Source organism: Carcharodon carcharias, chromosome 6 (genome assembly GCF_017639515.1).
Source record: "Carcharodon carcharias isolate sCarCar2 chromosome 6, sCarCar2.pri, whole genome shotgun sequence".
In the NCBI taxonomy this organism is placed as follows: domain Eukaryota; kingdom Metazoa; phylum Chordata; class Chondrichthyes; order Lamniformes; family Lamnidae; genus Carcharodon; species Carcharodon carcharias.
Genome location: NC_054472.1, coordinates 190,518,640 through 190,590,509, shown reverse-complemented (window position 1 = coordinate 190,590,509; position 71,870 = coordinate 190,518,640). Strand labels below are relative to the sequence as shown.

The following is a 71,870-nucleotide window of genomic DNA, read 5'->3' as shown; positions in this document are numbered from 1 at the left end:
CACAAGCTTGACAGCCACGACAAAACAGCCCCACTTGATTGGCACCCCATCCACCACCTTCAACACTCTCTCCCTCCACCACCACCACATGCACAGTAGCTGCAGTGTGTACCATCTACAAGATGCTCTGCAGGAATTCACTAAGGCTGCTTTTACAACCGCTTCCAAACCCTCATCTGCTACCACCTAGAAGGACAAGGTAAGCAGACAAATGGGAACATCACCTGCAACTTTCTTTCCAAGTCACACACCATATTGACTTGGGGCTACATCACTGTCACTGGTTCAAAATCCTGGAACTCCCTCCCTACAGCATTGTGGGTGTACCTACACCAGACTGCAGCGGTTCAAGGCAGCCTTAAGAGCAATTAGGATGGGCAACAAATGCTGGCCTAGCCAGCAATGCTCAGATCCCAGGTACAAATATTGGCTGAAGAGGTCTGGGCGCCATACTGCAAATACAAGGGGGGTGTAACCAACTCACCAGAAATTATACAAAGAGTTAAATGACAAAACAACCATATGGATTCTTAGAATTAGAGATCATCTACCTTATGAAATCCCAAGAAATTATTTCTTTGGCAGAGGAAAGCCTATAACAAGGGGCCAAGTTAAAAAGATAGAGCTAGACTTTTGAGGATTGATATCAGGAAGCACATCTGACAAGAGGCAAATCTAAATTTCTGTTATTCATTCATGGGATGTGGGCTTTGCTGGCTGGGCCAGCATTTATTGCCCATCCCTAGTTGCCCTGAAGGTGGTAGCGAGCTGCCTTCTTGAACCACTACAGTCCATGTGGTGTAGGTACACCCACAGTGCTGTTAGGAAGAGTGTTCCAAAATTTTGACCTAGCGACAGTGAAGGAACAGCGATATATTTCCAAGTCAGGATGGTGCGTGACTTGGAGGGGAGCTTCCAGGTGGTGGTGTTCCCATGCTGCCCTTGTCCTTCTAGGTGGTAGCGGTCATGGGTTTGGAAGGTGCTGTTGAAGGAGCCTTGGTGAATTCCTGTAGTGCATCTTATAGGTGATACACACTACTGTTATTGTTTATCAACGGTGGAGGGAGTGAATATTTATGGAAGGGGTGCCGGTCAAGCAGGCTGCTTTGTCCTGGATGGTATTGAGCTTCAAATGTTGTTAGAGCTGCACTCATCCAGGCAAGTGGAGTGTATTCCATCACACAACAAAAACAGAATTACCTGGAAAAACTCAGCAGGTCTGGCAGCATCGGCGGAGAAGAAAAGAGTTGACGTTTCGGGTCCTCATGACCCTTCAAGTTCTGTGGAAGGGTCATGAAGACTCGAAACATCAACTCTTTTCTTCTCCACCGATGCTGCCAGACCTGTGTTTTTTCAGGTAATTCTGTTTTTGTTTTGGATTTCCAGCATCCGCAGGTTTTTGTTTTTATCTCTGTATTCCATCACACTCCTGACTTGTGCCTTGTAGGCAGTGGACAGGCTTTGAAGTATATCCCCAAAAAAGCTACCAAGATCAAAAATCAAACTAGGAATTTCAAAACTGAATGGTAGATTACTGGATTGAACAAAGGCCTGGGTCATGGTTGAATAGCCTCCTCCTGTTCCTCATTTGACATGCAAATCAATCTGCTGATTTCAGGGTTAAGTCAGACCAGGTGGTGATGAGGAAACATGAAGATTCACACGAGGAATTCGAGGCAGGGGGGAGGGGGAGAAACAGTCAAACCCGTTTCTCAAGTACAGCAAATAACAGACTTGGGAAGGAATGCCCAGGTATAGCCTGACACATCCTACATTTTAAACTGTAGTATGTGGCCAGGACACAAAAAAAAACAGCTCACATTTCAGTTCCTCACATTTAAATCAGCGTCTATAGAAAATAGGGATTAGTTATAATTCCTGTAATTACCACACACTGGATGCCACTCCCCAGTAATAACAGCATTCAGCAAGGAAACAAGACCACATTCTGATCAAAACAGGAGTCTAGAAAATTATATTCTAGTTACGAGAGGGATTTAACCCCCAAGCAATACGTGAGGATTGAAAGACAAGCATCCAGCTGGTTGAAGAACTCACCTGGTGACGGGGCCGTCCAACAATCGAGGGAAACACAGCCCTGGGAGCATCATCGCCTGCAAAGCCAGCCTTACACATCCCAGATCCATTGTCGACCACCAGAGCTGCAATCTCATCATCAGCCATGGTTTAAAATCTGCAGATGACAGAGAGAGAAGGAAATAAAAGCATTAATATAGAAGCAAGGGCACAGGCACTTAGCACGCAACACATTTCAGATTAATTACTGATCAAATTAATGCCAGTCTTCACTCCACCTGCCAGAACTTGCCCTTCTAAAGAGATTTCTCAACACAGTTTAACAAAATTAACACCTTTAGAAACATACCAAACAAATACCACAATTTCAACAATTACAATAGAACTTATTACAGCCACTTTAAATAGAATCCAATCCTTTCCATACACACCACACCTTATTGGCCAAATACCACCTACTGTCTCTCACAGAATGCAATTTCTATACCTCAAAAAAGAGAGAAATGATAATGTGGTCACTCTGCCTCCCTGCTGCCTTTATTGGTCCTGGACTCCTCCCTATCCCATCATAGGACAGTCAAACTCTGAGGCTTAGGGGACGAACCAAGAACAATCAATTGAGGCTCAAGGGAGGAGCCAAGAACAACCAATTGGGGCTCAGGGGAGAGCAGAGCAGAGAATATCATTCATTTATTGGCACAATTTTGCAACTTGAATTTCTTTGAACATCTTGGGGGTCACCATTGACCAGAAACTGAACTGGACGAGCCATATAAACACTGTGGCAACAAAAGCAGGTTGGAGGTCAGGAATCCTGCAATGGGTAACTCACCCCCTGACTCCCCAAAGCCTTTCCACCATCTACAAGGCACAAGTCAGGAGTGTGATGGAATACTCTCCACTTGCTTGGATGAGTGCAGCTCCCACAACACTCAAGAAGATTGATACCATCCAGGACAAAGCAACCTGCTGGATTGACACCCCATCCACAAACATTCACTCCCTCCACCATCGATGCACAGTGGCAGCAGTGTGTACCATTTACAAGATGCACAGCAGGAACTCACCAAGGCTCCTTAGACAGCACCTTCCAAACCCACAACCACTACCACCTAGGAGGATAAGGGCTGCAGACACATGGGAACACCACCACTTGGAAGTTCCCCTCCAAGACACTCACCATCCTGACTTGGAAATATATCACCGTTCCTTCACTGTCATTGGTCAAAATCCTGGAACTCCCTTCCTAACTGCACTGTGGGTGTACCTACACCACATGCACTGCAGCAGTTCAAGAAGGCAGCTCACCACCACCTTCAAGGGTAATTAGAGATTGGCAATAAATGCTGATCTAGCCAGCGACACCCACATCACATAAATGAAGTTTTAAAAAATCATTCAATTATAGAAATGTAGAAACATAGAAAATAGGAGCAGCAGTAGGTCAGTCGGCCCTTCGAGCCTGCTCCACTATTCAATATAGTGGTTGATCATGGTTGATCCTCTACCTCAACGCCATATTCCTGTTCTCTCCCCACACTCCTTGACACCCTTAAAGTCCAGAAATCTATCGATTTCCTTCTCAGATACATTCAGTGACTTGGCCTCCACAGCCTCTGTGGTAGAGAATTCTATAGGTTCACCACCCTCTGAGTGAAGAAGTTTCTCCTTATCTCAGTCCTAAATGGCCTACTCCATATCCTGAGACTGTGACCCCTTGTTCTAGACTCCCCCAGCCAGAAGAAACATCATCCCTGCATCCAGTCAGTCCAGCCATGTCAGAATTTTATACATTTCAGTGAGATCCCCTCTCATTCCTCTAACCTCCAGTGAATACAGGCCTAGTCAACCTAATCTCTCCTCATACGACAATCCTGCATCCCAGGAATCAGTCTGGTGAACCTTCACTGCACTCCCTCTATGGCAAGTATATCCTTTCTTAGGTAAAGAGAGCAAAACTGCACACAATACTCAAGGTGTGGCCTCATCAAGGCCCTGTACAGCTGCAGTAAGACATCCTTGCTCTTGTGCTCAAGTCCTCTTGCAATGAAGGCCAACATATCATTTGCCCTCTTAACTGCTTGTTGCACTTGCATGCTTGCTTTCAGTGATTGGTGTACAAGGACACCCAGGTCCCTTTGTACATCAACATTTCCCAACCTATCACCATTTAAATAATACTCTGCCATTCTGTTTTTCCTACCAAAGTGGATAACTTCACATTGATCCATATTATACTGCATCTGCCACGTATTTGCCCACTCACTCAACTGGTTTAAATCACCTTGAAGCCTCGTAACATCCTCCTCATCACTCATATTCCCAACTAGTTTCATGTCATCAGCAAACTTGGAAATAATACACTAAGATAAAAGCAAACTACTGCAGATGCTGGAAATCTGAAATAAAAACAGAAAATGCTGGAAAAACACAACAAGCCTGATAGCATCTGTGGAGAGGGAAACAGGTTTGACTCTTCTGAGTTTTTCCAGCATTTTTCGTTTTTATTTTGGAACTATTACATTCAAATCATTGATATATATTGTGAATAGCTGGGGCCCAAGCACTGATCCCTGCGGCACCCCACTAGTCACTGCAGTTACATGTTGTTACATGCATCTCTAAGTTCCTGTTTAATGCCGTCCCCTACCTTACCACGACTCCTTGGAAGCCGATTGACAGCTCCCACTAATGTTTTCCACCCCTTGTTGCTTCTTGGCTCCACCCTGACTGACTCGTCATCTAGTTTTTCTAAGCCAATGGGCAGAACTTTCCCCCCGTCAGGGGGGAAGTTCAGGAGCGGGTGTGCCTCCGATTGGCACTCCCAATTGGGGGGGCGCTGCCATTTTACATGGGCGGGCCAGTTAAGGACTGCCCAGCGTCAAGGAAGCGCTATGTGCTCCCTGTGTGTGTGTGTGTGTGTGTGTGTGGGGGGGGGGGGGGGGGGGGGGGGGGGGGTGAATTCCCTGAACCGAGAGTGTGCTCCTTTGCGCATGCGCATGAAAGAGCACATTCATCTCCCTGAGGCTTGTGCTGCCTCAGGGAGATCGGCTCCACATTAAAAAACGTTAAAAACAGAGAAAAAAAAAATCCCTGACATGTCCCCTCATGTGACACTGTCACATGAATTGGGACATGTCCATCACTTTTAAATACACTTCAATTAAATTTTTTAAAATCTACATGAAACCTCATCCCGCCCGTGGATGAGGTTTCATGCTTTTTCCAATGCCCGCCAAGGCTCCCGGCCTGCCCGCTGACCTTAAGGTTGGACAGGCAGGTCCTTTAATTAAAAACAAAAAAACTGCGGATGCTGGAAATCCAAAACAACAACAGAATTACCTGGAAAAACTCAGCAGGTCTGGCAGCATCAGCGGAGAAGAAAAGAGTTGACGTTTCGAGTCCTCATGACCCTTCGACAGAACTTGAGTTCGAGTCCAAGGAAGAGTTGAAATATAAGCTGGTTTAAGGTGTTGGGTGGGGGGGGGGGGGCGGAGAGAGAGAGAGAGAGAAGTGGAGGGGGGTGGTGTGGTTATAGGCAAAAGCAGTGATAGAAGCAGATCATCAAAAGATGTCATAAACAACAGGACAAAAGAACACATAGGTGTTAAAGTTGGTGATATTATCTAAACGAATGTGCTAATTAAGAATGGATGGTAGGGCACTCAAGGTATAGCTCTAGTGGGGGTGGGGGGAGCATAAAAGATTTAAAATATTTAAAAATAATGGAAATAGGTAGGAAAAGAAAATCTATATAATTTATTGGAAAAAAACAAAAGGAATGGGGAAACAGAAAGGGGGTGGGGATGGAGGGGGGAGCTCAAGACCTAAAGTTGTTGAATTCAATATTCAGTCCGGAAGGCTGTAAAGTGCCTAGTCGGAAGATGAGGTGTTGTTCCTCCAGTTTGCGTTGGGCTTCACTGGAACAATGCAGCAAGCCAAGGACAGACATGTGGGCAAGAGAGCAGGGTGGAGTGTTAAAATGGCAAGCGACAGGGAGGTTTGGGTCATTCTTGCGGACAGACCGCAGGTGTTCTGCAAAGCGGTCGCCCAGTTTACGTTTGGTCTCTCCAATGTAGAGGAGACCACATTGGGAGCAACGAATGCAGTAGACTAAGTTGGGGGAGGTGCAAGTGAAATGCTGCTTCACTTGAAAAGAGTGTTTAGGCCCTTGGACAGTGAGGAGAGAGGAAGTGAAGGGGCAGGTGTTGCATCTATTGCGTGGGCATGGGGTGGTGCCATAGGAGGGGGTTGAGGAGCAGGGGGTGATGGAGGAGTGGACCAGGGTGTCCCAGAGGGAGCGATCCCTACGGAATGCCCTTAGGGGGGGTGAAGGGAAGATGTGTTTGGTGGTGGCATCATGCTGGAGTTGGCGGAAATGGCGGAGGATGATCCTTTGAATGCGGAGGCTGGTGGGGTGATAAGTGAGGACAAGGGGGACCCTATCATGTTTCTGGGAGGGAGGAGAAGGCGTGAGGGCGGATGCGCGGGAGATGGGCCGGACACGGTTGAGGGCCCTGTCAACAACCGTGGGTGGAAAACCTCGGTTAAGGAAGAAGGAGGACATGTCAGAGGAACTGTTTTTGAAGGTAGCATCATCAGAACAGATGCGACGGAGGCGAAGGAACTGAGAGAATGGGATGGAGTCCTTACAGGAAGCGGGGTGTGAGGAGCTGTAGTCGAGATAGCTGTGGGAGTCGGTAGGCTTGTAATGGATATTGGTGGACAGTCTATCACCAGAGATTGAGACAGAGAGGTCAAGGAAGGGAAGGGAAGTGTCAGAGATGGACCGCGTGAAAATGATGGAGGGGTGGAGATTGGAAGCAAAATTAATAAATTTTTCCAAGCCCCGCCGAGATCATGAAGCAGCACCAAAGTAATCATCGATGTACCAGAGAAAGAGTTGTGGAAGGGGGCCGGAGTAGGACTGGAACAAGGAATGTTCCACATACCCCATAAAGAGACAGGCATAGCTGGGGCCCATGCGGGTACCCATAGCTACACCTTTTATTTGGAGGAAGTGAGAGGAGTTGAAGGAGAAATTGTTCAGTGTGAGAACAAGTTCAGCCAGACGGAGGAGAGTAGTGGTGGATGGGGATTGTTCGGGCCTCTGTTCGAGGAAGAAGCTAAGGGCCCTCAGACCATCCCGGTGGGGGATGGAGGTGTAGAGGGATTGGACGTCCATGGTGAAGAGGAAGCGGTTGGGGCCAGGGAACTGGAAATTGTTGATGTGACGTAAGGTGTCAGAGGAATCACGGATGTAGGTGGGAAGGGACTGGACAAGGGGAGAGAGAAGGGAGTCAAGATAACGAGAAATGAGTTCTGTGAGGCAGGAGCAAGCTGAGACGATCGGTCTACCGGGGCAGTTCTGTTTGTGGATTTTGGGTAGGAGATAGAAGCGGGCCGTCCGAGGTTGGGCGACTATCAGGTTGGAAGCTGTGGGAGGAAGATCCCCAGAGGAGATGAGGTCAGTGACAGTCCTGGAAACAATGGCTTGATGTTCAGTGGTGGGGTCATGGTCCAGGGAGAGGTAGGAGGAAGTGTCTGCAAGTTGACGCTCAGCCTCCGTGAGGTAGAGGTCAGTGCGCCAGACGACAACAGCACCACCCTTGTCAGCGGGTTTGATGACAATATCAGGGTTGGACCTGAGAGTGCAGTGAGTTCAGAGAGAGAGAGATTAGAATGGGTGAGAGGAGCAGAGAAATTGAGACGACTAATGTCGCGCCGACAGTTCTCAATGAAAGGATCAAGAGAAGGTAAGAATCCAGAGGGAGGGGTCCAGGTGGAGGGAGAATATTGGAGGTGGGTGAAAGGATCCGTTGAATGGGGAGAGGACTCCTGCCCAAAAAAGTGAGCACGGAGACGAAGGCGGCGGAAGAAGAGTTCAGCATCATGCCGAGCCCGAAATTCATTGAGATGAGGGCGTAAGGGTATGAAACTAAGTCCTTTGCTGAGCCCTGAACGTTCAGCATCGGAGAGGGGAAGGTCAGGGGGTATAGTGAATACACGGCTGGGGTTGGGATTGGAAGAAAGGGTGGGGTCGGAGGGACAGGCAGGGGTGGAGGGTCCTGGATGGGTGTTGGTGTCGATGAGTTGTTGGAGCTTGCGTTCCTTAGCACTTGAGAGAAAGAGAAAAAGTTTCTTGTTGAGGCGTCGGATGAGCCGAAGGATAAAATGAAACTGGGGGCACACGCAGCTTTGAAAAAGGGTGCGGCGGTGCTGCTGGAGGGAGAGGTCGAGTGTGTTCTTATGGCGGCACATGGCACTGAGTGTGGATCTCAGGATGCGACGGGAACAGCAGTCCGAGAAACGTTTTATGTCCCAGAGATACCTGTAATCCTGGGTGGGTTCGAAACATGAGGGGTGGAATTTCAGTTGAAATCCATGTGGGATAAGTCGGAGACGGAGACAGTCACTGAGAAAGGAGATATGGCTGTGAAAGCGGGTTTTATTAAACACCTTGTCAAACACCAGGAGGGAAATGGAAAGCAATGAAGGTGAGCAAGGCAAAAGAGAGGTACGGAAATCTTGTCGCAGAAAAGAACAGAACTTCTTCAAGGAGGTAGGCATTTCTTGAAGAGCAGTGGCAGTCAATGAAACACAGAGATAAAAACAAAAAAACTGCAGATGCTGGAAATCCAAAACAAAAACAGAATTACCTGGAAAAACTCAGCAGGTCTGGCAGCATCGGCGGAGAAGAAAAGGGTTGACGTTTCGAGTCCTCATGACCCTTCGACAGAACTTGAGTTCAAGTTTGAGGTCCATTAATTACTTTAATTACTTTGTCAATGACCTCAATAGGCCATTGACAGGTCTGCGGGCGCACAGTTGATTCTGCTGAACCCCCACTGACCTGAAAATGGAAATTAGGCGGGGTGGTGTCAGGAGTTCTGCCCGACGTCATTTTACGCATTGGCGAGCGGGCCCCGCCCCCTGATGGCTAACCAGGAAATCCTGGCCCTTAACTAATAACACCGCCCCATCTCCTTTTCCTTTCTGCCTGCCCATCCTAAATATCGAATACCTTTGGATATTCAGTTCCCAGCCTTGGTCACCCTGCAGCCATATCTTCATAATCACAATCGTATCTTACCCAGTTACATGTATTTGTGCTATTAATTCGTCTACCTTATTGCGAATGTTCCGTGCAATCAGGTACAGTGCCTTTGGACTTGTCTTTTTAACATTTTTACACATTTTCATACTGTGGCCCTATTTGCTGCTAGCCCTTGTTTCCTCTGCCTCCCACTTTTGCTTTCTACTTCTCTGTCTTTCTTTCCTATTTTTGTTTCCCTCTCTTGTGTCTCCCCCACCCCCACCACCCTCAGGTTCCCACCTTATTTGTTTTTAATATTAATGTTTGCTTCAAGATCAGTTTAACTACGTGAGTCTGTGATGATGAGTCATTTCCCCAATTTACCTCCACTCTATATCCTTCTCCCTGAACGTGAATCTTCTTGGTGGGCGAATCTAGAACCGGGATTCTAGATTCTGGAATCCGTTTCAAAATAAGGCGTCTCCCATTGAAGACGGAGATGAGGAGGAATTTCTTCTCTCAGAGGGTCATTAGTCTGTGGAATTCTCTTCCCCAGAGAGCAGTGGAGGCTGGGCCTTTGAATACATTCAAGGCTGAGTTAGACAGATTTTTGATCTACAAGGTAGTCAAGGGTTTTTTTTTATTTGTTCATGGGATGTGGGTGTCGCTGGCTAGGCCAGCATTTATTGCCCATCCCTATTTGCTCTTGTTCAGAGGGCATTTAAGAGTCAACCACGTTGCTGTGGGTCTGGAGTCACATGTAGGCCAGACCAGGTAAGGACGGCAGATTTCCCTCCCTGAAGGACATCAGTGAACCTAATGTGTTACAAGTGTAGGGGTTAAGATGAAAAAAGAAACCTGGCATAACACATGAGAATTAGGATGGTTCAACAAAACAGCAGATGTGCGCCTCAGCCAGAATAAGGGAGTGTGCTGCAAGCAAAGCAGGATCACGTAACAACGTGGCTACAGCGATTAGTGTAGTAACAAGAAATAAGAACCTACAGCTAAAGACGCCAGTCGACCACTGATGTATAAATTGATTAGTGGGGCTAACTGTCTCCATGTAACCTTGCTACTAGTGTAGATGAGGAAACAGATGTCATTATGAAAACCACAGTAGGTGTTGATCTTGGTACACAGGCTGAAAAAAAAAAGCAGATGTAATAAAGAGATTGTTGAAATTGTATCTTGAGCATCAGAAGTTTGAATTTATTGTAACTAAAATCATGTGATGTGTAACCACAAAGCTATGTGACATATTTATGCTGGCGATTTGTTTGCAGCAGTAGAGTTCACTTTGGACAGCCAAGATGACTCTCCCTGCAAGGTGACTCCTGTACCTGAGTCTTTGGGGTGTTTGGATTTACAACATTAACTACAACACAGGAGAGAGACAGGAAAGTGGAATTAAGCTCAGAACAGATCAGCCATGATCTTATTGGATGGTAGAGCAGGCTCGATGGGCTGAATGGCCCACTCCTACTCCTGTTTCTGATGTTCTTATGTATATGTTCCTGGGTCAGGTTGGGTTACCATTCTTCAGGCACCAAGGGGAGGCAGTGACATCATTGTAATGTCACTGGACTAGTATTCCAGAGGCCCAGGCTAATGCTGAAGGGCAGTTAGGAATGGACAGTAAAAGCTGGCCTAACCAGTGATGCCCACATCCCATCAATGAATTCAAAAAAATGCAGTTCCTGAACTGGAATTGGAATTGGATGAAGGAGGCAGTTTGCACAAGCGTTTCCTATTGCACAAGCGTTTCCTATTGCACTGCACACAATCGCACATACAGTCAGCTCCGGACCTCATTACAGCCTTTGTTCAAATATGGACAAAGGAGCTGAATTCAAGAGAAGAGGTGAGAGTGACTGCCCTTGACAACACAATCAAAGAATTGTTACAGTGCACAAGGAGGCCATTCAGCCCTTCGGCTCTCTGATTGAATAATTCACTTAGTGCCGTTCTGGAAGCAGCTTCCCCCGGTAACCCTGCACATTCTTCCTTTTCAGATAACAGTCTAATTCCCTTTTGAATGCCTTGACTGAACCTGCCTCCACCACACTCCCAGTCAGTATTTCAGACCTTAACCACTTGCTGTGTGAAAAAGTATTTTCTTATATCGTTCTTGCTTCCTTTGCCAATTATTTTAAATCTGCGTCCTCTCGTTCTTGATCCTTTCACGAGTGGGAACAGTTTCTTTTCATTGACATTAGTCATCTCAATTTCTCTGTTCCTCTCACTCATTCTAACCTGTCTCTCTCTGAACTTACTGCACTCCGTTCTCTCAGGTCCAACCCTAACATTGTCATCAAACCCGCTGACAAGGGTGGTGCTGTTGTTGTCTGGCGCACTGACCTCTACCTCGCAGAGGCTGAGCGTCAACTCGCAGACACTTCCTCCTACCTCTCCCTGGACCATGACCCCACCACTGAACATCAAGCCATTGTTTCCAGGATTGTTACTGACCTCATCTCCTCTGGGGATCTTCCTCCCACAGCTTCCAACCTGATAGTCGCCCAACCTCGGACGGCCCGCTTCTACCTCCTACCCAAAATCCACAAACAGGACTGTCCCGGCAGACTGATTGTGGCAGCCTGTTCCTGCCCCATGGAACTCATTTCTCGCTGTCTTGACTCCCTTCTCTCTCCCCTTGTCCAGTCCCTTCCCACCTACATCCGTGATTCCTCTGACACCCTTCATCATATCAACAATTTCCAGTTCCCTGGCCCCAACCACCTCCTCTTCACCATGGACGTCCAATCCCTCTACACCTCCATCCCCCACCGGGATGGTCTGGTGGCTCTCCACTTCTTCCTCGAACAGAGGCCCGAACAATCCCCATCCACCACTACTCTCCTCCGTCTGGCTGAACTTGTTCTCTCACTGAACAATTTCTCCTTAAACTCCTCTTACTTCCTCCAAATAAAAGGCGTGGCTATGGGTACCCGCATGGGCCCCAGCTATGCCTGTCTCTTTATGGGGTATGTGGAACATTCCTTGTTCCAGTCCTAATCCGGCCCCCTCCCACAACTCTTTCTCCGGTACATCGATGATTACTTCGGTGCTGCTTCAAGCTCTCGTTGGGACCTGGAAAAATGTATTAATTTTTCTCCTAATCTCCACCCCTCCATCATTTTCACATGGTCCATCTCTGACACTTCCCTTCCCTTCTTTGACCTCTCTGTCTCAATTTCTGGTGATAGACTGTTCACCAATATCTATTACAAGCCTACCGACTCCCACAGCTACCTCGACTACAGCTCCTCACACCCCGCTTCCTGTAAGGACTCCATTCCATTCTCTCAGTTCCTTCCCCTCCGTCACATCTGTTCTGATGATGCCACTTTCAAAAACAGTTCCTCTGACATGTCCACCTTCTTCCTTAACCGAGGTTTTCCACCTACGGTAGTTGACAGGGCCCTCAACCATGTCTGGCCCATCTCCCGCGAATCCGCCCTCACAAATTCCTCTCCCTCCCAGAAACATGATAGGGTCCCCCTTGTCCTCACTTATCACCCCACCAGCCTCCTCATTCAAAGGATCATCCTCCGCCATTTTCGCCAACTCCAGCATGATGCCACCACCAATCACATCTTCCCTTCACCCCCCCCCGGCAGCATTCCATAGGGATTGTTCCCTCCGTGACACCCTGGTCCACTCCTCCATCACCCCCTACTCCTTAACGCCCTCCCACGGCACCTTCCCATGCAACCGCAGAAGATGTAACACCTGCCCCTTCACTTCCCCTCTCCTCACCGTCCAAGGGCCCAAACACTCCTTTCAAGTGAAGCAGCATTTCACTTGCACTTCCCTCAACTTAGTCTACTGCATTTGTTGCTCTCAATGTGGTCTCCTCTACATTGGAGAGACAAAACGCAGACTGGGTGACCGCTTTGCAGAACACCTTCGGTCTGTCCACAAGCATGACCCAGACCTCCCTGTCGCTTGCCATTTCAACACTCCACCCCGCTCTCATGTCCACATGTCTGTCCTTGGCCTGCTGCATTGTTCCAGTGAAGCTTAACACAAACTAGAGGAACAGCACCTCATCTTCCGACTAGGCACTTTACAGCCTTCCGGACTGAATATTGAGTTCAACAATTTTAGCTCATGAACTCTCTCCTCCATCCCCACCCCCTTTCCATTTCTTCCCCCTCCTTTTTGTTTTTTCCCAATAATTTATATAGATTTTTCTTTTCCCACCTATTTCCATTATTTTAAATGTATTTCCATCCATTGTTTTATCTCTACCTTTTAGCCTTTTTTGATTCCTTCACCCTACCCCACCCCCATTAGGGCTATCTGTACTTTGCTCGTCCTGCTTTCTACCCTTAATTAGCACATTCCTTTAGATAATATCACCACCTTCAACACCTCTTTGTCCTTTTGTCTGTGACATCTTTTGGTTATCTCCACCTATCAATGGCCCTCTATCCAGCTCTACTTGTCCCACCCTCCCTTAAACCAGCTTATATTTCACCCCTTTCCTATTTTTACTTAGTTCTGTTGAAGGGTCATGAGGACTCGAAACATCAACTCTGCTCTTCTCCGCCGATGCTGCCAGACCTGCTGAGTTTTTCCCGGTATTTCTGTTTTGTTTTTGTAACAGTTTCTTTCCATCCATTGTTTTATCTCTACCTTTTAGCCTTTTTCGATTCCTTCACCCCACCCCACCCCCACTAGGGCTATCTGTACCTTGCTTGTCCTGCTTCCTACCCTTAATTAGCACATTCCTTAGATAATATCACCACCTTCAACACCTCTTTGTCCTTTTGTCTATGACATCTTTTGGTTATCTCCACCTCTCACTGGCCCTCTATCCAGCTCTACTTGTCGCACCACCCTGCCCCCCACACACCCCCCCACCCCGCCTTAAACCAGCTTATATTTCATCTCTCTTCTATTTTTCCTTAGTTCTGTTGAAGTGTCATATGGACTCGACACGTTAACTGTGCTCCTCTCCGCAGATGCTGTCAGACCTGCTGAGTTTCTCCAGGTATTTTTATTTTTGTTTTGGATTTCCAGCATCCGCAGTTTTTTGCATTTATCTAACTTCTACAACCTATCTTCATAACTGAAGTTCCTCATCTGTGGAACCATTTTTGTCAATCTTTTCTGCTCTCTCTCCAATGCCTTCACATCCTTCCTAAAGTACGGCACCCAGAATGCAGTACTCAAGCTGAGGCCAAAGCAGTGTCTTATATGAGTTCAACATAATGTCTAAAGTAAAAACAAAAAACTGCAGATGCTGGAAATCTGAAAAAAAAAACATAAAACCCAGCAGGTCTGGCAGCGTCTGTGCAGAGAGAAACAGAGCTAACGTTTCGAGTCCTTATGACTCTTATTCAGAAGGACATAGAGAAATTGGCGGAATGGGCTCTGCTGTCTCTCCATGTTCATCCTACCAAAATGAATCATTTCACATTTTCGCTGCATTGAACTCCATCTGCCACCTGTCCGCCCATTCCCCCAACTTGTCTAAGTCCTTTTCAAGTGCGACACTATCCTCCTCACAGTTTACAATGCTTCCAGGTTTCATATCGTCCACAAATTTTGAAATTGTGCCCTGCGCACCGAGGTCTAGATCATTAATATACATCGGAATAACACTGCCCCTTGGGAACTCCACTACAAACCTTCCTCCAGCCTGAAAAACATCCATTTACCACTACTTTCTGTTTCCTGTCACTCAGCCAATTTTGCATACATGGTGCTACTGTCCCTTTTGTTCCATGGGCAGGTTTTTCCAGTCGGTGAGCAGGGGGTGGGGCCCACTCGCCAACATGTAAAAAGTCGCGGGGATATGTCAGGCGTGCATCCCGACATCACCCCGCATCATTTAGATTTCCAGTTCAGCGGGTGCACAACCGATTCGATTGCGTGCCCGCAGAGCTGTCAATGGCCTATTAAGGCCATTGAAAAAACGAATTAACCCGATTGATGGGCCTCCACATCCAACCTTAAGATTGGCAGGCAGACCCGGAGCTCCGGCAGGCTTCAGAAAAAAACAGGAAACCTCATCCACAGGTGGGATGAGGTTTCATGAGGGTATTTAAATTTTTATTAAATGTTTAAATAAAAGTTATGGACATGTCCCAACTCATTTGACAGGCTCACGTGTGGGGACATGGCAGGGAAATTTTTTTACTCACCTTTATTGAGGGAGCGCATAGCTCCCTGGCGGAAATCACGCTGGGCGGGCCTTAACTGGCGCGCCCACGTAAAATTGCAGTGCACCCCCAATCGGGGGCACCAGTCGGAAGCCCGCCCGCCTGCGCCCCCTCCTGCACTTCCCCACCCCCCACCCCACCCCCAGACGGGGGAATAATGTTGCCCCATGAGCTGTCCATCAAAGCAACATTTGACTAAGTGTAGCATCAAGGAGCCCTAGCAACATTGAAGTCAATAGGATTTATGGGGGAAACTCTCCACTGGTTGGAGCCATACCTAGCACAAAGGAAAATGGTTGTGGTTGTTGGACGTCTGTCATCTCAACTCCAGGACATCACTGCAGGAGTTCCTCAGGGTAGTGTCCTCAGCCCAACCATCTTCAGCTGCTTCATCAATGACCTTCCTTCCATCATAAGGTCATAGAGTACTGTTACACCAATTGAGGGAGCGCAGTAGGTGATGGGTAGGTCGACGATGTCCTTGCCCATGTTTGAGATGTCATGGGGGCTGGAGTCAATGTTAAGGACTCCCAGGGCAACTCCTTCTCAACTGTATACCACTGTGCCGCCACCTCTGGTGGATCTGTCCTGCCGTTGGGACAGGACATATCCAGGGATGGTGATGATGGTGTCTGGGACATTACCTGTAATTCCGTGAGGATGACTATGTCAGGCTGTTGCTTGACTAGTCTGTGGGACAGCTCTTCCAATTTTGGCACATGGTCCCAAATGTTAGTAATGAGGACTTTGCAAGGTGGACAGAGCTGAGTTTGCCACTGTCATGTCCTGATTTGATGTTCAGGTCCTATGCCAAATGCTTCATCCAGTTTTATTTTCATTCCGCATGGTTTTGATAAAACAGGGTGTCCTGCTAGATCACTTTAGTTGGCAGTTAAAAGTCAGCCATATTGGCTTGGGGCCAAAGTCACATATTGGCCAGGCTGGGTAAAGATGGCAGGTACTTTAAAAACATTGAGATGCCATAATTTACACAGCTATGGACCAAGAGGTGAAACATGGCATTAGATAGGATTGCTCTTTTTTGGTTGCCACTGGCATGATGGGCCAAATGGTCTCTTTCTGCACTTTAAATCTTTCTATGTTTCTGTTTTCTTCTCTACAGGATATTAGCAACCTAGCTGGGTTTTTAATGACAATCTGACAGCGTCATGGTAACTGCTACTAATCCCAGGTTTTTAATTCCAGATTAGTTTTACAACAGTGTCCCTGGAGAGGCAGAGCCTGCTTCATCATTGCACTTTGGACATACTGAGGTTGCTGCATCACTGCCTGTAAACGCTGGCAGCAGGATAGCGGTGTCTTCTGTGGCCCCTTACACCTTGGCCTTCCTGCTGGCCCTGCGTCCCTTGTGCCTACGCCTCTCCTCCCACAGGGTGCTCCCCTGGAAACTGCAAAGGGACACCCGGCCTCCCTTCTGCCCCTCTCTTCCTCCTCAGAGGAAGTGCCTCCAGCGGTGACCACAATCCCCATTACCAGGGTGACATAAGGCTGTCTGATTCCTAGAAGGGTCCACATGGTCAAAATTCTCCAGGGACCCTGGAGACACCAATGAGCCCTGAAATGAAGCCTAGAAATTCTAAGACTGAAGTTCAAAAAAGAGATGAATCTGTTAAGTTCAAATAAGCAACCAGCAGCAATCTAAACTCCTCACTACTCACACTGGCAATGCTGCTGACCCTTTTTATCCCACCCTTGGATAAGGGTTTGCAAAAAGTGGGCTGCCTGTTTTGCCCATGTGATGAGTGCAAAATCGTCCGGGCAATGTAAAATCGGGACCAATTGCCTTTTTAATGGCCTTAAGTGGCCTTTTAATTGATGGCGGGCACAGCTCCGACACCCGCGGGCACCTGCCGACCTGAAGATTGCACGCGTGTGACATGATGTCGGGACACTTGCCCAACATCATCTCGCACAATTTCACACCCAATCAGGTCCTGCCCGCCCGCTGGTGACGTGTAAAATTCTGCCATAAGAATAAATCAGCAGTTAAGGCTAGACGCTACAAAAATAATAAAAGACAAAATTAAAGGCTCCATAGCCAAACATGCATAGCGTTTGAAACGAGACAGATGAACCGATAGCACAAATAGAAATAAATAAGTACAATCTGACAGCCATTACAGAGACATAGCTACAGGATGACATAGACTGGGACCTGAATATTGAAGGGTACGTGACATTTAGGGAGGACAAGCAGTTAGGAAAATGTGGAGGGGTGGATCTGTTAATTAATGATGGTATTAACACAATAGAGAGGGATGATCTAAGTTCAGGAAACCGGGATGTGGAAGCGGTTTGGGTTGAGATGAGGAATGATAAAGGCAAGAAGACACTTGTGGGAGTAGTAACTACACAGTAGAACAGAATATAAAAGAAGAGATAATGGGAGCTTGCCAGAAAGGAACAGCAATATTCAGGGGGCATCTTAATCCACATATAGTCTGGAAAAATCATATGGGCAAAGACAGTGTAGATGAAGAGCTCATAGAATGTTTTCAGGACAGCTTCTTAGAACAGCACCTTCTGGAGCCAACCAGAGAGCAGGCTATACTAGACTTGGTATTGAGCAATGAGATAGGATTGATAAAATTGATAACCTCACAGTGAAGACACCCCCAGGTAGCAGTGATCATAATAGGATTGAATTTTACATTTATTTTGAGGGAGAGACAAGTGCCTCCAAGACTCGTATTTTAAACTTAAATAAGAGCAATTCTGAGGGCATGAAAGCAGAGCTAGCTAGAGTGAACTGGCAAATGAGGTTGAGGGATATGTCAGTAGAAGTTCAGTGGCAGACATTTAAAGGGATATTTCAGAAGACACAGAATATATACATTCCAAAGAGAAAGAAAATTTCCAAGGGGAGAACTCATCTAAAAAAAGTTAAAGACAGTATCAAACTTAAAGGAAAAGCAAATAATTATGCAAATGAAGAGCAAAGTTGACGTTTCGAGTCCTCACAACCCTTCAACACGCCGATGCTGCCAGACCTGCTGAGCTTTTTCAGGTAATTCTGTTTTCATTTTGGATTTCCAGCATCCGCAGTTTTTTGTTTTTATGATTATGCAAAGATGGGTGACAGGTCATAAGATTGGAAAGAATGTAAGGTACACCAAAGAATGACCAAAAATTTAATCAGGAGGGAAAAATTAGAGTACGAGAGAAAGCGAGCTAGTGATATAAAGACAGATAGTACGAGTTTCTACAGATATTTACAAAAGAAAAGAGTTAACAAAGTGGGCATTGGTCCTCTAGAAAGTGCATCTGGGGAATTGATGATGGAAATTAGGGAGATGGTGGATGAATTTAACAGGTATTTTGCTTCCATCTTTATTATAGAGGACACAAGTAACATCCCAGAAATAGCTGTAAATCGGGAAATGAAAGGGAGGGAGGAACTTGGGAAAATTACAATCACCAGGGAAGTGGTATCGAGCAAATTGTTGGGGCTGCAGGCTGACAAATCCCCAGGTCCAGATGGACTTCACCCTAAAGTCTTGAAAGAAGTGGCTAGTGAGATAGTTGATGCATTGGTTTTAATTTTCCAAAATTCCATAGATTCAGGGAAGATTCCATTAGATTGAAAAATAGCAAATATAACTCCTTTATTCAAAAAGGGAGGGAGACAGAAAGCAGGAAAGAACATGCCAGTTAGCCTGATATCTGACTTCCAGAAGGCATTTGATAAAGTGCTACATCAAAGGTTATTGCAGAAAATAAAAGCTCATAGTGTAGGGGGCATAGTGTATTGGCATGGATAGAAGATTGGTTAGCTAACAGGAAACAGAGTTGGCATAAATACGTCTTTTTCTGGTTGGCAGGATGTGATGAGAGTGTGCCACAGGGATCAGTGCTGGGGCCTCAAATTTTTACAACTTATACAAACGACTTGGATGAAGGGACCAAAGGAATGGTGGCTAAATTTACTGACAACACCAAAGATGGTTAGGAAAGTAAATTGTGAAGAGGACATAAGGAGGCTATGAAGGGACATAGCTAGGTTAAGTGAGTGGGCAAAGATCTGGCAAATGGAGCATAATGTGGGCAAGTGTGAAATTGTCCATTTTGGCAGGAAGAATAAAAAAGAAACATTATGTAAATGATGAGAGATTGCAGAGCTCTGAGATTCAGAGGGATCTGGGTGTCCTAGTGCATGAATCACAAAAGGTTAGTGTGCAGGTACAGCAGGTAATTAGGAAAGCTAATAGAATGTAATCATTTATTGTGAAGGGAATTGATTACAAAAGTAGGGAGGTTATGCTTCAGTTGTACAGGACACTGGTGAGACATTATCTGGAATATTATGTACAGTACTGGTCTCCTTACTTAAAGATGTAAATTTATTGGAAGCAGTTCAGGAAAGGTTTACTCGACTAATACCAGGAATGGGTGGGTTGTCTCATGAGGAAAGATTGGACAGGTTAGGCTTGTATCCACTGGAGTTTAGAAGAGTAAGAGGCGACTTGATTGAAACCTTTAAGATCCTAAGTGGTCTTGACAGGGTGGATGTGGAGTGGATGTTTCCTCTTGTGGGAGAATCTAAAACTAGCGGTCACTGTTTAAAAATAAGGGCCTGGATTTTCCCCTGCTCGCTGGCATCGGGCCTGTTCGGTGGCTTGATTGGACAATATGGCGGGAAGGCCAAAAATCAGATTCACAACATCATGAAACCAGTTTGCGATCATCATCTCCACCCATCGACGGCAGGTCATCGGACATCAAGAACCTCATTGTAATACATCAGCATTTCTTTATAAGGCCAGCCCACCGGACTCATTCCCCCCACCACTGGATCATCCGCTCACATCAGCAGGAAAACACACCACTGCAGAACACCTCTTGACAACTGTGATGTGCAGAAGTCGGGACTTACCCGCCAGGGCCTTGTGCACACCGCAGACATCCAAGGAGCAGAAGATGCTGGAGCCCAACACCAACCACACACTGGAGGATTGTCCATGGCATGCTGGGTGGATTCTCATGGATGTGGCTCTGCTGTGAAGCAGCTCACAGATGTTGGAAAACGGTGGTTGATGCTCACAATGGATGATGGTCGAGGGGATGGGAGAGGAAGGGCTGGGATCGACTGGGAGAGGAAGAGGGGTGGAGGGGGTGAGGTTGGGGGGGATAAGATGTTGGGGGGGTGATATTGGGAAGGGAAGGAGGGAGTATGGGGGGAGAAGGGGATAACGGGGGAGAAAATGGAAACTGGGGAGATAACGGTGGGGTACGGAAGGTGTAAGGGAAGAAGTTCCGGGGGCGGGGTGGGGGGGGGGGGGGAAGGAGTGTGGAGGGGGAAAGGAGTGCAGAGAGGGGAAGGAGTCCAGGGGGAGGAGAGGGGAGGGAGTCTGGGGTGAGGAAGGAGTGTGGGGAGTGGAGTGAGTAAGAGTGGAGGAAGAATTAAGGATGGACAAAGGAGTCGGGAAACGGAAAGAAGTAAAACTGGAGGAAGAAGTGAGGGTGTCTGAGGGAGTCAGGAAAGGAGAATGAGTAAGGCTGGAGGAAGAAGTGAGACTGGAGCAAGAGGTAAGGCTGGAGGAAGAGTCGGGAGGGGTGAAGGTCTAAGGGTGGCGGAAGAAGTAAGGGTCCGTCCGCAAGCATGACCCAGACCTCCCTGTCGCTTGCCATTTTAACACTCCACCCTGCTCTCAGGCCCACATGTCTGTCCTTGGCTTGCTGCATTGTTCCAGTGAAGCCCAACGCAAACTGGAGGAACAGCACCTCATCTTCCGACTAGGCACTTTACAGCCTTCCGGACTGAATATTGAGTTCAACAACTTCAGATCATGAACTCTCTCCTCCATCCCCATCCCCTTTCCAATCCCCCTTTTTCTAATAATTATTATATATATTTATATTTTTCTTTTCCCACCTATTTCTATTATTATTTTTTAAATTTATTCCCATCCGTTGTTTTATCTCCACCTTTTAGCCTATTTTGATCCCTTCCCCCCAACCCACCCCCACTAGGGCTATCTGTCCCTTGTTTGTCCTGCTTTCTACCCTTAATGTTGCCATTAGCACATTTCTTAGCTAATATCACCACTGTCAACACCTCTTTGTCCTTTTGTCTATGACATCTTTGGCAATCTCTCCTTTGCCTCCACCTATCACTGGCCTCTATCCAGCTCTACCTGTTCCACCCCCTTAACAGCTTATAATTCACCACATTTCTATTCTTCTTTAGTTCTGATGAAGAGTCATACGGTCTCGAAACGTTAACTCTGTCTTTCTCTCCACAGATGCTGTCAGACCTGCTGAGTTTTTCCAGCAATTTTTGTTTTTGTTTCAGATTTCCAGCATCCGCAGTATTTTGCTTTTATGAAGAAGTAAGAGTGTCTGAGGGAGTCAGGAATGGGGAGGGACTAAGGGGGAGGGGGGCGTAGGGGGTGGGACGACTAAGGGGGAAGGGGTTTTGGGGAGGGAGGGGGTTCCCCGGGGGGCGGGATAAGGAGTTCAGGAGGGGAAGGGGTCCAAGGAGGGAAGGGGTTCCAGAGGGGAAGAGGTCCAGGTCAACAGGGTCTAGTGGGTCCATGAGTGCCTCCTGGGGAGTGAACTGAGGGTGGGCGTGGTATGAGGGAATTGTGAGAATGACCGGGGGCAGAGTGAGACAGAAGGGTGGGAGGGTGAGGGTTTGACAGTAGCGGTAGAAGGGACGAGGGTGGTTGGTAAGGACGCGGAGGTAAACACAGACCCTGGGGGTGGGAAGGAGGAGGTTGGGAGGTGAATGTGAATGGGATTGGGATTTTTGGGAAGGAAGGGAATGTGCACATTCCCCTGGACGTCCCCGAAGGAAAAGGGTTATGGCTGGTAGGTTATGGAGGAGAGGTTAAAGGTCATGCCGGGGGGGGGGGGTCAACTGTGATGGGGGAGAGGAAATAGGTGGCTGGGGAAGAGGAAAAGACAGGGGAGCACAGGGAAAACAGAATCCATACCATGCTGTCCAAATCGAAAGTGAAATGAGAGTCGTGGTGGGCGAGATCAGGTGCTGCATGGGAGTGTGATCATCGGGTGGGTGGAGATGCAGGTCAGCTCAGATGGACAAATGGAAGAGAACCCCAGCATGCAGCATTGAAAATGCTCAGGATATTGAGGTGAGTGTGAAACATGAAGGATCCGTGTGGGAGGCTGAGTGCTTGCATGAGGCTCTGAAAGGCCCTGTCACACACACACTTCTCCCTCTAGAATCACTCATTGGCCAGCTGCTCCCTCTGCAGTGACAAAGGGTGAGATTGAGGGGGTCACAGGCAAAGGGGACTCGGAGGGAGAGGGCAGCCTCTGGGATTCCCGAGTGGATGACCCAGGGGTGTCCAGCAGCCGCTCCATCTCCCTTCGGGTGCCCAGGGGACCCGGCCTGACTCCTTGAGGGGAAGGAGCACCTGGAGGGTCGTCGCGGTGCCCAGTTTCCCCCTCCTGTTGCCACTGCAAGAACTCATCCATGGCTCCCGCGATGGAGTGCAGGTCTGCACACATCCCCACGTTTTGCTGGATCAGGGTCTCCAATGGCCTCTGCCATCCTCCCCATGGAGACCTTAGTACATGCACATGTGGGCACCACTTCATCGGAGAGCAGGCAGATGCACTCCTCTGACTCATGTGCCACTCTGTTGAGGGCTTCCAACAGCTCTGCACGATGTTCCCATTCCTTCTGCTGACCCTCATGAGCTGGAAGGCCAAATCTAGAGGCTCGTGATCTGACTCGGACCTCAGAGGTGCCTGATCCCCAGCAGTCCTCTGAGTGCCGGGGAGCTCGCATGAACCTGTCCCCTGCTGCTGCGGCCCATGTGTCTGTGTGGTCACCACTAGATTGTGAACCTGATCTAGGCCCCACCAAGGTGTGTGTCTCTGCGCTGGTGCAGGGTGTGGGTAAGCGCTGTGACGGGTCTTCCAGGCTGCTAATTTCCAACTCGTCACTGGAGGAGATGTCCTCTTGGCTGGAGGTGAGGACATGGATGGAGCTGAGGAATTGGCTGGCTGAGGGTGTCGGTCACTTGAGAGACCTCCCTGTGAACCAAAGTAGAGATAATGAGAGCATGGCGGCAGAGTCAAAAGCAGGAGAGAGAGCACTGACAGTTGGGTTGAGAGAGGGTTGATATGGTGTAGGATCCTTACGAAGGTGTTCGCCGCCGACCTCACCGTCACCACAGGCAGGGTCCACGTCCTTGCCGATCAGTGTGATGGCACAATCCTCAAAGTGAGTGAGGGGCCTAATGTGGGCCGGTCCATCCCCCCGTCTGGTACCTCTCCCTGCTGATGTGAGCATGTTTCTCCTGTATGAAAACAGATGGAGAGAGTGTGAGCAGGACACATGGCACTGAGGGGAATGTTTGTGTGGTGAGTGAAGACAAGAGCAGGATGCGCACTCGGGAGGGTATGAACCAGATAGAGATGTGAGGGTGTGTATGAGAGTTGTCCCTTGAGGTGTGAAATCCATGGGTTTGTAAGTGTTTCATAGAGTAATAGAGGTCTACAGCACAGAAAAAGGCCCTTCGGCCCATCGAGTCTGTGCCGGTCAAACAAGTACCTAATTATTCTAATCCCATTTTCCAGCACTAAGCCCATAGCCTTGTGTGCCATGGCATTGCAAGTGCACATCCAAATACTTCTTAAATGTTATGAGGGTTTCTGCCTCTACCACCCTTTCAGGCAGTGAGTTCCAGATTCCCACCACCCTCTGGGTGAAAACATTCTTCCTCACATCCCCTCTAAACCTCCTGCCCCTTACCATAAATCTTTGTCCCCTGGTTATTGATCCCTCCATCAAGGGGAAAAGTTCCTTCCTGTCTACCCTATCTATGCCCCTCATAATTTCATACCCCTCAATCATGTCCCCCCATCAATCTCCTCTGCTCCAGGGAAAATAACCCCAGTCTATCCAATCTCTCCTCATAACTGAAACTCTCCAGCCCAGGCAACATCCTGGTAAATCTCCTCTGCACTCTCTCTAGTGCAATCACATCCTTCCTATAATGTGGATTCCAGAACTGCACGCAATACTCTAGCTGTGGCCTAACAGTGGCATTATACAGTTCCAACATAACCTCCCTGCTCTTATATTCTATGCCTCGGCTAATAAAGGTGTCACATATGCCTTCTTAATCACATTATCTGCCTGTCCTGCTACCTTAAGGGACTGGTGAACATGCACACCAAAGTCCCTCTGATCCTCGGTACTTCCCAAGGTTATCATGTATTCCTGTGCCTTGTTTGTCCTGCCCCAGTGCATCACTTCGCACTTATCCGGATTAAATTCCATTTGCCACTGATCAGCCCATCTGACCAGCCTGTCTAAATCCTCCTGTCATCTAAGGCCACCCTCCTCACTATTTACCACCCCACCAATTTTCGTGTCATCCGCAAACTTACTGATCAACCCTCCTACGTTCAAATCTAAATGGTTTATATATACCACAAACAGCAAGGGACCCAGCACCGATCCCTGTGGAACCTCACTGAGTTGAGAGTGATGAGAAGAGTGAATTACTTTGGCAGAATGGATGAGACCATTCATCCTGTAGCAGTATTGGGTGGCTGTCCTCTTTTGCAGGGCATTGGCGCTGACCACTGCTGCCACTGCCTCCCAAACCAAGTTAGTGAGCTTGCTGCCCATCCTGCGGCCAGAGTGGGGGTAGAGGATAGCACAGCGAGCCTCCCCTGCACCCAAAAGCACACGAGGGATGGTCATTGAACCTGGAGGCTGAAGTCTTTTAGCCTTTCAGGGGCCATTCTGTCTTCTTTGCAGCTGTCATGGGCTGTGAACCAAAGCAGAGATAATTAGCGCGTGGCCCTGAGAGGTGAACCCGCGGCTGGACGTTAATTATGGTGCCCCGTGTGCTGAAGTGGTGAAGTGATGGCGTGATGGGCAAAGGAGCCATGGAAACGGTGTGTTTCCTGCGAATGCATAATTAGCGCCTCGGCGTGAAAAGCCGCTATTGCGGCCAGCTCCGTTTTACCTGCCTGCTACCGCGCTTAGTGCAAACCTGGGATGATTCTGCGCAAGGGGTCGCTCATTTAAAACAGAGGTGAGGAGAAATGTTTTCTTTCAGAGAGGTCGTGAGTCTTTGGAACTCTCTTCCTCAAAGGGCAGTGGAAGCAGAGTCTTTGAATAGTTTTTAAGGCACAGATAGATAGATTCTTGATAACCAAGAGGGTGAAAGGTTACCAGGGGTAGGTGGGAGGTTATAATCAGATCAGAGCCATAGGGGCCAATTGGGGCTGCTCCCAATTCATATGTTCGTATGTTCCTGCCAAAATTCTCACTTCACACTTCTCTGCATTAAATTTCATCATCTACATGTACATGTACACCCACTAACATATACCAAGAAAAACTATGGTTCCAGGGAACTGTACTATATACCTTTCTCCAGTCCAAAAAGCAATCACCATTCTCCACTACTCTCTGTTTCCAGTCACTCAGCCAATTTTGTATCCACGCTGCCTTTTTATGTCCTTTTATTTGCAAGGCCTTAACTTTGCTGAGAAGCCTGATTATATGGCACATTTTCACATACTTTTGTAAGTCTATGTACACCATATCATCACACATTACCCTCATCAACCCTCTCTCTTATCAACTCTCATCTTGTTGCCCAGTACCATGTGCCAGACTTACCTCTGTCCCTTTCCTCTCTGGTCCTTATATATTGCTCCTCTTCAGATATTTATCCCATTCTCTTTTAAATGATATTCTATTCATTTCTCAATAGACACTGGTGGTGAAAGAGTCCAGTCTCTAATATTTTGAGTTCCTTCCTTTTCCATTTCCCCATGGTTCTTCCACTCAGAATCCTCATTGACCATCCTCTTGTTCTTCTCTTGCCCATTAGGGGAAATAATAAACAAAACAAAAACAGAATTACCTGGAAAAACTCAGCAGGTCTGGCAGCATCGGTGGAGAAGAAAAGAGTTGACGTTTCGAGTCCTCATGACCCTTCGACAGAACTCACTCTTTACCCACAGTAATTTCACAACCCCTTTTACTTGCTCCTCCTCCTCTCTCAGTGCCAATCGCATTCTCTACATTGTTCCTGCTCCCAGTTCTCTAGGGAATACTGGTTCCCACACCCACTCTATTTCCCACTCTTCCCCACCCCCAACCTCATTCCCCAGTCTCTCCTCTCCCTCCTCTCTTGGGCTCTAATCCCCAAATCCCCAGCATTGCCCCCTTTCCCCCTGTCCAAACCCCCAAAATTTCTCTGATTAGAGGTTTCTCTTTATTCATTCATGGGAAGTGAAGGGAACTTGCAGGTGGCAGTGTTCCCCAGCACCTGCTGCCCTTGTCCTTCTAGGTGGTAGAAATTGCGGATTTGAAAGGTGCTGTCAAAGGAGCCTTAGCAAGTTGCTGCAATGCATCTTGTAGATGGTACACACTGCTCACTGCTGATGGAGGGAGTGAATGTTTAAGGTGCTGAATGGGGTGTCAGTCAAGTGAGCTGCTTTGTCCTAGATGGTGTTGAGCTTTTTGAGTGTTATTGGAGCTGCATTCATCCAGGCAAGTGGAGAATACCCCATCACACTCCTGACTCATGCCTTGTAGATGGTGGACAGACTTTGGCGAGTCAGGAGGCGAGATACTCGCTGCACGATTCCTAGCCTCTGACCTGCTTTTGTAGCCACAGTATTTATATGGCTAATCCAGTTCAGTTTCTGATCAATGCTAATCCCTAGGATGGTGCATAATACAGCATTGGTGATGCCATGTGGAATTTGAACCCACCAGCTCCGGGTTATTTGTGCTGGACCATAACTGCCCAGCTACTGAACACATAATCTAGAAGGGACATTGTGGCCCCTGATCACAGCCTCTTGCCTTATGTGTTCCCTTTCCCTTCACGAATTGCCTCGACTGCCACTCCTACAAACAACACTCTCCTGTGCTTGAGTTTTCTTCCATATAAGGTATGGAATGTTGACTGTCTCTGTTATTTTGGTCGGAGCAGGTTCCTACCTTGGAGCTACTCTCAGTGTAACAGTGCCTTCTTCTCTCATTGCCCCATGTTCAGGCCTGTTTTAGCATCTCCAACTTTTCAACATGTGCATCTGACTGTCTTCACAAACGTCCTTGGATGATTGGTTTGCTAGAGGCGGAGGAGGTATGAGGGGGAGGAGGATGTTGGTGAGGAAAGATTGGGGAGGATTTTATTATATTTTTTATTTTTATTTACTCTTTCAATTTAGCAACCATACATTTTCCCCCTTCATCCAAGTCATTGATGTAGATTGTAAATAGTTGAGACCCCAGCACTGATCCCTGTGGCACTCCACCAGCTACAGCTTGCCAATCTGAAAAAGACCCATTCATCCCTACTCTCTGCCTCCTGTTAGCCAACCAATCCTTTATCCATTCTAATATGTTACTCTGTACACCATATCTTGTGTAGTAACCTTTGATGTGGCACCATATCAAATGCTTTTTGGAAATACAAATACGCCACATCTACCAGTTCCCCTTTATCCATCTTGAATGTTACTTAGTCAAAAAACACTAACAGATTAGTTAAACACAATTTCCCTTTCACAAACCCATGTTGGCCCTGCGTGATCAAATGGTCATTATCTAAGTATCCTGCTTTAGCCTCCTTATTAATGTATTCTAGCACCTTTTAAAATTTATTCTTGGGATCTAGACCAGCATTTATTACCCATCCCTAATTTCCCTTGAGAAGGTGGTAGTGAGCTGCCTTCTTGAACCGCTGCAGTCCATGTGGTGTAGGTACACCCACAGTGCTGTTAGGGAGGGAGTTCCAAGATTTTGACCCAGTGACAGTGAAGGAACAGCGATATATTTTCAAGTCAGGATGGTGAGTGGCTTGGAGGGGAACTTCCAGGTGGTGGTGTTCCCGTGTATCCGCTGCCCTTGTCCTTCTGGGTGGTAGTGGTCGTGAGTTTGGAAGGTTCTGTCTAAGGAGCCTTGGTGAATTCCTGCAGTGCATCTTGTAGATGGTACACACTGCTGCTACTTGTGTGTCGGTGGTGGAGGGAGTGAATGTTTGTGGATGGGGTGCCAGTCAAGTGAGCTGCTTTGTCCTGGAGGGTGTCAAGTTTCTTGAGTGTTGTTGGAGCTGCACTCATCCAGGCAAGTGGGGAGTATTCCATCACACTCCTGACTTGTACCTTGTAAATGGTGGACAGGCTTTGGGGAATCAGGAGGTGGGTTGCAAGGTTCCAAGCCTCTGACCTGCTCTTGCAGCCACAGTATTTACATGGCTAGTCCAGTTCAGCTTCTGGTCAATGATAACCCCCAGGATGTTGATAGTAAAGGTACATGGCTTCTCACTGTCTTTCACTCTGCTGTGGAAATCCACAAATATTCAGAAACAAGACTGATTTCTGAAACAAAGACTTCCCCCTGGTTTCTGGATTGCACTTCAGATTTCGCACCTTCCCTCAGCACAGAGCTGGTCCCAGGATATCTCCCCCACACAGCCAACACCACTCAGCTAAAATAAACACAAAATACTGTAGATGCTGGAAATCTGAAACAAAAACAAAAAATGCCGGAAAAACTCAGCAGATCTGACAGCATCTGTGGAGAAAAAAAAATGGTTAACGTTTCGAGTTCATATGACTCTTCTTCAGAGTTAAAGAGGAGTAAAGATGTGATGAAATTTATACTGTTTAAGTGGGGTGGAGCAGGTGAAGCTGGATAGAAGGTCAGTAATAGGTGGAGGCAAAGGAGAGGTTGCCAGAGATGTCATGGACAAAAGGACAAAGGAGGGTTTATGATAGTGGTACTGGCTAGAGGGGATGCTGATGGTGGCATTAAGGTCAGAAAGCAGAATGTGGTAATAGCAGCACAAGGGTAAGCACTCTGGAATGAACAACATGAACAAGTGATACATGGCCCTTGTGGGGGTGGGCTGGGGGGAGAGGATGGTGGTGGGCAAAAAAGATTGAAAATAGGATAAAAGGTGGGGATAAAAATGAAATAAATAAAAATAAGTGGATAAAAAATAAAAACGAAAATGAATATTGAAAAAAAGGGGATAAAAAAGGGGGTGGGGTGGAGGAGGGAGTTCATGGTTTGAAGCTGTTGAACTCAATATTCAGTCCGGAAGGCTGTAAAGTGCCTAATTAGAAGATGATTTCCTCCAGTTTGCGTTGAGCTTCACTGGAACAATGCAGCAGGCCAAGGACGGACATGTGGGCATGAGAGCAGGGTGGTGTGTTGAAATGGCAAGTGTCAGGGAGGTCTGGGTCATGCTTGCGGACAGGTTGAAGGTGTTCCACAAAGTGGTCACCCAGTCTGTGTTTGGTCTCTCCAATGCAGAGGAGACCGCATTGGGAGCAGCGAATGCAGTAGACCAAACTGAAGGAGGTGCAAGTGAAATGCTGCTTCACCTGAAAGGAGTGTTTGGGCCCTTGGATAGTGAGGAGGGATGAGATAAAGGAACAGGTGTTGCACCTTCTGCGATTGCATGGGAAGATGCCTTGAGAGGGGGATGAAGTGTTGGGGGTGATAGAGGAGTGGACCAGGGTGTCCCAGAGGGAATGGTCCCTATGGAATGCCGCCGGGGGGGGTGGTGAAAGGAAGATGTGTTTGGTGGTGGCATAATGCTGGAGTTGGCAGAAATGGCAGAGGATGATCCTTTGAATGCGGAGGCTGGTGGGGTGAAAAGTGAGGATAAGGGGGACCCTATCATGGTTCTGGGAGGGAGAGGAAGTTGTGAGGGCAGAGGCACGGGCGATGGGTCAAACACAGTTGAGGGCCCTGTTAGCCACAGTGGGTGGGAAATCTGGGTTAAGGAAGAAGGAAGACACGTCAGAAGTGTCGTTTTGGAAAGCGGCATTATCGGAACATTTGCGACGGAGGTGAAGGAACTGAGAGAATGGGATGGAGTCCTTACAGGAAGCGGGGTGTGAGGAGCTGTAGTCGAGGTAGCTGTGGGAGTCGGTGAGCTTGTAATGAATATTGGTGGACAGTCTATCACCAAAAGTTAAGACAGAGAGGTCAAGGAAGGGAAGGGAAGTATCAGTGATGGACCATGTGAAAATGATGGAGGGGTGGAAATGGGAAGCAAAATTAATAAATTTTTCCAGGTCCAGACGAGAACATGAAGCAGCATTGAAACAATCATCAATGTACCAAAAAAAGAGGTGTGGGAGGGGGCCGGAGTAGGACAGGAACAAGGAATGTTCCACATACCCCATAAAGAGACAGGCATAGCTGGGGCCCATGCGGGTACCCATAGCCACACCTTTTATTTGGAGGAAGTGAGAGGAGTTGAAGGAGAACTTGTTCAGTGTGAGAACAAGTTCAGCCAGACGGAGGAGAGTAGTGGTGGATGGGGATTGTTCAGGCCTCTGTTCGAGGAAGAAGCTAAGGGCCCTCAGACCATCCTGGTGGGGGATGGAGGTGTAGAGGGATTGGACGTCCATGGTGAAGAGGAGGCGGTTGGGGCCAGGGAACTGGAAATTGTTGATATGACGTAAGGCATCAGAGGAATCGCAGATGTAGGTGGGAAGAGGGTGGACAATTGGAGAGAGAATGGAGTCCAGATAGGAAGAAATGAGTTCCATGGGGCAGGAACAGGCTGACATAATTGGGCTACCGGAACAGACCTGTTTGTGGATTTTGGGAAGGAGGTAGAAGCGGGCTGTCCGAGGTTGGGGAGACTATGAGGTTGGAGGGAAGATCTCCTGAGGAGATGAGGTCAGTGACAGTCCTGGAAACAATGCCTTGATGTTCAGTGGTGTGGTCATGGTCCAGGGAGAGGTAAGAGGAAGTGTCTGCGAGTTGGCACTCAGCCTCTGTGAGGTAGAGGTCAGTATGCCAGACAACAACAGCACCACCCTCGTAGGCAGGTTTGATAACAAAGTCAGGGTTGGACCTGAGGGAATGGAATGCGGCAAGTTCAGAAGGAGACAGGTTAGAGTGCTTGAGAGGGGCAGAGAAATTGAGATGGTCAGTGTCACGCTGACAGTTCTCAATGAAAAATCCAAGAGCAGGTAGGAGGCCAGACAGAGGGGTCCAGGCAGAGGGAGAATACTGGAGGCAGGTGAAAGGATCCGTGGAACAGAGGGGAGGACTCCTGCCCAAAGCAGTGAGCACGGAGACGAAGGCGGTGGAAGAAGAGCTCAGCATCGTGCCAAGCCACTCAGCTAAACATCATTCCTTAAATATCCATTTTTCCTTTCATGTTAGATTCCATTGCCCTTGGCACCTCTTTGAACTCAACTTTTCTAAAATATAAAAATCTTTCATGTTTTCCTAATGCCTCCCCTTTCAGGTCAAATAAAATTTAATAATCTTCCTTTGTTTACTTATGAAACCTTTGCTTGTTGTAAAAGCCCTTTGTCACTTCTAAATTCCCTTAGAAATTTAACAGTTGAAAAGTCAAGTCCTTACTTATCTTTTAATGCGAATTGCAAACCCAACCTATTAACTTGAAATCCAACTTTACCATAGCCTGTTTTTACAAATGCATGCATTTAGCACCTTTACCCCTTTATCTCTCAACTCTCCCAGACAAGTTGTCTCCATTAACCTTTCCCCAGTTTAACTAAATCATTCGCACACACACACACACACACACACACACACGCACACACACACACACACACCACCCTCATAAGTGACTTTTTGCCTTTATTGTTTCTCATCTTAACCCAAACTGTTTCTACATCCTGATTTCCTGAACTTAGTTCAACCCTCTCTCATGCGTAATGCCATCATTAATTAACAGATCCATCCGTCCACCTTTTCCTAGCTTCCTGTCACATCCCCTTCAACATTCAGTTCCCAATTTATGTCTTCCTGCAGCCATGACTCTGTAATGGCTATTAGATCATACTTGTTCATTTCTATCTGCGCCATCAGTTCATCTGTTTTGTTTCAAATGCTACATGCATTTAGATACAGAGTCTTTAGTTTTGTCCTTTTATTATTTTTGTAATGTCTGGCCTTATCTGCTGATTTACTCTTAGACTTGTACTGTCTTCCTGTTCTGTCACATTCTGTTTATTATTTCCCATATTAGTACCTTTCTCTCTTGCCTTGTCTCTACTCTTTTGTTTACCATATTTTCCCAATTTTATCCCTTACCCCCACTATTTAGTTTAAAGCCCTCTCCACTTCCCTAGTTATGCGGCTCGATAGAACATCAGTCCCAGCACAGTTCAAGTGTAGACCATCCCAATAGTACAGCCACCACTTTCCTCAGTACTGGTGCCAGTGCACCACAAACTAGAGCCCACTTCCCCCACACCAGTCTTTGAGCCACGCATTCATTTTGAGGAGGGCTTGTTGCAGGCTGCATGGTCGGATATTTGCAGGTTGGAGATAAATCAACAGTGGGTAAAATGACGCTTTACTGCCGGCCACAATGACTTATCCCTTAACCTCATTTACCAGTTCGCTCTAGCTAGCTCTACTTTCATATCCTCATAATTGCCTTTATTTAAGTTTAAAATACTAGTCCTTGTACTAGAACTAATACTAAAACCCACTCTTCTCTTCCTCAAACTGAATATAAAATTCAATCATATTATGATCGCTGCTACCTAGGTGTGCCCTCACTATAAGGTTATCAATTGATCCTATCTCATTGCACAATACCAAGTCTAGTATAGCCTGCTGTTTGGTTGGCTCCAGAACATGCTGTTACAAGAAACAATCCTGAAAACATTTCCTCTAGGCTACTTTTGTCTATCTGATTTTTCCAGACTACATGTGGATTAAAATCCCCCATGCTTATTGCTGGTCAGTCGAGTCATGTGACCTCTTTCTTCCACAATGATGTCATAAAGAGATATTTATTTGGTGTCTGGATCTGGCTTTCATTTTGTGGATTATAATGTCTCAGTCACTAGCCTTTGAAAGAGTCATTATCCATATTGATGACCCTGTAGCTATCGTCTTGTTAGACCGTAGGACTCTGCGAGAGAGGTAAGCTTATAAAGATGCAAATGATGCCCACTTCCTTTCAATAGTTTCTTTTTGAAATGGGCCTTGACTCTCTCGGGTGTGAGATTCCTTGAGCAACATGTCAGGGCATGTCTCCAGTGCAATCTATATAATGCCTTAGTGGTCACTTTACCATTCCAGACATCAGGTGACTTGTGGTGGCCATATTTTGGTTTAGCAAAGTTCAGTTTTAAATAAGTTTGATTTATATAGTTTATGATTTCTTTCATGTCTCAGGGACATGTCATCATGCTCTTATGTTCTGTCCTAGAGTGACGCCAAACCATTTTACTCAAACCACACTGAACCACAACACCCTGATCTTACCTGCTCCTCCAAGGGCTGCTCTCCAACTCCAGCACTGCTACCATGCAACCACACGGTGCGTATAGATCATGAAAGTGGCGAAACATCAGCGGTCCTGCTGCTGTTGCATTGACCACTACGGTTGCCTAGCCGAAAAGAAGGATCTTGCAGCGATGTCTGGGGACTGAGGTGATTAACCTCCAGCAACCGCAAACATCAATCCTTCCCTGTCCCTTTAAGAACCTGGGTGGCTTCCCCTTTAAGACTCCAGGGTTTCCGTTCCCATGAAGCCACACACCAGCCTGACTCGGAATCGTGTTGCCGTTCCTTCGCTGTCACTGGGTCTAAATCTGGGTCACTGCTCCCTCGCAAAATCCTGGAACTCTCCATACCAGATGGACCGCAGCGGTTCAAAGGAAGCTGCTCACCACCACCTCCTAGTGGCAATTGTAGGGATGAGCAACAAATCCTGACCTTGCCAGTGACATTCAGATCCCATGAAACAATTAGAAAATTGTGTGCCTGTCCTTTTAAGAACTTGGAGAGCGCACCCCTTTAAGAACTCGGGGTGACTGTCACTTTAAGAATTCGGGGAGCTTTTATCCTGAGGATCCTGTCCCTTTAAAAGGTACCCCCAGGGAGAGGGGGCGGGGCTTGCTCCTGATCACGTGCTGGTGGTTTCCGGCTGGTGACGTGTTTCCGCTCCGTTGCCCGGGTGATGCTGCGATTTGCCGGTTGCCGGGGCCTGAGACCCGGGTGGAGGATCTGGACCCGCGGCCGGAGGACGGAGCGAGTCCCGGGAGCCCAGCCGTCCCCGCCCCGACCCCGCCCCCAGCCCCCCGGGAGCGGCCCCGGGACCCTCAGCGCGGCCGGGCTGGGTAAGGAGAGGGGGAGGGGGAGGGGGGGGGGGTGGGTGGGTGGAGAGTGTCACCCCCCCCCCCCCCCCCCCGGAGCCCCCTCCCCCACCCCTCCCCCCACGGGACGACCCCTCCCCCCCACCACACCCCCCACGGGAAGACCCCTCATCCCCTCCCCCCGACCACACGGGAAGACCCCTCCCCTCATTCCCCCCCCAACGCAGGAAGACCCCTCCCCCCATCACACGGGAAGACCCCTCCCCTCATCTCCCCCCCCCCCCCCCCCCACACAGGAAGACCCCTCCCCCCATCACACAGGAAGACCCCTCCCCTCATTCCCCCCCCCCCCCCCCACACAGGAAGACCCCTCCCCCCATCACACAGGAAGACCCCTCCCCTCATCTCCCCCCCCCCCCCCCACACAGGAAGACCCCTCCCCCCATCACACAGAAAGACCCCTCCCTCATCTCCCCCACCCCCCCCCCCCTCACATGGGAAGATCCCTCCCCTCATCCCCCCACCACAAGGGATGACCCCCCCCCCCCCCCCACCGCTATTACTATCACCATCACCATACGGGAAGACCCCTCCTCTCTCCCCTCCCTCCCGACACACAGGACGACCCCACCAGGGACAACTCAACCCCCATCTCTCCCCGCCCCTGCCTCTCTCCCCCGCCCCCCCCCCTCTTATTCTTCTGGCTCTCCTCCTCATCTCTCCTGCCCCACCCTCTCCTCCCTCAATTCTCAATTCCCCTTCACCTTGGACGATTCCTTTTTCCCACTCACTGCCCCCCCACCCCCCTCTCCCCCGGCCACCCATCCCCCTCTCTGCCTGCCCTATTTATCGTCTCTAACAGGCTGTTTCCTGATTTGTCTCTCCAGCCTTTCTGCCTGCCGCCCGTCTGTTCCCCCAGGATGAGAAGGAGCAGCGGGACCCCGAGGATGACATCGTCCTGCTGATCAAACAGGCCAAGGTTTGGCATTCCCGCTCTGCCAACTCAAACCAGCTTCCTCAGCTGGGATATCACCGCGGGTGTACGAGTCAAAAGATAATTACTCCTCGGTGGGGGGGGGGGGGGCGGTACCCAGCCCCTCCATTCCCCCAGCCCCTCCATTCCCCCAGCCCCTCCATTCCCCCAGCCCAGCCCAAGTTGTTCCTTCCAGCCCTGCCTTTTCTGCCAGCACAGCGCCCTGCATTCTCACTATCCTGGAGGGTGGGCCCACAGCCCAATCTGGAACGCTTTCCCTCCCCGAACAGGCTGAGATGGGCATGTATCATTGATGGAGGTATTGAGGGCCACCGAGCAAAGCTACATGGTGCCGAGTTCAGCCATGGCTCACTGGGCAGGACTCTTACCTCGTACACTCATCCTGGAGTTGCAGCGTCATGGGTGCAAGACCTACTCCACAGACTTGAGCACAAAATCTAGCCTGGTGTTGCTGTACTTCATGATGATTGTGTTGCCTCTGTTCAGACATTGTTTGGGTCTAAATGAGGAAGAAGGGAGCTTTTTTTAAACATTCATTCCTGGGATGTGGGCTTCGCTGGCTAGACCAGCATTTATTGCCCATCCCTATTTGCCCTTGAGTGGAACGTAGGACTCGTGGAGCCGGAGCAGGCCACTCAGCCCTTTAAGCCTGCTCTGCCATTCAATAAGATCATGGCTGATCTGATTATGGTCTTAACTCCACTTTCCTGTCTGCCCCCAACCCCTTCTTAACCCTTGACTCCCTTGTCTGTCAAAAATCTGATCAACTCTGCCTTGAATAAATTCAAGGACCCAGTCTCAACTGCTTTCTGGGGAAGAGAATTCTATAGACTAACAACTCAGAAAAAAAATTCTCCTCATCTGAGCCTTAAACAGAGAACCCCTCATTCTTCAACTGTGTCATCTGGTTTTAGTCTCCCCCACAATTGGAAACATTCTCCTGGTATCTACCCATCAAGTCCCCTCAGGATCTTGTGTTTCAATAAGATCATCTCATTCTTCTAAACTCCAATGGATACATGCCCAACCTGTTCAACCTTTCCTCATAGGATAAACCCTTTATCTCAGGGACTGATGAAGAGTCACGTTAACTCTGTTGTCTTCTCCACAGATGCTGTCAGACCTGCTGAGTTTTTCCAGCAATTTTTGTTTTTGTTTCAGATTTCCAGCATCCACAGTATTTTGCTTTTGCCTTCCTAATCACTTGCTGTGCCTGCATACTCACTTGTTGTGATTCATGTAGCAGGACACCCAGATCCCTCTGTACCACTGAGTTCTGCAGTCTCTCCATTTAAAAAATATACTGCTTTTCTATTCTTCCTGCCAAAGTGGACAAGTTCACATTTTCCCACATTATCTGCCAAATTTTTGCCCACTCATTTAACTTGTCTATATCCCTTTGCAGACTCTCTACCTCCTCTTGAAAACTTACTTTCCTACCTATCTTAATATCATCAGCAAGTTTAGCTACCATACATTTGGTCCTTCATCCAAGGTATTGATAAAGGTTATAAATAGTTGAGGCCCCATCACTTATCCCTATGGCACTCCACTAGTTACAGCTTTCCAATCCAAAGAAGACCCATTTACGCTACTCTCTGCTTGCTGTTAGCTAATCAATTCTCTGCCTATGCTAATACATGAATGCTCTGTTTATCTCCCCTGACTCTACAGCTCAGTGCCATGAGAGGGAAGCTGGAAGATGCTGACCACTTATTACACCAGGCCCTAAAGCTTGCCCACCAGTCGCACAACAACCAGGCCATCACCTACACCTATGTTCAGGTAAGGGGCGAGGTCCCACTATCCAAGTAGGCTCTGTCTGCTCGCTCAAAATGGGAAGCTGGATCTTTGTGTCTCACATTCATCTCTGCGAGTACAGGCGAGCTGTCACCGAGTGAAGGTTTGTTTCCTTCAATTTTTGAAGCTGCACTACTCCAACATGCCGAGGCTGGTATGTGGCCGAAATCCTGTACAAATCAATCAATCAATCAATCAATCTCCTTCCCTCCTGTTTTATGGATGGACACAAGGGTGCTGGACCATCCTGGGCATTAATCTCAACTCTGGGCTCAAGACAAACTCTGAGAGCCTTGAGCACATAATCTAGCCTGACAATCGCATCACAGTACCTAGGGAGCACCGCATCGCCGGAGGGCCAGCCTTTCGGGTGTGATATTAAACCAAGGCTCTGTCTGTCCTCTCAGGGGCACATAGGTGAAAAAAAAAAACCATAAAACCTGAAACAACAATGGAGTGATTGAAAGGCAGTCATATTAATAATGTCCAATTTTCTTTGAAATCCACTGTCATTTGCAAACTCACAGAAATATCCAGTAGGTATGTAGGGGCGAAGCAGTGGAATTCCCTACCCCTGTGGAGGCTCAGTCATTGAGTATGTTCAAGACAGAGATCGATAGATTTCTACACACTAAAGACATCAACCAATATGGCCACTATTTGAAGAAGAGTAGGGGAGTTAATATTGGCTCACCTCTCCACATCCCCCTCCCAATACCCTGAGAAGCTGCTCTGGCCCCTCACCACCCCTTCACTGTAAAATTTCAGGGTGTTTATTGTGTTTGATTCTGTGTGTCGCTGAGTCCCGGAATTTGATCACTGGAGATGATGTTCTGTGTTATGTGTGCACCATGTTTCTCTGACCCTCTCCTTCTCTCCTCCCCCCTCCCTGATGTTTCCTGTAGATGGCCAACCTGGCGTTTCTCCGAGGAGACCTGCATAATGTAAGTGAGCAGAACGCTGAGGCCAGCTTAACCCCCACCCCAGTTTTTCAACAAATTTTCTGCCCCCTGATGTCATCCTCTCATCTCCCTCAGTCCCCCCATGTCCTCCTCTCCTTGCCTCCTCAGTCCCCCCACATCCTCCTCTCCTTGCCTCCTCAGTCCCCCCCCACATCCTCCTCTCCTTGCCTCCTCAGTCCCCCCACATCCTCCTCTCCTTGCCCCCTCAGTCCCCCCACGTCCTCCTCTCCTTGCCTCCTCAGTCCCCCCACATCCTCCTCTCCTTGCCTCCTCAGTCACCCCCACGTCCTCCTCTCCTTGCCTCCTCAGTCACCCCCACGTCCTCCTCTCCTTGCCTCCTCAGTCCCCCCACATCCTCCTCTCCTTGCCTCCTCAGTCACCCCCCCGTCCTCCTCTCCTTGCCCCCTCAGTCCCCCCACGTCCTCCTCTCCTTGCCCCCTCAGTCCCCCCACGTCCTCCTCTCCTTGCCCCCTCAGTCCCCCCACGTCCTCCTCTCCTTGCCCCCTCAGTCCTCCCACGTCCTCCTCTCCTTGCCCCCCCCGTCCCCGTCCACCCTACGCCCGCCTCTCCTTGCCTCCTCGGCTCCCCCCCCATATTCTCTTGTCCTCCTCCACGCCCACCCAATTTTGTGTCTCTCTTGTATAATTGAACACTCAGTTCTTATCTTCTCCATCTGTCTCTCCCTCCATCTCAGGCTGAGAAACTCTTCAAAGCAGCAATGAGCCAGCTATTGGGATCTGGGACTCGGCAGGTAAATGTCTTAGAATCTGAGCAGTGCCAGAGATCACATATTTGTTCAGGGGATGTGAGCATCGCTAACAAGGCCAGCATTTATTGCTAATCCCTAATTGCCCATTGAGAAGGTGGTGGTGAACCACATTCTTGAACCGCTGCACACACCCACAGTGCTGCAAGGGAGGGAGTTCCAGGATTTTGACCCACCGACAGTGAAGGAATGGCGATATATTTCCAAGTCAGGATTGTGTGTGACTTGGAGGGGAACTTCCAGGTGGTGGTGTTCCCATGTATCTGCTGCTCTTGTCCTTCAAGATGGTAGTGGGCATGGGTTTCGAACGTCAGAGGAGCTTTGGTGAGTTGCTGCAATGCATCTTGTAGATGATATGCACTGCTGCAATGTCGGTGGCGGAGGGATTGGGTGTTGAAGGTGGTGGATGGGGTGCTGATCAATCGAGCTGTTTTGTCCTGGATGGTGTCAAGCTTTCTGAGCGTTGTGTGCGTTGCCTGATTGGTCAGTCTGCTGCTGTCCATGTTGTGCAGAGCACCAATGCTTTAGACAAGGCATTGTGATGGGTGGCAAAAGAATGTAATGTGATGTATAACTTCTGTCTTGCTCCCACAGGATGACAATGCAGTGATTGAGATGTCCCTCAAGTTGTGCAGCATCTACGCAAGCACTGAACGGTGAGTATGTTAGAAGTAGAAGTGAACCAGTCACCCATAACCTTTGGAATCCTCTTTTTCCCCCCCCATCCCCCAAAAAATCTTTGGCAGTAGGGTGCAGGGTTCGTGGGCATTGGCTTCAATTAGGGTCCACAGGCCTCTGCCCAGGGTACAGGATCCACAGTTGAGGTGAGATTGGAAAATGACTGCCCTTGACATCAAGCCACTGTTTGATCGAGTGTGGTATCAATGTTCCCTAGCAAAACTGGAGTCAGTGGGAATTGGGGCAGGGTGGAGGGGGAACTCTTTGCTTGTTGGAGTTGTGCCTAGCACAAAGGAAGATGTTTGTAGTTGTTGGAGGTCAATCATCCCAACTCCAGGACATCACTGCAGGAGTTCCTCAGGTTAGTGTCTTCGGCCCAACCATCTTTGGCTGCTTTATCAATGTCCTTCCTTCCATCATAAGGTCAGAAGTGGGGAATGTTTGCTGATGATTGCACAGTGTTAGCACCATTTGTGACTCCTCAGATACTGAAGCAGTCCAAATGCAGCAAGACCTGGACAACATTCAGGCTTAGGCTAATAACTGGCAAGTAACATTCGCACCACACAAGTGCCAGGCAATGACCATTTCCAACAAGAGGTAATCCAGCCATAGCCCCTTGATGTTCAATGGCATTACCTTCACTGAATCCCCCACTGTCAACATCCTGGGGGTTACCATTGACCAGAAGCTGAACTGGACTAGCCATATAAATACTGTGGCCGCAAGAGCAGGTCAGAGGCTGGGAATTTTGCAGTGAGTAACTTACCTCCTGACTCCCCAAAGCCTGTCCACCATCTACAAGGCACAAGTCAGGAGTGTGATGGAATACTCTCCACTTGCCTGGATGAGTGCAACAGCACTCAAGCTTGAAACCATCCAGGACAAAGCAACCCGCTTGATTCATAGGAACACAGGTAGGCCATTTGGCCCCTTCAGCCTGCTCCACCATTCAGATAGAGCACGACTGATCATCTACCTCAATGCCACACTCCCACACTATCCTCATATCTCTTGCTGCCATTAGTCTCCAGAGTCTATTGATTTCTGTCTTGAACATAGTCACTGTCTGAGCTTCCACAACCCTCTGGGGGTAGAGAATTCCAAAGATTCACCACCCTCTGAGTGAAGAAATTCCTTCACATCTCAATCTTAAATGACCTGCCTCTTATTCTGAGACTGTGTCCCCTGGTTCTAGAGTCACCAACCAGGCGAAACATCCTATCCACATCTACCCCGTCACACCCTGTAGGAACTTTGTAAGTTTCAATGAGGTCACCCCCTCATTCTTTGAAACTCTGGGGAAACTGGACCTGTTTTCACTAATCTGTTGAGGCTGGGGAGTCAATTGAAAGTGTCAAAACTGAGTTTGATAGATTTTTGTTGGTTAAGGGGATTACAGGTTATGCAACCAAGGTGGGTAGATGAAAGGGAACTTGCAGGTGATAGTGTTCCCAATCATCTGCTCCCCTTGTCTTCTAAGTGGCAGAGGTTGAGAGTTTGGAAGGTGCTGTTGAAGGAGGCTTGGTTATTCCTGCAGTGCATCTTGTAGGTGGCGCACACTGCTGCTTCAGTGGTGGTGGAGGGAGTGGATGTTTAAGGTGGGACTGTTAGTTCTGAGGAGGATTCAAGGGGATTTAAACAGGCTAAGTGAATGGACAAGAACATGGCAGATGGAATAAAATGTGAATAAGTGTCAAGTTATTCACTTTGGTAGAAAAAAATGAAAGGCAGAGTATTTCTTAAGTAGTGAGCGGTTGGGAAGTGTTGATGTCCAAAGAGACCTGGGTGTCCTTGTTCATGAGTCACTAAAAACTAATGTGCAGGTGCAGCAAGCAGTTAGGATGACAAATTATATATTAGCCTTCATCACAAGGGGATTTGAGTATAGGAGTAAAGATGTCTCATAGTCTCAGACATCTACAGCACAGGAGGCCCATTCAATCCGTGCTGGTCAGCAAAGGTCTGACTACACTGAGGGAACCAACAAGAGGGAAAAACACATTTAACCTTATCCTCACCAACTTGCCTGCTGCAGATGCATCTGTCCATGGCAGTGTGCGGTGGTTATTCCTGCCGATAGTCATTGTAGAGACGAAGTCCCGCCTTCACATTGGGGAAATGCTCCATTGTGTTGTGTGGCACTACCACCGTGCTAAATGGGATAGATTTTGAACAGATCTAACAATTCAAGACTGGGCCTCCATGAGGCGCTGTGGGCCATCAGCAGCAGCAGAATTGTACTTGGACACAATCTGTAACCTCATGGCCCGAAACATCCCCCGCTCTACCATTACCATCAAGCTAGGGGATTAACCCTCGTTCATTGAAGAGTGCAGGAGGGGATACCAGGAGCAGCACCAGGCATACCTAAAAATGAGGTGTCAACGTGGTGAAACTATAACACAGGACCACTTGCGTGGCAAACAGCATAAGCAGCAAGTGATAGACAGAGCTAAGCAATACCAGAACCAATGGATCAGATCGAAGCTCTGCACTCCTGCCCCTTCCAGTCATGAATGGTGGTGGACAATGAAACAACTCGCTGGAGGAAGAGGCTCCACAAATATCCCCATCCTCAATGATGGGGGAGCCCAGCACATCAGTGCAAAAGATAAGGCTGAAGCATTTGCTACAATCTTCAGCCAGAAGCGCTGAGTAGATGATCCACCTCGGCCTCCTCTAGAGGTCCCCAGCATCACAGATGCCAGTCTTCAGCCAATTCGATTCACTCCGCGTGACATCAAGAAAGGGTTGAAGGCACTGGATAGTGCAAAGACTATGAGCCCTGACAATATTCCTGCAATAATGCTGAAGATTTGTGCTCCAGAACGTGCCGCACCCCTAGCCAAGCTGTTCCACTACAGCTACAACACTGGCATCTACCCGGCTATGTGGAAAATTGTCCAGGTAAGTCCTGTACACAAAAAGCAGGACAAATCCAATGTAACCAATTAGCGCCCCATCAGTCTGCTCTCCATAATCAGTAAAGTGATGGAAGGGGTCATCAACAGTGCTATCAAGTGGCACTTGCTTAGCAATAACCTGCTCACTGACACCCAGTTTGGGTTCTGCCAGGGCCACTCAGCTCCTGACCTCATTACAGCCTTGGTTCAAACATGGACAAAAGAGCTGAACTCCTGAGGTGAGGTGAGAGTGACTGCCCTTGACATCAAGGCAGCATTTGACTGAGTGTGGTATCAAGGAGCCCTAGCAAAACTGGAGTCAATGGGAATCGGGGAAAACTCTCCGCTGGTTGAAGTCTTACCTAGGACAAAGGAAGATGGTTGTGGTTGTTGGAGGTCAGTCATCTCAGCTCCAGGACATCACTGCAGAGTTCCTCAGGGTAGTGTCCTTGGCCCAAACATCTTCAGCTACTTCATCAATCACCTTCAATCATAAGGTCAGAAGTGGAGATGTTCGCCGATGATTGCACAATGTTCAGCACCATTTAAAAGAACATAAGAACTAGGAGCAGGAGTAGGCAATTCAGCTCCTCGAGCCTGCCCCGCCATTCGTTACGATCATGGCTTATCTCATTTCGGCCTCAACTCCAGTTTCCCGCCCCCTCCCCATAACCTTTCAACCCGTTACTAATTAAAACTCTGTCTGTCTCCTCAAATTTATTCAGCGTCCCAGCATCCACTGCACTCTGAGGTAGTGAATTCCACAGATTCACGACCCTTTGAGAAAAGTAATTTCTCCTCATCTCTGATTTAAATCTACCACCCCTTAGCCTAAAACTATGGCCTCTCATTCTAGAATGCCCCACAAGGGGAAACATCCGCTCCACGTCTACTTTGTCTATCCCCTTTAGCATCTTATATACCTCAATTAGATCTCCTCTCATCCTTCTAAACTCTAGCGAGTATAGGCCTAAACTGCTCAATCTCTCCTCATAAGACAAGCCCCGCATCTCTGGAATCAATCTAGTGAACCTCCTCTGAACCGCCTCCAATGCAACTACATCCTTCCTCAAATAAGGGGATCAAAACTGTGCACAGTACTCCAGGTGCGGTCTCACCAATGCCTTGTACAGTTGCAACAACACTTCCCTATTTTTATACTCTATTCCTTTAGTAATAAATGCCAAAATTCAATTTGCCTTCCTTATTACCTGCTGTACCTGCATACTAGCTTTCAGCGATTCATGCATGAGGACACCCAGATCCCTCTGCACTGACGCATTCTGAAGTTTCTCTCCATTTAAATAATAAGTCGCCTTTTTATTCTTCCAACCAAAGTGGATAACCTCACTTATCCACATTAAACTCCATCTGCCAAATTCACCTAACTTGTCCATATCCATTTGTAAATTTCTTATTTCTTCATTGCAACTTACTTTCCCACCTATTTTGGTGTCATCTGCAAATTTAGCTATAGTACCTTCTATCCCTGAATCCAAGTCATTAATATAGATTGTAAATAGTTGGGGCCCAAGGACCGAACTCTGTGGCACACCACTAGTTACAGCTTGCTATCCAGAAAAAGACCCATTTATCCCGACTCTTTGCTTTCTGTTGGTTAGCCAATCCTCTATCCAAGCTAATATATTACCCTAACTCCGTGTTATCTTATGTTGTGTATTAATCTTTTGTGCGGCACCTTATCAAAGGCCTTCTGGAAGTCCAGATATACTACATCTACAGGATCCCCATTATCCACTTTGCTTGTCACATCTTCAGAGAACTCTAGCAAATTAGTCGAACACAATTTACTCTTCATAAAACCATGCTGACTCTGATGGATTGCATTTTAACTTTCCAAATGCCCCATTACTACTTCCTTAATAATGGATTCCAACAATATCCCAATGATAGATGTTAAACTAATTGGTCTATAGTTTCCTACTTTCTGCCTCCCACTTTTTGAATAAGGGCTTTATATTATCATTTTTCCAATCCACTGGAACCTTTCCGGAATCCAGGGAATTTTGGAATATTCTAATGCATCCATTATCTCTGCTGGCACCTCCTTTAAGACCCTGGAATGTAGGCCATCAGGTCCTGGGGACTTGTCACCCTTTAATCTTTAATCCCAATAGTTTGCTCAGTACTTTTTCTCTAGTGATGGTGATTGTTCTAAATTCCTCCTCTATGTCCTCGCACTACCTGTTACTATTGGGATGTTACTCGTGAAAACTGAGGCAAAATATTGATTAAAGGTCTCTGCTTTTCTGCATTCCCCACTATTAATTCCCCAATCTCGTCCTCCAAGGGACCAACATCCACTTTAGCTGCTCGCTTTCCTTTTATATACTTGTAGAAGCTTTTGCTATCAGTTTTTACGTTTTGCACTAGTTTTCTTTCATAATTTACCTTTGCTGTTCTGATTATTTTTTTAGTAACCCTTTGATCTTAAAAGTTTCCCAATCTTCCAGCCTGCCACTGACCTTTGCAATTTGGTATGCCTTAGTTTTTGCCTTTAAGTTTTCTTTAACTTCCTTGCTTAGCCATGGATGTTTTTTCCCCCTCTTACCCTTTTTCTTCCTCATTGGGATATATTTTGCTTGGGAGGAATTGAATATCTCCTTAAATATCTGCCACTGTTCATCAACTATCCTACCTTGTAGCCTTCCTGCCCAGTCCACTAGGGCCAAATCTGCCCTCATACCTATGTAGTGACCTTTGTTTAACTCCAGAACACTAGTGTGGGACTCATGTTTCTCGCTCTCAAACCGAATTTGAAATTCTATCATGCTATGATCACTCTTCCCTAGAGGATCCTGTACCATGAGATCATTAATTAATCCCATTTCATTACACAAAATCAAATCCAGAATAGCCTGCTCCCTGGTTAGTACCACAACATATTGCTCCAAGAAACAATTTGTAATACACTCTATGAACTCTCCCTCAAGGCTATCCTTGCCAATTTGATTAGTCCAGTCTATTTGCATAGTAGAATCACCCATGATTATTGCCGTGCCTTTCTGACATGCTCCCAGTATTTCCTGGTTTATACTGTGCCCTACTGCTAAACTACTATTTGGGGACTCCTGATTCCCCTGATTCATGATGACTCAGATACTGAAGCAGTCCATGTCCAAATGCAGCAAGACCTGGACAATATCCAGGCTTGGGCTGACAAGTGGCGTGTAACATTTGCACCACACAAGTGTCAGGCAGTTACCATCTCCAAAACAGAGAATCCAGCCATCGCCCCTTGATGTTCAGTGGCATTACCATCACTGAATGCCCCACTATCAACATTCTGAGGGTTACCATTGACCAGAAACTGAACTGAACTAGCCATATAAATACTGTGGCTACAAGAGCAGGTCAGAAACTAGGAATCAAGCAACGAGTAACTCACCACCTGACTCCCCAAAGCATGTCCACCATCGACAAGGCACAAGTCAGGAGTGTGATGGAATACTCCTCACTTGCCTGGATGAGTGCAGCTCCTACAACACTCAAGAAGCTTGACACCGTCCAGGACAAAGCAGCTGCTTCATTGGCACCCCATGCACAACCTTCAACATTCACACCCTCTACCACCAACGAACAGTGGCAGCAGTGTGTACCATCTACAAGATGCACTGCAGCAACTCACCAAGGTTCCTTCAGCAGCACCTTCCAAACCCACGACCACTATCATCTAGAAGGACAAGGGCAGCAGATAGATGGGAGCACCACCACCTGGAAATTCCCCTCCAAGTCACTCACCATCCTGACTTGGAAATATATCACCGTTCCTTCACTGTCACTGGGTCAAAATCCTGGAACTCCCTTCATAACATCACTGTGGGTGTACCTACACCACATGGACTGCAGCGGTTCAAGAGCAGTGGCTCACCACCACCTTCTCAAGGGCAACTAGGGCTGGGCAGTAAATGCTGGCTCAGCCAGCGAAGACGACATCCTGTGTAAGAATTAAAAAAAAAAAATTCCCAATGTTAGCAGTCCTCTGGCACCTCACCTGTGGCCAGAGAGAATTTGAAAATTACTGCCAGGGCCCCTGATATCTCTTCCCTTGCCTCCCTCAACAGCCTGGGATACATCTTAACCAAAAACATAAATACCTGGAAAAACTCAGCAAGTCTGGCAGCAGCTGCGGAGAGGAACACAGTTAACGTTTCGAGTCCGTATGACTCTTCATCAGAACTAAGGAAACATAGAAAAGAGGTGAAATATAAGCTGGTTTAAGAGGGGGTGGGACAGGTAGAGCTGGATAGAAGGCCAGTGATAGGTGGAGATAACCAAAAGATGTCACAGACAAAAGGACAAAGAGGTGATGAAGGTGGTGATATTATCTAAGGAATGTGCTAATTAAGGGTAGAAAGCAGGATGAGCAAGGTACAGTTAGACCTAGTGGGGGTGATGTAGGGGGAAGGGATCAAAATAGGCTAAAAGGTAGAGATAAAACAATGGATGGAAACACATTTAAAAATAATGGAAAAAGGTGGGAAAAGAAAAATCTATATAAATTATTGGAAAAAGGGGAATCAGAAAGGGGTGGGGATGGAGGAGAGAGTTCATGATCTAAAGTTGTTGAACTCAATATTCAGTCTGGAAGGCTGTAAAGTGCCTAGTCGGAAGATGAGGTGCTGTTCCTCCAGTTTGCGTTGACCTTCACTGGAACATTGCAGCAAGCCAAGGACAGACATGTGGGCATGAGAGCAGGGTGGAGTGTTGAAATGGCAAGCGACATGGAGGTTTGGGTCATTCTTGCGGACAGACCGCAGGTGTTTAGCAAAGCGGTCGCCCAGTTTACGTTTGGTCTCTCCAATGTAGAGGAAACCGCATTGGGAGCAGCGAATGCAGTAGACTAAATTGAGGGAAGTACAAGTGAAATGCTGCTTCACTTGAAAGGAGTGTTTGGTCCCTTGGACGGTGAGGAGGGGGGAAGTAAAGGGGCGGGTGTTGCACTTTCTGCAGTTGCATGGGAAGGTGCCGTGGGAGGGGGGTTGAGGTGTCGGGGGTGATGGAGGAGTGGACCGGGGTGTCCCGGAGGGAATGCTCCCTGCGGAATGCCGCCGGGGGGGGGGTGAAGAGAAAGTGTGTTTGGTGGTGGCATCATGCTGGAGTTGGCGGAAATGGTGAAGGATGATCCTTTGAATGCGGAGGCTGGTGGGGTGATAAGTGAGGACAAGGGGGACCCTATCATAGTTCTGGGAGGGAGAGGAAGGTGTGAGGGTGGATGCGCGGGAGATGGGCCGGACACGGTTGAGGGCCCTGTCAACCACCGTGGATGGAAAACCTCGGTTAAGGAAGAAGCAGGACATGTCAGAGGAACTGTTTTTGAAGGTAGCATCATCGGAACAGATGCAACGGAGGCGAAGGAACTGAGAATGGGATGGAGTCCTTACAGGAAGCGGGCTGTGAGGTGCTGTAGTCAAGATAGCTGTGGGAGTCGGTGGACTTGTAATGAATATTGGTGGACAGTCTTTATTACCAGAAATTGAGACAGAGAGATCAAGGAAGGGAAGTGTCAGAGGTGAACCATGTGAAAATGATAGAGGGGTGGAAATTGGACGCAAAATTAATAAATTTTTTCCAGGTTCAGACGAGAGCCTGAAGCAGTCATCGATGTTCCGGAGAAAGAGTTGTGGGAGGGGGCCGGAGTAGGACAGGAACAAGGAATGTTCTGCATACCCCATAAAGAGACAGGCATAACTGGGGCCCATGCGGGTACCCATAGCCACATCTTTTATTTGGAGGAAGTGAGAGGAGTTTAAGGAGAAATTGTTCAGTGTGAGAACAAGTTCAGCCAGACGGAGGAGAGTAGTGGTGGATGGGGATTGTTCGGGCCTCTGTTTGAGGAAGAAGCGGAGAGCCAATAGACCATCCCGGTGGGAGATGGAGGTGTAGAGGGATTGGACGTCATCTGGGATACATCACATCTGGGCCTGCGGATTTATCCACTTTTAAGGCTGCTGAAACCACTGGTACCTCCTCTCTGTGTAAATTCCCTCTAATATTTCACAGTCCTCCGCCCTGATGCCGATATCTGTGTCGTCCTTTTCCATTGTGAAGACTGTCACAAAGTATTCATTGAGGACTGCACCAATGTTTTCCCGGTCCACACACACATTAACTCTATGGCCCCTAACTGGCCCTACTCTTTCCCTAGTTATTCTCTTCCTCTTTATATATTTTTAAAAATCCCTTTGGGGTTTCTACCCACCAATGCTTTCTCGTGCACTCTCTTAGCTTTCCTAATTCTCTTTTAAGTTCCCCTCTGCACTCTTTATACTCCTCAAGGGACTCTGCCATATTGAGCCTTCGGTATCTACTATAAGTTTCTCTTTTTTTCTTAATCCTAACCTTTGTCCATTGACATCCAGGGTTCTCCGGACTTGGTCCCCCACTTTGTCTTTGCAGGAACATATACGCCCTGTACTCTCACTCTTTCCTCCTTTAATGCCTCGCATTACTCTGACACAGTTTTATCTGCAAGTAGCTGCTCCTAGCCCATTTGAGCCAAAGCATATCTCATCTTAGTAAGATTAGCATTTCCCCAGTTCAGAACTTTTATTCCCGGCCCAAATTTATCCTTTTCCATAACTATCCTAAATCTAACTGAGTTATGGTCATTATCTCCAAAATGCTCCCCCCATAATGGACCTTCCACCTGCTTGGGCTCATTTCCAGAACTGCCCCCTCCCTTGTTGGGCTTTCTACATACTGGTTAAAAAAGATATGGATGCAACTTAAGAATTTTGCTGCTTCCCTAACTTGTGCACTAAAACTATCCCAGTTAATATTTGGGTAGTTAAAATCCCCACTATTACTGCCATATTATTCTTACACTTCTCTGAAATTTGATTACGTATTTGATCCTCTATCTCCCCCTGAATGGGGGCCTATAGTACACCCAACAGCGTGTTTGCCCCTTTTGTGTTTTTTACTTCTACCCATATGGCTTCATTTGATGATCCTTCCAAGATATCACCCCTCCTCACTGCTATAATTGATTCCTTGATCAATATTGCAACCCCCCACCCCCTCTACTTCTATACCCCCTCTCTATCTCATCTGAATACCCTATAACCAGGAATGTTGAGCTGCTGCATTGGGACCAAGTCACAGTCATAGCTATGATATCACACTCCCACTTGCCTATCTGTGCCCTCAGGCTCCTGTCTTATTCCTCAGGCTCCTTGCATTAAAATATATTCCATTTAGCCTTGCTGAACTCACTTCTTTCTTATCTAGCCTATGTTTCCTCTGCCTTCCAGACTCACTTGCTAGCGTTTTAACTTCTAATTCCATCTCAGCTTCTCTCCCTTCTGAACTACTTTTCAGGATCCTATCCCCCTGACAATTTTGTTTAAATCCACCCCAACAGCATTAGCAAACCTCCCCGCGAGGATGTTGGTCCTGTTCCCGTTCAGATGTAACCTGTCCAACTTGTACAGGTCCCACCTCCCCGCAAACAATCCCAATGCCCCAGGAATCCAAAACCCTCCCTCCTGCACCATCTCTCCAGCCACGCATTCATTTGCTGTATCTTTCTGTTCCTATACTCATTACTGTGTGGCACAGGGAGTAATCCAGAGATTTTTTTTAACTTTGAAGTCCTGTTTTTCAATTTCCTTCCTAACTCCCTAAAGTCTGCTTGCAGGACCTAATTTCTCTTTTTTCCGGTGTCATTGGTCCCAACATGGACCATGACCTCTGGATGTTCGCCCTCCCCCTTCAGAATGTCCTGCAGCTGTTCCATAACATCCTTGACCCTGGCACCCAGGAGGCAACATACCATCCTGGAGTTAGGCCTATGGCCGCAGACGTGCCTGTCTGCTCCCCTCACTAACAAATCCCCTACCACTATTGCCCTTCCAGACTTCTTCCTCCCCCCTGAGCAGCTGGACCACCCACAGTGCCATGGCCCTGTCTCTGATTGGCCTCCACAGAGGAACCGTCACTCTCACCGTTTTCCAAAAGGCTGAGAAACGGTTTGTGAGCGAGATGCACTCGGGGAGATTCCCTCACTATCTGCCTGGTCCCCTTCTTCTGTCTGGTGGTCACCCATTCCCTCTCTGCTTGCACCTCCTTAAGCTGTAGAGTGACCACGTCCTGAAACGTGCTGTCCACGACCCTCTCGGCCTTGTGAATGCACCGTGGTGCCCCCGGCTGCTGCTCAAGCACCAAAACCTGGAGCTCGAGTTGTTCCAGTCAGAGGCGCCTCCTGCACACATGGTCACCCAGGCCGCCAGGAGCATGTAGGATTTCCCACATAGCGCAGGATGTGCACACCACAGGCCTGAGCTCCCCAGACATATCTTAACTAAATAGAATGTGCACCCTTGCTTTTATTTTAACCCTTACTCCTACTTGAGTATAAACTAGATGCTAGATCGTCTAGATAGACCAGAACCTCTAGGTGCTGCTGACTGCCTGTCACAGGGTCCTCCCCTCGCACTCTAGGTGCTGCTGACTGCCTGTCCCAGGGTCCTCCTCTCACCCACTCTTCTATGTGCTGCTGACTGTCTGTCACAGGGTCCTCCTCTCACACACTCCTCTATGTGCTACTGACTGCCTGTCACAGGGTCCTCCTCTCACACTCTCCTCTAGGTGCTGCTGACTGCCTGTCACAGGGTCCTCCTCTCACACTGTCCTCTAGGTGCTGCTGACTGCCTGTCACAGGGTGGTCCTCTTGCACTTTTGTCTCCTTGTTGCAATTGTATAAAGCCTATGTGAGACTGCACCTGGAGTATTGTGTACTGTTTTGCTCTCCTTATCTAAGGAAGGATGTACTTGCCACAGAGGGAGCGCCATGGAGGATCACCCGACTAATCCCTGGGATGGCAGCATTGTTTTATGAGGAGAGACTGGGGAAAATGGGCCTGTATTCTCTAGAGTTTTGAAGAATCATAGAGGAGATCGCATTGAAATTTAGAAAATTCTTACAGGGTAAATGTGCGCAGGAGATTTCCCCCGGCTGGTGAGTCTACAACCAGGGGACACAGTCTCAGAATAAGGGGCAGGCCATTTAAGATTGAGATGAGGAGGAGTTTCTTCACTGAGGGTGGTGAGTCTTTGGAATTCTCTGCTCCGGAGGGCTGTGGAAGCTGAGTCATTGAGCATGTTCAGGACGGAAACTGATTAGATTTCTGGAGACAAATGAAATCAAGGGATATGGGGATAGTGCGGAAAATGGCTGGAGGTAGATGATCAGCCGTGATCTTTCTGAACGGTGGAGCAGGCTCGATGGGCCGTATGGCCGACTCCTGCTCCTAAGTTCCGATGTAACAGCTTTTTGTAACACCGAGAGTTCCAGATTTCCACTCCCCTCGATGTGAAGAAGTGCTTCCTGACATCACCCTGACTGGCCTCGCTCTCTGGCTCTTAATTTTAAGGCTCTGCCTCCTAAGTGAGTGGTGTTGATGTCCTTTTCTGTTTTTACAGGCACGGTTTAGCAGTCGAGGGATACAAATGGTGCATTGAGACACTGGAGGAGAAAGTTCAGAGTCAGAAAGCTGTTCCTGAGGAATCCCTGTCGGGTAATATTGTCTAGTGATGGGATCAATTCCATTGCTGCACGCAGCAGTGGGTAAACCCCAGTGTCTTCCAGGTCACGGAGTGATCCATTCCCTTCATCATCTGCGGTTTCACTACACGGACTGCGGCGGTTCAAGAAGGCAGCTCACCACCACCTTCTCAAGGGCAATTAGGGATGGGGAATAAATGCTGGCCCAGCCAGTGACACCCACACCCCAAGACAAAGACTGCCCTCTGCTGCTTAACCACAGTAAAGCAAGTGAGGAAATGTAAGTTATGAGGAGGATGCAAGGAGGCTTCAAGGGGATTTGGACAGGGCAAGTTAAATGGGCAAGAACATGGCAGATGGGATATAATATCAATAAGTGTGAAGTTATCCACAAAACAGAAAGCAAGTGAGGATCTCTCCTGGTTGCTGGAGACAAATACTGAAGCCTGACAGACATCATCTCCACGTAGTCATGTTTTGAGGTTGCGAAAGATGCTATAGAAATGCAAGTCTTTCTTGCTGTGAAATGTGTGTTTTTGTTGTTTCCCTGGTTTATCTCCCAGCCGCTGAGAAGGAGAATACCCGTCTCTTACTGGGGATGAGCCTGGACTCGTGTGCTCGCTACATGATGAGCCGGAAGCAGCTGGAGTTGGCAGAGAGTCTGTACGAGAAGGCACTGGCGATCTCTCAGCAGGTGCAGGGGGAGACTCACCCACAGGTAACCCAACCGTAGAGAGGCTGCAGCAGCGATTCGATAACAGTCCTGCCCATCACCGCCTGTTCCCGGCTCCTCCCCCCGCCCCCCCGGCTCTCCCCCCCCCCCCCAGCTCCTCCCCCTCGCCCCCCCGGCCCCTCGCCCCACCCTCCCCTCCCCGCCGGCTCCTCCCCCACTGGCTCCTCCCCCTCGCCCCCCCCCCCCACCCCTGGCTCCTCCCCCTCACCCACCCCCCACCCCCGGCTCCTCCCCCTTGCCCCCCACCCCCGGCTCCCCACTGTCAGCCTCTGAAATATTTCCTTTTCCCCTCTAATTTATTCTATTTTCACCTGTCAGATACTTTCAGACTCGTTCAGTGATTGTTCTCTCAATTTTTCTGTCTGTCATAAACTTACAATAAACTTACATAAACTTACAGTACCTCCATCTTCGCAATTTGCCTCGATTCCACTATCTGGGAATCTGTTCTGTTTCTCGATCAGCTGAAATAGAAAGTCTGCATTTACTGTCCATCACCGGTTCCCCTGAACGGTTGGTGGCAATGAACTTCCACCAAACTAAATAGGGCAAGGGAGAGACTTGGGAGGGGCCGGTGGGAGGGGTAGAGAGAGAAAATGCTGGAAGTGCTCAGCAGGTCAGGCAGTGTCTGTGGAGGGAGAAAAGCAGAGTTAACGTTTCTGGTTTGTGACCTTTCATCAGTTTAAAGGCTACCGACAAATTATCAAAAGTGGCCGGACAGATTAACAAAGCATTTGGGATCCTGAGCTTTTTAAATAGAGGAATAGATACAAAAACCAGGAAACTTTTATCAATCAATGGCTAGGCCTCAGCTGGAGAATTGTGTCCAACACTGACCCCACACTTTAGGAAAGATATCAAGGCCTTGGAAATAATGGGAAGAGATTTACCAGAATGGTATTAGTGATGAACTTCAGTTATATGGAGAGACTGGAGAAGTTGGCGTTGTTATTCTTGGAGCAGAGAAGGTTAAGGGGAGATTTAATAGAGGCATTCAAAATCAGGAAGGGTTGAGATGGAGTAAATCGGTGGATGGTCGGTAATAAGAGGACAGAGATTTAAAATGATTGGCAAAAGAACTAGAGACAACATGAGGTCAGGCTTTTTTCTCCGATAGTGAGTTGTTGTGATCTGGAAGGCGCTGCCTGAAAGGGCGGTAGAAGCAGATTCAATAGGAACTTCCAAAAGGGAATTGGAGAAATACTTGAAGGGGAAACAAAATCCCCAGGATATGGGGCAGAAAAAGCGGTGGGAGTGGGATAATGGATTATTCTTCAGAAGAGCCGGCATGGCCTCAATGGGCCGAATGGCCTTCTGTAATGTAATATTCTATGATTCCTGACCCTCTTTTGAGTGCAGGAGTTTGATGTGATGTTGATGTATCATTTCCCCCCAGCACCAGACCACTAACCCGCCCACGGACACCTCACTGCAGCTTCTGAAGTGTTTCCTACTCTAACTGCTCTCCTCTCTCTCTCTCTCTCTCTCTCTCTCTCTCTCTCTCTCTCTCTCTCTCTCTACCCCATCCCCCTCTCTCAGACAGTGGTGCTGATGAATGATCTTGCCACCGTACTGGACATGAAAGGCCATCACGAGCGAGCTTATGATTATGTCAGAAGGGCCTCGAATCTGGCGAGAGATACCAGCCACCCAGACGAATGTGTGATTCTCTATAACTTGGCCAGAGTTCTCATGCACAGAGGTAATGGCACTGTTAAATATCGAGAGCAGGGTGGGGGGGGTTACACCCCTTCAGAGTGGGGCCAGGGGGGTGGGGGGGATGGGCACACCCCATCGGCAGTGAGGTCAGGGCGGTGTTGGCGGGTGGGGGTCACCCCCCCCCATCGGAGTGGGGTTGGTGGATCACACCTCGACAGGGTTGGGATTGGGGTGGGGGGGGGGTGCGGGGTGTGGTCAAATCCTGTCAGCGTGGGGACAGGATGGTTGGGGAGACGTCAGGGTGGGACAGAGGGGATAACAACCCATCAGGGTGAGGACAGGGTGGGATGGAGATTGTCAGAATGGGATGCGGGGGTCACACCCCATCAGGGTGGGCCTGGGGCAGGAAGGGGTGTCAGGTCCCATCAGTGCAGGGGGTGGGGGGAGCGGTCAGGTGGAAAATTGTATATACTTGGATTGTTTATTTGGTTATTGCCCCTCCCTGGTTACCCTGTGAACTTCGGGGGGGAATCACATGATACAGGAATCCACCAGGACCACTCAGCTCCTGACCTCATTTCAGCCTTAGTCCAAACATGGACAAAAGAGTTGAACTCCTGAGTTGAGGTGAGAGTGACTGCCCTTGACATCAAGGCCACATTTGACCGAGTGTGGCATCAAGGAGCCCTAGCAAAACTGGAGTCAATGGGAATCAGGAGGAAAACTCTCTGTTGGTTGGAGTCATACTGAGCACAAAGGAAGATGGTTGTGGTTGTTGGAGGTCAGTTATCTCAGCTCCAGGACATCACTGCAGGAGTTCCTCAGGATAGTGTCCCAGGCCCAACTGTCTTCAAATGCTTCATCAATGACCTTCCCTCCATCATAAGGTCAGAAATGGGGATGTTCCCTGATGATTGCACAATAATCAGCACCATTCGCGACTCCGCAAAGCAATCTCTGCCCATGTTCAGCAAGACCTGGACAGCGTTCAGGCTTGGACTGATAAGTGGTAAGTAACATTCATGCCACACAAGTGCCAGGCAATGACCATCTCTAACAAGAGAGAATCTAACCATCACTCCTTGACATTCAATGGCATTACCATTGCTGAATCCCCCACTATCAACATCCTGAGGGTTACCATTGACCAGAAACTAAACTGGACCGGTCATCTAAATACTGTGGCTACAAGAGCAGGTCAGAGGCTAGGAATCGAGCGATGAGTAACCTACCTCTTAACTCCCCAAAGCCCGTCCACCATCTAAACATTCACTCCCTCCACCACTGACGCACAGTAGCAGCAGTGTGTGTACCGTCTACAAGATGCACTGCAGAAACTCAAGGCTCCTTTGACAGCACCTTCCAAACCCACAACCACTACCATCTAGAAGGACAAAAGCAGCAGATAGATGGGAACACCACCAGCTGCAAGTTCCCCTCCAAGTCACACACCATCCTGACTTGGAAATATATCACCGTTCCTTCACTGTCGCTGGGTCAAAATGCTGGAACTCCCTCCATAACAGCACTGTGGGTGTACCTACACCACATGGACTGCAGCAGTTCAAGAAGGCAGCTCACCACCACCTTAAGGGGCAGTTAGGGGTGGGCAATAAATGTTAGCCTAGCCAGTGATGCTCACTCTCTGTTTGAGAGAATAAAAAGATTAGCTCAGTCTTAAATAAAGATGGCAGGTTCTCTTCCCAAAGGGACTTTATTGGCTGCTTTTTCTGGCAGTTTTCTTAATCGCTATTCCTGGGGCCACAAATTCTCAGATTGAATTCATTCACCTTCTCAACTTGGCCTGGTCAGATTCGAATTCTCAAGCCCCTCAAATGTTAGTCTAGGACCATGAGGCCACAGTGTATCCCTGTTCCGAATAAATCCGTGTGTCCATCTTTCCCAGTGTTGCCATTCTGATTCTCCTGCATTTCTATAGCACCTTGTAAAACATTACCAAGGTGCTGCACAGGAATATTAACAAAATTTGACACTGACCCACATAGAGATAATAGTTAAAGTGACCAAAAGAAGTGGTTTTAGGGAAATTTTTAAAAGAGTAGCGAGAGGTTTAGCAAGGGATTGAAGAACATAACCTGGGAAATAGGAGAGGGAGAAGGCTTTTCGGTCCCTTCGAGCCTGCTCCACCCACCATTCAGTACAATCATGGCTGATCCGCCTCAACTCCACCTTTCCCACCCAGTCCGCATATCCCTTGGTTCATTATTATGACACAGCCGGTGGTAAAGGCTGAGATGTTCAAATCCCAGAGGGAAACTGTCATAATCCATTTTTGCAATTTGTATGTTTCAAGATGTAGGCTTTGAATTCCGTGGTAATAAAATAGCAAGCACATACAAATGTCCACAAAATTACTACTGTAACAACTACAAAGTCCCCTAATTAATCTGACTGTCAGAGAGCCAGGGTGATGCTCTGGGGACCTGGGTTCAGATCCCATCACCGCAGATGGTGAAATTTGAATTCAATAAAAATCAGGAATTAATAGTCTGATAATGACCATGAAACCATTGTTGGTTGTTGTAATCTGCTGTCCTTGGTTGACTCTTTTTAAAAAAAAAAAATGCCCTCTGAACAAGGGTAATTAGGGATGAGCAATAAATGCTGGATGTCCATATCCCATGAATGATTTGTTTTCAATGGTTTCAAAATGAAATTGGGTGGGTCCTTGAAGGAAATAAACTTACAGGGCTACAGAGACCAAATGGGGGAGTGAGACTGACTGGATTGGTCCAGAGAGAGCCAGCATGGACGTGATGGGCTGCACGGCCTCCTTCTGTGCTCTAAATGGCTCTGATTCAGCCTTCATCATACCTTCATCCAGCACTGACTTCCTTCTTTGCCAACAGGTAACTACAGCGAAGCAAAACAAGTTTACGAAGAGGCTCTGAAACAGGCCGAGGCAAAGGCCGACAAGCCAGTGATTGAACGTATCCGTGAGGGAATGGAGGAGTTGGAGGTGAAGACTCTGCAATTCCGAGTGCTTGGGGAAACAAACCATTAAATGGAAGAAGTTTGCACTTATTGTTTCCACTGACAGCCAAAATCATTCTTTTGAGTTTTTTTGTGTGTAGTTTGAGTGTTAAGGTCTCAGTGGGTAACAATCTCACCTCTCAGTCAGAGGGTCATGGGTTCAAGCCCCACTCCAGGGATTTGAGCTCAATATCGAGGCCAATAATTAGTGCAAAACTCAAAAAGAGTGCCGCACTGTCGGAGGGTCGGTACCGAGGGAGTGCTGCACTGTCGGAGGGGTCAGTACTGAGGGAGTGCCGCACTGTCGGAGGGTCGGTACTGAGGGAGTGCCGCACTGTCGGAGGGTCGGTACTGAGGGAGTGCCGCACTGTCGTTGGGTCGGTACTGAGGGAGTGCCGCACTGTCGTTGGGTCGGTACTGAGGGAGTGCCGCACTGTCGTTGGGTCGGTACTGAGGGAGTGCCGCACTGTCGTTGGGTCGGTACTGAGGGAGTGCCGCACTGTCGTTGGGTCGGTACTGAGGGAGTGCCGCACTGTCGTTGGGTCGGTACTGAGGGAGTGCCGCACTGTCGTTGGGTCGGTACTGAGGGAGTGCCGCACTGTCGTTGGGTCGGTACTGAGGGAGTGCCGCACTGTCGTTGGGTCGGTACTGAGGGAGTGCCGCACTGTCGTTGGGTCGGTACTGAGGGAGTGCCGCACTGTCGTTGGGTCGGTACTGAGGGAGTGCCGCCATGTCGTTGGGTCGGTACTGAGGGAGTGCCGCACTGTCGTTGGGTCGGTACTGAGGGAGTGCCGCACTGTCGTTGGGTCGGTACTGAGGGAGTGCCGCCATGTCGTTGGGTCGATACTGAGGGAGTGCCGCACTGTCGTTGGGTCGGTACTGAGGGAGTGCCGCCATGTCGTTGGGTCGGTACTGAGGGAGTGCCGCACTGTCGGAGGGTCGGTACTGAGGGAGTGCCGCACTGTCGGAGGGTCGGTACTGAGGGAGTGCCGGACTGTCGGAGGGTCGGTACTGAGGGAGTGCCGCACTGTCGGAGGGTCAGTACTGAGGGAGTGCCGCACTGTCGGAGGGTCAGTACTGAGGGAGTGCCGCACTGTCGGAGGGTCAGTACTGAGGGAGCGCTGCACTGTCAAAGGTGCGATCTTTGGGGCGAAACTTTAAACCGAGACCCAGCTGTCTTGTCAATGCCTGGCACTATTTCAAAGAGCAGGTGTTTTCAGGGTGTCCAACGTTAGTTTTAAAGCACGAAGGAATGCACTGGGGATGTGAAAGGTGTGATATCAGTACAGAAATGGATATAAAACAATCAAAAATCAAATTTGCTGCCTTGAGAAGTCAGAGTATGTTTTAATTTTAAAGCATTACAGGATTCATACAAAGAGACACTGTTTCAAACAGCCACACGTGAGAGAGATGTACAGACAGCGTCACTACATCCTGGGCTTGGAGCCTGGACATTCCCTGCTTCTATGAGGGACCCGGTACCCCAGTGGGGTGAGATTGGCTGTTGTTGGGAATGCATTTTGGCTGAGATATTGTTAAGGGAGTACAGAACTAGGGTGTTGATGAAAGGAGAGCTGTTGAAGCTTTCCATCTTGCGCTCATCAGGACATGCAAAAATGCCAAATTTCAAAGGGAGGAACAATTTTTACGACATGAGAAGAGTGCTGATTGGCTGGCAAGTTGATTCGGGTCGTGGCTTTGGCATGCTGAATGCACCGAGGAATTATTGTCTCCTGCACTTTTGTTCCTTTTGCCTACAGATGGCAGGTCTTTGAGTGTGAGTATGTGTAGCTTCTAACTAGTCAGCACCCTGGAAACACCAGCATCTGAAAAATCCTTCCCCATGTTTTAAAAAAAAAACACTTTTTAAAAGTTTCAGTGATTCTACTTTCTGGGAACTGATGAAGGAAATTCTAACAATTGGACAATTTAGGAACCTACTTATTGGGAAGCATCAATTCTCCTGTTAAAAACAGCAAAACAGAGCAGCAGGTATCCATTGATAATGAACATGTACTGATAACACTGTGGTACATTGTACGGTTTATTATTGTGCCTGTGATGTATCCTTCGTTCAGTACATTCCTACTGTAATTCCTGCACAGTCTCAAGTTATTTGACACAGAACATTGCAAATACCAAACATAATCGTCATCATTTTAAGCACAGGAGAACTTGTCAGTTTATATGGATTTCAGCAAAGCCTTTGACAAGGTCCCACACGGGAGACTTATAAAGAAGGCAAATACACATGGGGTACAGGGTAATTTGATGAGATGGATTCAAAATTGTCTTAGTTGTATGAGACAGAGGGTGATGACAGAAGGCTGCTTTAGTGACTGGAAGCCAGTGTCCAGTGGCGCACCACAGGGATCTCTGCTGGGTCGCCTATTATTTGTCATTTATATAAACGACAGAGATGACTATGTGGGGGGTAGGATTAGTAAGTGTGCAGATGACACAAAGATTGGCCGGGTGGTTAACAGTGAGGTTGAGTGTCTTGGGCCACAGGAAGATATAGACAGGATGATCAAATGGGCAGTTAAGTGGCAGATAGAATTTAACTCTGAAAAGTGAGAGGCGATACACTTTGGAAGGAATAGTTTGACAAGGAAGTATTCAATGAATGCCATGAAACTGAAATTCTGAGGAACAAAGGGACCTTGGCGTGTGTGTCCATAGATCTCTGAAGGCGGAGGGGCATATTATTGGGGTGGTGAAAAAAGCATATGGGACACTTGCCTTTATCAATTGAGGCATAGATTACAAAAGTAGGGAGGTCATGTTGGAGTTGTATAGAACCTTGGTGAGGCCACAGCTGGAGTACTGTGTGCAGTTCTGGTCGCCACATTATAGGAAGGATGTGATTGCACTGGAGGGGGTGCAGAGGAGATTCACCAGGATGTTGCCTGGGATGAAACATTTAAGTTATGAAGAGAGGTTGGATAGACTTGGGTTGTTTTTGTTGGAGCAGAGAAGACTGAGGGGCGACCTGATCGAGGTGTACAAGATTATGAGAGGCATGGACAGTGTGGATATGGAGCAGCTGTTTCTCTTAGTTGAAGGGTCAGTCACAAGGGGGCATAAGTTCAAGTTGAGGGGCAGGAGGTTTAGGGGGGATGTGAGGAAAAACCTGTTTACCCAGAGGGTGGTGACGGTCTGGAATGCACTGCCTGGGAGGGTGGAGGAGGTGGGTTGCTTCACATCCTTTAAAAAGTACCTGGATAAGTACTTGGCACATCATAAACATTTAAGGCTATGGGTGTAAAATTGGGGGGCACGATTGGAAAATTTGCAGATGATACAAAGATTGGCCGAGTAGTGGATAGTGTAGAGGATAACCATAATCTCCAGAACGATATAGATGGGTTGGTGGAGTGGGCAGTAAAGTGGTAGATGGATTTTAACATAGAGAAGTGTGAGGTCATACATTTAGGGATGTCAAACAGTTACAGGGATCACACAATAAATGGGAATATTCTAAGAGGGGTAGATGAAGTGAGAGATCTTAGCGCACAAGCATACAGGTCCCTGAAGGCAGCAGTTCAAGTAGACAAGATTGTAAAGAAGGCATATGGAATGCTCTCCTTCATTGGCAGAGGTATAGAATATAAAAGTAAGGATATAATATTGGAATTGTATAAAACACTGGTGAGGCCACAACTGGAGTATTGTGTGCAGTTCTGGTCACCACATTACAGGAAGGACGTAATAGCTCTGGAGAGAGTGCAGAGGAGGTTTACAAGAATGTTGCCAGGGTTAGAAAAGTGTAGCCACGAGGAGAGATTGGATAGGTTGGGGTTATTTTCCTTGGAACAAAGAAGGCTGAGAGGTGACTTGATTGAGGTGTACAAAATTATGAGGGGAATGGAGTGGACAGGATAAAATTGTTTCCCTTGATGGAGAATTCTAGAACCAGGGGACATAGATTCAAGATAAGTGGCAGAAGGTGTAGGGGGACATGAGGAAGAACTTTTTTTTTTACGCAGAGGGTAGTGGGTGTCTGGAATTCGCTGCCCAAGTTGGTGGTAGAGGCAGAAACTCTAAACTCTTTTAGAAAGTACTTGGATCTGCACCTAAAGTGCTGTAAGCTGCAGGGCTATGGGCCGGGTGCAGGAAGGTGGGATTAGAAAGGGCACCTGGGTGTCCTTGTGCTGACATGGACAAGATGGGCCGAATGGCCTCCTTCCGTGTTGTAACTTTTCTATGGTTCTAAGTGCTGGTAAATGGGATTAGGTAGGTAGGTCAGGTGCTTCTCACGTGTTGGTGCAGACTCGACGGGCTGAAGGGCCTCTTCTGCACTATGTGATTCTGTGAAAGGATTCCTGGGTTTGAGGGCTGGACATCTGTTTATAATAGTTACCGTATATATTAGTCAAATAATGAAAACAATATTCAACTCAGTCCAATATTTGTGTTCATGATTGCTTTGCGCTGTCTTTTAATATTCATTGGAGAGTTAACATCTTGCCATCCAACTGGCAGGCCAGAAAGATGCAAGCTCTGGCCAAGTTGGACAACTGGCTCATCTTACCTGACTCTGCTGGAAGATTTTGTACTATCGCCTACAGAACTGATTCAATTTCTGCATGCCTACTTCATCTTGTGACATCAACACACCAGAAAAGCGAATCTTACACCATCGGTCTTCAGCCAGCTAACCTCTGCAAAAAGAATTCTTCATTGGTCTCTGATTCTGAACTCTGGAACTCACGTGAACCAGTATTGATTTACAGTATAGTAAACCTTCCCAATGTGTTTCACAAGAGTCATTAGCAAATAAAATTTTACCCTAAGTCGCATAAGGGAGTATTAGAAGAAAAACAAAAATACCTGGAAAAACTCAGCAGGTCTGACAGCATCTGCGGAGAGGGACACAGTTAACGTTTTGAGTCCCTATGACCCTTCATCAAGGAAATAGAGAAATATGGTGAAATATAAGCTGATAGAGGGGTATAGGACAGGTAGAGCTCGATCGAGGGCCAGTGATAGGTGAAGGCAAAGAAGAGATTGCCAAAGATGTCATAGACAAAAGGACAAAGAGGTGTTGGTGTTGGTGATATTATCTAAGGAATGTGCTAATGGGGACATTAAGGAGGGAGTTGAGGTGTAGGGGGTGATGGAGGAGTGGACCACGGCACCTTCCCATGCAACCTCAGAAGGTGCAACACCTGCCCATTTACTTCCCCCCTCCTCACCGTCCAAGGGCCCAAACTCTCCTTCACTTGCACTTCCCTCAATTTAGTCTACTGTATTCGTTGCTCCCAATGTGGTTTCCTCTACATTGGAGAGACCAAACACAGACTGGGTGACCGCTTTGCGGAACACCGGTCTGTCCGCAAGCATGACCCAGACCTCCCTGTCGCTTACCATTTCAACACTCCACCCTGCTCTCAAGCCCACATGTCCGTCCTTGGCCTGCTGCAATGTTCTAGTGAAGCTCAATGCAAACTGGAGGAACAGCACCTCATCTTCCGATTAGGCACTTTACAGCCTTCCGGACTGAATATTGAGTTCAACAACTTCAGATCATGTACTCTCTCCATCCTCACCCCCTTTCTGATTCCCCTTTTTCCAATAATTTATAATTTTTTTACAAATATATTTTTCTTTTCTCACCTATTTTTAAATTTATTTTGATCTATTGTTTTATCTCCACCTTTAAGCCCATTTCAATCCCTTCCCCCCACCCCACCCCCACTAGGGACATCTGCCACTAGCTTGTCCTGCTTTCTACCCTTAATGTTCCCACTGGTACATTCCTTAGATAATATCACCACTGTCAACACCCCTTTGTCCTTTTGTCTATGACATCTTTGGCAATCTCTTCTTGGCCTCCACCTATCACTGGCCCTCTATCGAGCTCTACCTGTCCCACCCCCCTCCACCAGCTTATATTTCACCTCATTTCTCTATTTCCTTAGTTCTGATGAAGGGTCATACGGACTTGAAACATCAACTGTATTCCTCTCCGCAGATGCTGTCAGACCTGCTGAGCTTTTCCAGGTAGAGAGGGACAAGAGTTCCTACAGTGTGTTCAAGAAAATTTTATTCAGCAGTATGTTTCCAGTCCATGAAGGAAGGAGTCACTGCTAGACCTGGTTCTTGGGAATGAGGTAGATCAAGTATCAGTAAGAGAACATTTAGGGGACAGTGATCATTGTATCATAGGACTTAGGCTGGCTACAGGTAAAGACAAGGAACTGTCCAGGGTAGGAATAATTAACTGGGGGAAAGCCAACCTCAATTGGATAAGAACAGATCTTGGTTGAAGAAACTGGAGTCAAAGGTTGGCAGGAAAAATGGTAACTGGACAACGGGCTACCTTCAAAGGAGAGATAGATCAGGCACAGTCAAGATATATTCTCTCGAAAGGGAAAGGGAAAGGTAGGGCAAACAAATCCTGAGCTCCCTGAATGACAAACGAGTGAGAAATTAAGATAAAGAAGAGAAAGTGTGCTTATGACAATGCCAGGTAGACAATACAATTGAGAACCAAACTGAATATAGAAGGTTCAGAGGGGAAGTGAAAAAAAAGAGAAGCAAAGAAGGAGAATGAAAAAGACTGGCAGCCAATATAAAGGGAACCCCAAAGTCTTCTATAGGTATATAAATACTTAAGATGGTGGTAAAAGTGTTGGAAGGGGTCATCGACAGTGCTGTCAAGCAACACCTACTCAGAAACAACCTGCTCACTGACACTCGGTTTGGGTTCTGCCTGGGCCACTCAGGTCCTGACCTCATTTCAGCCTTAGTCCAAATATGCACAGAAGACCTGAATTCAAGAGGTGAGGTGAGAGTGACTGCCCTTGATGTTAATGTGGCATTTGACAGAGTGTGGTATCAAGGAGCCCGAGCAAAACTGGAGTCAATGGGAATCGGGAAAAATTCTCCACTGGTTGGAGTCATACCGAGCACAAAGGAATATGGTTGTGGTTGTTGGAGGTACATCATCACAGTCACAGAACATCAGTACAGGAGTCCCTTAGTGTTCTAGGCCCAACCATCTGCAGCTGCTTCATCAATGACCTTCCTTCCATCATAAGGTCAGAAGTGGGGATGTTCGCTGATCATTGCACAATGTTCAACACCATTTGCAACTCCTCAGATACTGAAGCAGCCCATGTCCAAATGCAGCAAAAGCTGGACAACATTCAGGCTTGGGCTGATAAGTGGCAAGTGTTAGTTGCATAATATCAACAAGAGAAAATCCAACCATCGCCTCTTGACGTTCAATGGCATTACCATCACTGATTCCTCCACTATCAACATCCTGGGGGCTACTATTGAGCAGAAACTGAACTGGACTAGCCATATAAATACTGTGGCTACAAGAGCAGGTCAGAGGCTAGGAATCGTGTGACGAGTAACTCACCTCCTGACTCTCCAAAGCCTGACCACCATCTACAAGGCACAAGTCAGGAGTGTGATGGAATACTCCCCACTTGCCTGGATGAGTGCAGCTCCCACAACACTCAAGAAGCTTGACACCGTCCAGGACAAAGCAGCTGCTTGATTGGCACCCCATGCACTACCTTCGACATTCACACCCTCTGCCACCAACGAACAGTGGCAACAGTGTACCATCTACAAGATGCACTGCAGCAACTCACCAAGGATCCTTAGACAGCACCTTCCAAACCCACGACCACTACCATCTAGAAGGACAAGGGCAGCAGATAGATGGGAACACCACCACCTGGAAGTTCCCCTCCAAGTCACTCACCATCCTGACTTGGAAATATATCACCGTTCCTTCACTGTCGCTGGGTCAAAATCCTGGAACCCTCTCTAACAGCTCTGAGGGTGTACCTACACCACATGGACTGCAGCGGCTCAAGAAGGCAGCTCACCATCACCTTCTCAAGGGCAACTAGGGATAGGCAATAAAAATGCTGGCATAGCCAGCGAAGCCCACATCCTGCGAAAGAATAAAACAGGAAGTCAGGCCGATTAGGGACCAAAGAGGGGATTTACACGTGAAGGCAGAGGGCATAGCTGAGGTCATAAATGAATACTTTGCATCTGTCTTTACCAGAAAGAGGAGGTAATTCTGACAATAGGACAGTTTAAAATTGATGAGGAGGAGGAATTGAATAGGCTGTCTAATCTGATAGTTGGTAAGCACCAGAACCAAATGAGATGCACTCAATGATACTGAGGGAAGTGAGAGTGGAAGTTGCAGAGGCACTGGACATGCTCTTTCAGTCTTCCTTAGAGTCAAGGCTGGTGCCAGAGAACTGGAGAATTGCAAACATTACACCTTTGTTCAAAAAAGGCTGAGGCTGCTTTCTTTGGAACAGAGGAGCGGAGGGGAGATTTAATTAACTGAGGTGTACAAAATAAGGAGGGGTCGAGATAGAGTGGATTGGAAGGACCTATTACCATTAGAAGAGAGGGCAATAACTGGGGAGAAGAGATTTAAAACAATTGGCGGAAGGATGAACGGGGAGGCGTGGAGAAAGTTTTTCACCCAGAGGGTGGCAGGGGCCTGAAACTGTGGGAGAGGGAGGAATCCTCATCACGTTTTAAAAATACTAGACACTTGAGGTTCCGTAACCCACAACGCTACAGACCAAGAGCTGGAAAGTGGGATTAGGCCGGATGGCTGTTTTTCGCAGGCATGGATACAATAGGCTGAATGGCCTCCTCTGTGCCATAAATATCTATGTTACATAAAGCTCTAGTTAGACCATATTGGAATAACTATGTTCAGCCCAGGGCATCACCCCTTTCTCAGGAGATACTGGCCTTGGATAGGATGCAGCACATGTTCACCAGAATTATGACAAGGCTTAAAAGGATTTAATTTATGAGGATATGGTGCCTGAATGAAGGGGAGATGGTGACGCAGTGATAATGTCACTGGACTCATAATCCAGAGGCCCAGGCTAATTCTCTGGGGACACAGGTTCAAATCCCACAATGATATTTAAATTCAATTAATAAATCTGGAATTGAAAGCTAGTCCTGGTGATGGTGACTAAGAAGCTGTCACTGATTGTTGTAAAAACCCATCTGGGTCACTAATGCCCTTTAGGGAAGGACATCAATCCTCCTTACCTGGTCTGGCCGACATGTGACTCCAGACCCACAGCAATGTGGTTAACTCTTAAGTGGCCTCTGAACAAAGGGGCAATTAGGGATGGGCAATAGATGCTGGCCCAGCCAGTGACACCCACATCCCATGAAAGAATTTAAAAAACGTATTATCTTGAGTGTTGTAGGTGTGATTGCACTGAAGTGCTTCAGATGATCAAATGCATTGACAGGGTCGATAGAGAGAAAGTATTACCTCAGGTGGGGACAGTCTAGAATAAGGGGGAAATAATCTGAAAATGAGAGCCAGGCCAATTGGAGGTAATGTCAAGAAATACTTCTTCACACAAAGGGGAGTGGAAATCTGGAACTCTCTCCCCCAAAAGGCTGTTGAGGCTGGGCTGGGGTCAACTGGAAATATCAAAACTGAGATTAATGGTTTTTTTTGGGGGGGGGGGGGTTTATGGGTTATGCAACCAATGCGGGTGAATGTAGTTAAAATACAGATCAGCCATGATCTCACTGAATGATGACAATATGATTAAGGGGCTGAATGGCCTCCTACTATATCCCAGAGTTTCGAAGGGTTGCCAAGCTATTATAACATACCTATCACTGATTCAGAACAAATGGACTAGGTAGCTTTTCTGAATTTTGCTAATAAGAGAGACATGTTGCTGAAGCTTTTCATCTTGTACTCATCAGGATAAATGCAAGAATGCCAAATTTCAAACAACCACAACAATTTTTATTACAGGAGAAAAGTGTGGTGATAGATTGGCAAGTCAACTCTGATTGGCCGAGGCATTGCCAAGGAGAAAGCTCCCTATTGGCTCCCTAAGCTCCAGGTAATTCAAAAGAAGGGAAAGGCTTGTACATATTCCTTTTGTTTGCAGAGAACAGATTCCTGTGTATGAATGTATGCCGCTTCCAGCAAACGTTGTTAGATGTGATTGTGATTGGGCAGCACTTGCTGAACAATCCTAAGCGCTCTAGTAACTACATTAACAACTAATCTAAGATAATCAGTTGAGATCGAAACATGACTCACGCTTGCTAGAAGCAACATACATTCATAAACAGAGAACTGTTTGCAGACAACCATTCTCTGCAAACAAAAGGAATATGTTCAAGCCTTGCACCTTTTTGAATTACCCATGAGGTTGGGGAGCCTATAATTCCCCGTTGCTTTCTCCATGGTAACATCATGCCAATCAGAGTTCATTTACCAACCAATCAGCACCCATTTGTCCTGTAATATAAATTGTTGTGATCGTTTGAAATTTGGCATTCTTGCATTTGTCCAGATGAGCACAAGATGAAAAGCTTCTGCAACATGTCTGTCTTTTCAGCAAGATTCAAGTTCTGTACTACCAAATGTCTCGTCTGTTGGACCTGCTGACCCAGGGTTAGTTAATGAGCTGAAAACAGACAAAAAAAAGGGAAGAAAAGTCATTTGATAAAGAAATTGTTTGAAAACAGATAATGAAGAGGTCGAATTCCCCGCCCTCAATTTACCACTGGAATCAGCAAACCAGCAAAGACTTGATTTTTTACCTTGATCAGTTAAATCCATCTCTCTTAGACAAACTGGCTGTGTTAATAACTGATGGCTGTGTTAATAACTGATTGACAAAGGTTCCGGGAATATTAATCTCATGAATAAATTTGACAAAATCACAAATTTAAGTCGTGGTGTTGGAAGTTAAAAGTTGCTCATTTCAAAAATATTTTCCAATAAAGGAGTATTGGAAATACTCCTGTAATGAGTATTGGTGACTTTACCTTGTATTGTGCCTTGGAATATCTGAACAGAATTTCTTAATTTCTGACATATGGAAACAGAGGGATGATAATTATGCATGGGATGAAGGTGATAGGGTTTAAGCAACGTTCTCTCTAATTTGCATGGGTCCATAAGTTTGCAGCCTTCCAGAATGTGCTGTGCAGTGACACATGCAGGCTGGGTAAAGAAAAATTAGAGGGAATGTTGATATTAAGATCGTATTTAGGTGCTCTTCATTTTCTGTCACTTGAATAAACATCAAAATACTTAGCGTGTAATGCGTTAGAAAGAAAACTTGCATTTATATAGCAACCTCAGAATATTTTAAAGTCAATGAGGTTTAGCCACTGATATAATGTGTGAAACACAACGGGCAATTTGTGCACAGCAAGCTCCCACAAGTAGCAACGTGTTGATGACCAGATAATCTGTTTCTGTGATGTTGATTGAGGGATAGATATTGACCAGGACATGGAGGGAGAATGCCCCTGTTCATCTTCGAAATAGTGCCCATGGGATCATTTACCTTCATTTTAAGATGTAGACGTGGCCTTAGTTAAATGTCTCAATCAAAAGATGACACCTCTGACAGTGTTACACTCCTTTGGTACTGCACTGGAGGGTCAGCTTAGATTTTTGTACTGTGAAGCTCTCCTGTGGAACTCGAACCTACAACCTTCTGTCTCAGGGACAAGAGTACTACCCACTGAGTCATGAGTTATGCCTAGCCAAAAATTAACACTGATAATAGGTTCCTTTTGCATCATTTCTATCTCTCAACAGTTTAAGTGATTATGGGTTCCACCATCAACATTCCTCACTCCCAGGAAAGTAATAATGAAAGCACTTCAGGCTGCAATATATGGCGGGTAGTCAGCCACAGAGGAAAGTTGGTTTAATGCTTCAGGGGTAGATTCTTCATCAGAACTCACGAATTTCTGTCCGTATTTCAGATTGATGACGTTTACAGTTTTTCTTCTTACTGCTCAAGTAAGCTGTACTGCGTTTTCTTCTGTTCAGATATTTTGTATAAAAATAAGGTAAGTGGTATTAAAGGAGACGTAGCAACATCGATGAATTGGAACAAAATGCAAAGCATGGCAGGAATAGATTTAACTTGACGGGATCTGTGACAAGATCTGTATGTTTTCCATTTATAGGGGCACAAGAGAAATGACATCAAAGCAGTTGCTTATGCCTAATCAGCAGTTAGAATAAACCTTGGGAATGAATGCAAAATATCACTGGAAAGCATTGGTAATCTAACAGAATGGAGAGGTAGGTGGTAGGGTCAGTTTAGTGTGTTTCCATTCTTGGTATATGGGCCTCGCCTGGCATTCATTGCCCATCCCTAGTGACCAGTTTTCATTTGACCAAGTATCATGCCAGGCCACTTCAAAGGGAAGTTAAGGGTTAATCTTGTTGTTGTAAGGTTGGAGTTACAGTTAGATTGTACTGGGTAAAGACAGCAGGCTTCCTTCCCGAAACAATATTGATGAAACATGGTGGGATTTCAACTTGCATTTACTGGATTACTATGTGCAGTAATATGACCCCTGCATATTACAGCAGGCAACTCGGAAGGCAAATGGCACATTGGCCTTTATTGCAAGGGGATTGGAGTACCAGAATAAGGAAGTCTTGCCACAGTTGTGCAGGGCTTTGGTGAGACCACACCTGGAATACTGTGTGCAGTTTTGGTCTCCATATTTAAGGAAGGATATACTTGCATTGGAGGTGGTACAGCAAAGGTTCACTAGATTGGTCCCTGGAATGAAAGGCTGAGTAAATTGAGCCTATATTCTCTGGAGTTTCGTAGAATGAGAGGCGATCTCATTGAAACATCCAACATTTCGAAGGGGCATGATAGGCAGGACACTGAAAGATTGTTTCTGCTGGTCGGGAATATAAAACACAGGGGCACAGACTCAGGATAAAGGGGTCAATCATCTAGGACTGAGATGAGAAATAATGAATTCACTCAAAGGGTTGTGAATCTTTGGAATTCTCTACCCCAGAGGGGTGTGAATGCTCCATTACTGAATGTATTTAAGGCTGGGATAGGCAGATTTATGGTCTTAGGGAATTAAGGGATATGGGGAGTCAGCAGGAAAGAGGAGATGAAGCCCGAGATCAATCACGACTGGCAGAGCAGACTCCAGAGGCCATATGGTCTTGTGTTCAACTATACATTTTGGGGGAAAGAGCTGTGAAGGAAAGCCCTTCCATCACTTCCAATTTCTCCTCGAGATCACACACCATCCTTATTTGGAACTTTATCACTTCACTATCACTGGGTCAAAATCCTGGAACCCCCTCCCTAACAGCACTGTGGGTGTACCTACACCTCGGACTGCAGTGGTTCAAGAAGGTGGCTCACTGCCACCTGCTCAGAGGCAATTAGGGATGGGCAATAAATGAATGGCATTTACTTGTGATAGGAAATAGCAATAGTTTAAGTAAGTTTGATTTGTATTTCTGTATCTATGTATTAAGAAAAGGTCAAATTGAGTTTTAGTTTCACTTTAAAAGGTGCCTGCATTTCTAATGAGAGTTTTACTACAATTACACCTAAGTTAAACAAACAAGAGTAGAGAAAATGGGCTTTTGCCTCGAAACAGGGGTCCAGAGAGGCAGGTTCCTCCCACAGGCACACACACAGAAGAAACTAGAAACAGCACTTTGATTTGGAAGCTCTTTGACTTCAGTTGGTTTTGAAAGTAGCTACCAAAGCTTTAAGCTTAAAGGAAGCAGATTTATAGCGAGAGGCCAGAAGATGCCGGAGGGGATGGTAGAGACAGGAACTGTTACAACATTTAAGAAGTATTTAGATGAGCACTTGAAACACTAAAGCATACAGGGCTACTGGCAAAGTGCTGGAAAATGGGGTTAGAATAGATAAGTGCTTGATAGCTGGCACAGGCACAATGGGCTGAAGGGCCTGTTTTGGTGCTGTATAACTCTATGACTAAGGTGCAAGGAGACAACTGAAGGTCTGTAACTTTATTATGGACATGTGAAGCAGTGGTGTACTGTTGACGGCTGACTTGGTGAGAGGGAGTGTGTGGAAGACAGCTTGAATGCATGTGGTGACCCAGGGGAGAGGAACATCGGAAGGAGAGTTCGAAATCCTGGAGGTGACCCCTTGCAGAAAGCGTCTGAGAGAAAGTGTCGGTTTGGGAGAAGATTCCTGGAGATTGGAAACCCTCGTGTGAAAGATGGAATTCAGTGAGACTGATTGTCTCATGATAGGACAAGCGTCTGGAGGGGGAGTTGATGAGAGATCCATAGCATTTGTTTGAGGTGGCATCTGTCACTCGGTTTCAGAGTGTGGTGTGTCTGACCACAGGTCGCCATAGTTTACATGGACTGTGTACTTTGAACATTAGAGTATAAGATAGTTTTTGTAACTTGTGTTATCCTTACAAATCTGTATGTATCTGTAAAGGTACAGTTGTGGAGGATTGTATTGTAATATAGATCATCTTTTCTTGTTTAATAAATGCTTTATGCTTTTATTAAAAGTTCGTTAGCTGACTCTGGTGACTCTGTTTAGTCGCCCCTCTCCACATATCTAAACAAACAAATTAAAAGTTAGGATCTATCAAGCTGGGTTCCACTCTGGGATCAGGCTTGTCCAGTGGTAACCTCAGCTGGGATAACAACAAATGGGTTGAATGAGA

At 47.3% G+C, this 71,870-nt stretch overlaps 2 protein-coding genes across 2 annotated transcripts in view; one reads left to right on the top strand and one right to left on the bottom strand.

The window, feature by feature from the left end:
* The window catches only part of LOC121279016 (actin, non-muscle 6.2-like), a 5,857-nt gene extending 3,314 nt beyond the window's left edge, over nt 1-2,543 (bottom strand). Inside the window, exons 1-2 of the mRNA XM_041189766.1 lie at nt 2,525-2,543; nt 2,059-2,194 (exon numbers count right to left, since the gene is read on the bottom strand). Coding sequence (XP_041045700.1) covers nt 2,059-2,184 — 126 coding nt within the window. The 5' untranslated portion in view covers nt 2,185-2,194; nt 2,525-2,543. The remainder of the gene's footprint in view (nt 1-2,058; nt 2,195-2,524) is intronic.
* Nucleotides 2,544-34,176: 31,633 nt separating this feature from the next.
* ttc19 (tetratricopeptide repeat domain 19) lies at nt 34,177-57,432 on the top strand. Its single transcript, XM_041189767.1, has 10 exons — nt 34,177-34,362; nt 35,226-35,317; nt 37,007-37,117; nt 38,038-38,076; nt 38,789-38,845; nt 39,455-39,516; nt 51,892-51,986; nt 52,537-52,691; nt 54,246-54,408; nt 57,236-57,432. Exons 1-10 carry the CDS (start codon nt 34,203-34,205, stop codon nt 57,388-57,390), a joined length of 1,089 nt encoding a protein of 362 aa, XP_041045701.1. The 5' UTR covers nt 34,177-34,202; the 3' UTR covers nt 57,391-57,432.
* Nucleotides 57,433-71,870: the final 14,438 nt, after the last annotated feature.

Coding starts and splice junctions, on each gene's coding strand:
- ttc19 (XM_041189767.1), top strand. CDS start 34,203: ATGCTGCGATTTGCCGGTTGCCGGGGCCTGAGACCCGGGTGGAGGATC. Junction 39,517..51,891: donor ATCTACGCAAGCACTGAACG/GTGAGTATGTTA, acceptor CTGTTTTTACAG/GCACGGTTTAGCAGTCGAGG. Junction 52,692..54,245: donor AGGGGGAGACTCACCCACAG/GTAACCCAACCG, acceptor CCCCTCTCTCAG/ACAGTGGTGCTGATGAATGA.